This window comes from Helianthus annuus, chromosome 17 (genome assembly GCF_002127325.2).
Source record: "Helianthus annuus cultivar XRQ/B chromosome 17, HanXRQr2.0-SUNRISE, whole genome shotgun sequence".
Lineage (NCBI taxonomy): Eukaryota > Viridiplantae > Streptophyta > Magnoliopsida > Asterales > Asteraceae > Helianthus > Helianthus annuus.
In genome coordinates, this window is record NC_035449.2 from 173,974,754 (window position 1) to 174,046,842 (window position 72,089).

The 72,089-nt window shown below is 38.3% G+C and overlaps 1 protein-coding gene and 2 non-coding genes across 5 annotated transcripts; all 3 read right to left on the reverse strand.

Moving 5' to 3' along the window:
* Window positions 1-16,221: 16,221 nt before the first annotated feature.
* Window positions 16,222-39,066, reverse strand: LOC110923230 (probable LRR receptor-like serine/threonine-protein kinase At1g07650). 3 transcript variants are annotated; one of them, XM_022167378.2, is made up of 3 exons: window positions 38,884-39,066; window positions 38,640-38,793; window positions 16,222-16,649 (listed from the first exon to the last, which is right to left on the reverse strand). In XM_022167378.2, exons 1-3 carry the CDS (start codon window positions 38,969-38,971, stop codon window positions 16,589-16,591), a joined length of 303 nt encoding a protein of 100 aa, XP_022023070.1. In that variant the 5' UTR covers window positions 38,972-39,066; the 3' UTR covers window positions 16,222-16,588. The 3 variants fall into 3 exon arrangements, with proteins under 3 accessions (XP_022023070.1, XP_022023071.1, XP_022023069.1); XM_022167379.2 differs by lacking the exon at window positions 16,222-16,649 and adding an exon at window positions 28,602-28,782; XM_022167377.2 differs by lacking the exon at window positions 16,222-16,649 and adding an exon at window positions 29,177-29,294.
* Window positions 16,717-16,802, reverse strand: LOC118489588. The gene has a single exon (XR_004887610.1). It is a non-coding gene; the product is annotated as a small nucleolar RNA Z196/R39/R59 family (small nucleolar RNA).
* LOC118489587 lies at window positions 16,871-16,955 on the reverse strand. Its single transcript, XR_004887609.1, has one exon. It is a non-coding gene; the product is annotated as a small nucleolar RNA Z195/SNORD33/SNORD32 family (small nucleolar RNA).
* Window positions 39,067-72,089: the final 33,023 nt, after the last annotated feature.

The following is a 72,089-nucleotide window of genomic DNA, read 5'->3' on the forward strand; positions in this document are numbered from 1 at the left end:
ACTATAGCAATACTTGACCTCTGTTTGAAATGGTCTGTTAATTCGTTCCTCCTTCCCATACTTGTAGAATCATGAACGGACGTGGTGGAGGTCGTCGTGGTGGACGTAATGGAGGCCGCGGTGGTGGGCGTGGCGAAATCCATATGACCCAGGCTGAGCTAGAAGCATTACTCAACGCCCAGGTGGCTGCAGCCTTGGCAGCTTATCAGGCTGGTATGACATGTACCAGACATTCTTTTCCTTTGCATCGTAAACTTGAGTCTTACTTGTTGGTTTATTTTCCTTCGTTAATAGGTCAACCAGCGCCACAAAACCCGCCTCACCCACCGGTCTGCACTTTTAAAACTTTCATGGATTGCAAGCCACAGACCTTCAGTGGCACTGAAGGGGCTGTGGGACTTATACGCTGGTTCGAGAAGGCGGAGTCAGTGTTTGCGATATGTAACTGCCCAGTTGGGGATAGAGTAAAGTTTGCAGCAGGCACGCTTCAGGATGGTGCCTTGACCTGGTGGAATGCCCAGGTCCAACTGCTAGGTATTGAGGCGGCGAACGCCACTACGTGGGATGATTTTAAAGAACTGATGAGGGAGGAATACTGTCCTCGAGATGAAATAGCGAAGTTAGAGAATGAGTACTATCATCTGACAATGGTGGGGTCTGAGATTGAAGCGTATGTGAAGCGGTCGTATGAGTTAGCTGATTTGTGTCCGAACTTGTCCCGACCCATGCCCCGAAGAATCGAGTTGTTTATTAAAGGGTTACCTCCACGGGTAAAGGGTTTAGTTACAGCAGCGAACCTCAATAACCTAACCCAGATTGTTAGATTGGCACATAAAATCGTTGACCAGGAGGTGGAGAGCGACTCATTGCCACCTCGTATTTCTAGCACTACCACAGCTGCCACTACTTCCACTGCATCTGCTGCTGATAGCAAACGTAAGTGGAACGATACGGACAAGGGGTCCAACTCTGCACAGCCTCAGAAGAAGACGGATACTGGCAGCACCCGCAGTTCCAGTCAGACAGCATCAGTGAATCAGAACGCGAGTAACAAATCAGGGCAGGGATCATATGCGGGAAAGCTACCTTTGTGCAGCAAGTGTAACTATCATCACAAGGGACAGTGTGCTCGGGTTTGTCATCGTTGTAATCGACCAGGGCATATGGCTAGGGATTGTAGGGCCACTTTTCCAGCTCAGCAGCAGCCATCACAGCAGATGGGTAGGCAACAATCTCAACAAAATCAGGGTACTCAGAGAGGGTGTTATCAGTGTGGAGCCGAGGGGCACTTCAAGCGAGACTGCCCTCAGCTGAAGCAGAACACAGGGGGTAGTAATGGGAACAACAATGCGGGGAACAATGCGGGTAATGTCGCGCGTGGGCGCGGGTTTGTGTTGGGAGCTGGGGAAGCGCGGAACGACGGCAACGTGGTTACTGGTACGTTTTCAGTGAACGGTGTTATTGCTTCAATTTTATTTGATTCTGGTGCCGACTGGAGTTACGTGTCTTTGGAATTTAGTTCTCAGTTAGGGTTAAGTCCTACACTTCTCGTAATGAAACACATAGTAGAAATCGCAAATGGTAAAACAATCGAAGCTACACATGTTCTACTTGGGTGTAAAATCGATCTTCTGGGTCAAGTATTCGACATTGACTTAATACCTATTACTCTTGGAAGCTTCGACGTGATCGTTGGAATGGACTGGCTGTCCAAGTACCAAGCGGAGATTCTCTGTAAGGAGAAGATCATACGTGTTCCCCTTCCTAGTGGGGAATTTTTATCAGTTCAGGGTCATCGCAGTGGGACCCCGATTAGCATTGTTTCAGCAATGAAGGCTCAGAAGTATCTGCGTAAGGGTTATCCGGCTATTTTTGCTCTTGTCACCGATTCACAGTCTGATGAAAGGAAGATTGAAGATCTTCCAGTTGTTCGTGAATATCCTGACGTATTTCCTGAGGAACTCCCTGGTTTACCTCCACATCGTCAGGTGGAATTCCAGATCGACCTCGCCCCAGCGGCAGCCCCGGTTGCTCGTGCTCCTTATCGTCTTGCGCCAGGGGAGCTACAGGAATTGTCAAACCAACTCCAAGAGCTGTTGGATAGGGGTTTCATCCGACCTAGCTCTTCCCCTTGGGGAGCCCCAGTTCTATTTGTGAAGAAGAAGGATGGGTCTTTCCGGATGTGTGTAGATTATCGTGAGCTCAATAAGGTGACGATTAAAAACCGTTATCCTTTGCCTCGTATTGACGACCTGTTTGACCAGCTGCAAGGGTCAAGTTTCTATTCGAAAATCGACTTAAGGTCGGGATACCATCAGGTGCGAGTTAGAGAAGAAGACGTTCCCAAAACAGCGTTTCGGACGCGATATGGTCACTACGAATTCTTGGTTATGCCATTCGGGTTGACCAACGCACCAGCGGTCTTCATGGATCTCATGAACCGCGTGTGCAAGCCATACCTTGATGACTTCGTTATCGTTTTTATCGACGACATTCTAATTTATTCCAAGAACAAGGAGGATCATGAGCGACATCTGCGCCTCATCTTAGAACTCCTGAGGAGGGAGCAATTGTACGCAAAATTTTCGAAATGTGATTTTTGGATACGGGAAGTGCATTTTCTGGGGCATATAGTTAACGAGTTGGGCATACATGTGGATCCTGCCAAGATCGACGCCATTAGAAATTGGGCGGCACCAAAGAATCCTTCGGAGGTGCGGCAATTTCTCGGTGTAGCAGGGTACTATCGTCGTTTTATTCAGAATTTCTCGAAGATTGCTCAGCCACTCACCTCATTAACACAGAAGAAGGTAGTTTACTCATGGGGAACGAAACAGGAGGATGCATTCCAACTTTTGAAACAAAAATTATGCAGCGCGCCGATTCTGTCTCTACCAGATGGTACCGAGGATTTTGTGGTTTATTGTGATGCTTCGATTCAGGGTCTCGGTTGCGTGTTGATGCAACGCGAGAAGGTGATAGCTTATGCTTCTCGTCAGTTGAAGGTACACGAGAAAAACTACACGACACATGACTTGGAACTAGGAGCAGTGGTCTTTGCACTGAAGATTTGGAGGCATTATCTCTACGGCACGAAATGCACCATCTATACTGATCACAAGAGCCTTCAGCATATCTTCGACCAGAAAGAATTGAATATGCGTCAGCGTCGCTGGGTAGAGTTGTTCAATGATTACGAGTGTGCCATCAAGTATCACCCGGGTAAAGCTAACGTTGTAGCGGATGCTCTTAGCCGCAAGGAACCGAAACCGAAGCGTATTCGTGCCCTACAGCTTACTATTCACTCTGATCTACCTGCCCGGATCCGTTCAGCTCAGATTGAGGCATTAAAGGAAGAAAATATCGAGGCTGAAGGATTACGAGGTCTACACAAGAAGAAGTTCGAGCAACGGTCTGACGGTATTTACTACTTCATGGAACGGATATGGGTTCCTTTATTTGGTGATCTTCGAGAGCTTGTGATGGACGAAGCACACAAGTCACGCTATTCTATTCACCCAGGGTCTGATAAGATGTATCAGGACCTCAAGGTTTTGTATTGGTGGCCGAATATGAAAGCTCTCATCGCAACATACGTGAGTAAGTGCTTGACTTGTGCTAGGGTCAAAGCGGAGTATCAGAAGCCTTCGGGTCTACTTCAGCAGCCAGAGATACCCATGTGGAAATGGGAACAGATCGCTATGGATTTTGTTACGGGGTTACCGAGAACACAGGCTGGGAACGATACTATATGGGTGATTGTCGACCGTCTCACAAAGTCAGCACACTTCTTAGCAATAAAGGAGACAGATAGGTATTCGCAGCTCGCAGCAGTGTACCTTAAAGAGGTGGTTTCTAGGCACGGGGTGCCGACTTCTATTATTTCTGATCGAGATCCTCGTTTTACTTCGGAGTTATGGCAGGCTATGCATAGGTCGTTCGGCTCGCGTCTCGATATGAGCACGGCCTATCACCCACAAACGGATGGTCAGAGTGAGCGCACCATTCAGACGCTAGAGGATATGCTACGGGCATGCGTTATTGATTTTGGTAAAGGATGGGAGAAGCACTTGCCGTTGGTCGAGTTTTCCTATAATAACAGCTACCACACCAGTATCAAGGCGGCACCATTTGAGGCACTGTACGGGAGGAAGTGTCGTTCACCTCTTTGCTGGGCTGAAGTGGGTGATAGTCAGATCACAGGTCCTGAGATAGTACTCGAAACTTCAGATAAGATCGTGAAAATCAGAGAACGTATGGCAGCTGCTCGTGATCGTCAGAAAGCCTATGCAGACAAGCGTGCCAAAGAGGTAGTGTTTGAAGTGAATGACCGAGTCATGTTGAAAGTCTCACCGTGGAAAGGGGTTGTGCGCTTTGGGAAACGTGGCAAGCTAAACCCACGTTATGTTGGGCCGTTTAAGGTTCTGGAGTGTATCGGTAAGGTGGCTTATAGGTTGGAATTACCTACTGAGCTGGGTAATGTTCACGATGTATTCCATGTATCACAGTTAAAGAAGTGTTATGCTGACGACCCATTAACGGTACCTTTTCAAGAGTTAAAGATTGACGACAAGCTGCAGTTTGTTGAAGAACCTATCGAGATCATGGACCGTGAGGTCAAAGTGCGTAAACACAGTCGTATTCCCATCGTTAGGGTTCGTTGGAACTCAAGACGCGGACCGGAGTTCACGTGGGAGCGCGAGGATCAGATGAAACTAAAGTACCCTCATCTCTTTCCCAAAGACAAAGCAGAGTCAAGCAAAACTAGTGAATCTCGGGACGAGATTCTCCTTCAAGTTGGGGATGATGTCACACCTGAGCAAAATCTGCAACAATCTTGAATTCTCACTTCATTCTTTCGTGCCTACTTGTCAAATTTCGGGACGAAATTTCCTTCAAGTTGGGGATGATGTGACAACCCGTACTCCCAAGGTTAGCATCGCTTAAATTCCACAACCCTTGGCGTGTGTCCGTGTGTCTAATTGTTTTTATTTCACGGTCATATGAGGCTTAATATGTTGCGCGCGTGTTTCATTGAATGTTATTCGCATAATTCGTATGCTCGATATCGTCGTATAGGTCTAGCCGACCACTTAGGTTGTATATGTGTACGGGCATGGTAAAGCGGGGTAAGAATGGACTTTTGTTAGCAGGCCTTGTAGTCGAATCAGAGTCGAACCATGCACTAGGAATTCACGGGTGGGCCTCATAACACAAATCCACACTATATGGAATTTTGATTCAACTTATCATTGTGCCTAGTATGTAGAACCGGCCCAACCCTTAAATTAATAAACCACCGGCCCACTTTATGTTAGTATTAAATTAGAATACTTGAACCCACAATATCAAAGTATCAACCCTAATTTCTTTGGAGTTGCGGCAACAGGAGACACCCCCTTCTTCACACTCGAAACCAAACCTGTGCCTTTGTCTTCGGTTAGTATATTAAACGCATGTATTAATTTCTTGGTGGTTTTATCGATGGCATGAACATGCGATTTTATGTGATAATATATATGTTTATATTGTATGTGATAGAATAGGTTTGACTATTCTTGACTGTCATGATAATGATACATGTTAGTATTGAAAATTGCAAGATAGGGGCTCTCGATGTTTGTGTGTGCATGGAGGCAAATCATGTTCATCTTATTTATATTAAATGGTTTTTAAAGGTCCAATAGAGTGAGGGTTAAGTGAGCCAAGGGTCCAATAGTATGATGGTATTCATGTGCATGTGCTTGAATGTTTGCTAGTGTCAGAACATGTATTAGACTATTAGTTGACTAACAAATCAAAAAGCATGATGTAATGGTCTTGATTTCTATGCATTGCACGTGATATCTATTCTGCATATTTTTAGAGAATGATAACATGTTTGTGTTTTTTTTTTTGAATGCAAATTGAAAGATTATGATATAAATAGTGGGTCAGATATAAGATAAAGGGGAGGTTGAGGAATTTCAAACTTGGGCCGGTTATATGATTATATCCACGGCCAGAACCCAGTAATTCTTTTGTGCCACGTGAATTGGGCTTCAGGTAATGGACCGAATACCGGAAGTCAGCCATACGTTTTGGTCTGAGCGTACGGGCCACACACTAAGGGATTGTGTGATTGATTGAATTATTGTTCATGTAACACATAAAACTTACTTGTGTATTAATAAATAGAATATGAATATGGCAATGTGTCTGCTTGTATGTAACTAGTGTAGTGAGAATGGAGAATATATGAACGATGTGTTATGTGACCTCCAAACAGTTGTTATAAGCATAATATGGGACGAACGTTATGATCTGCCATGATAAGTTGTTAATTGGGAACACGAATATGTGTTATGAACCACTATGTGCATTGAATGACTAGGGGATATATTGAGATCTTAAGCATAGTATGCAAAGTGTTTATCATGTGATTTAAGTGTATGTGAACTAACTGTTATACGAAACCATCATAGGGCTTGCTTGACCAATTTTGTTGAACAAGTAGTTAATCTTACCGAGCAAACCCAAGGTGAGTTCACTACATTCGAGCATGCGTCCCAGTGGTTGGGGACAGTCAGTGGTTTGGGTAAAAACGGGTATATTGGTTAATATTCTCACCTATCATCTTTTGTAAGTCCCTCATAGGGTATTAGTTAGTAGCGCTACTTAGGTTTGGCACCCTCACACCGCTCCTGTAGAGGACGGAGGTGAACTAATGACCCAGTCTGGCCCAGTACTAGATAGGAGTACGTGGGAAGGGCAGTCGTGTATTTCAGGAGCCGTCATTGTTCGGAATTGAGATATTAACAATATTACTTGCATTGGTTATTGAACTGTTTTATATACAACGGGTAACAAACGTTTTCTAAAACTGTGAACTCGCCAGCTTTGTCTGATACATGTGTTACATGCTCGCAGGTCCTTAGGTACTTGGAACGCGGGAACTTGCTGGCTGGAGGGCGCGAGTGGTCATGGTTGCCTTGCTGAGTTATTTCACAAACATTTATTTACTTTGATTGTGTGAAACATATACTTTGTGATACGTTAATGCTTCCGCTGAACTTATGGTTTTTGAACAACTTATGTTTGGGGATTTCAGTATTATTAAATGATGAAACTTTATTTCAAACTGGTGATTCAATGTAATTGGTGGCTCATTGCTAGTCGTCACACGCCTAACAGGGACACTCCCTAGGTGGTAATTTGGGGGTGTGACAGTATTCCCCGAGTTCGGGTGGTACTCAAACATCCTATCGAAATCACGACTAATAACAAAGGATAACCCAATTTGAGCAGCACTTAAACATTCATCGGATAGTTTAAATCTATCGGTCATTGAATCGTAGCAGCGATTGAGTTAATTCCTGGTATCGTAGCAGCGTTTCATGCTAGTGTGTGTTTTTATGGTAAACTGAAGCTTTCTCAGTGTATGAAGTGAATTTTGACGTCGAAACAAGCAAACTGTTCAAGCCCAAGGCCCCTGGATTTATAGCCTGATTTGGACCCGCCCGCGTGTCGCGACAGGATCCCCGGGATCTGTCGCGTGTCACCTACTTCGTCACCTACTTAGGCCTGCTGAGTTGACGTTTTATGAAAATTCATTTTTGACAACGAATTGTGTAGATAATATCGAATGGAAAATGCCCCCCTGAGTTTTAGGGGCCCTGATCCTAACTCTGATTGTTATGAAAATTTTAGGGTTTATGCAGCATTACTTGGGGTCTCAAATAGAGTTTCTTATTTGACAAAATAAAATAATAAATAACAGTTTTGGGGTGAATCACAAAAAAAAAAAGAAATAAAATGGTGAGAAAAGAGAATGTACCCACTTTGTAACTTTAGGGTTCAACTAGAAAATCTCCTGGTAGAAATTTTGGGTATAACTTTTGGGCTATTAAAAATATATAATGCACTCGTGGTAAGTATAGTACCTCTAATTCAACCTTATCCCGATGTCCCGAGACCGAATCCCAACGAACTTAGCCGGGCAGAACCCTGACATGAGTTATGGGTTCCAGATCAATCGGAAAGGGTAGCGGTGATCGGGAGTTACAATATTTAAAACGAGGCATGGCTTTATTATTTATTGAATAATAAATATTTAGGGAGAGAGAGGAAGTTTGGCGATTTCTAGTGAGAGAGTAGAAAGAAGAGGGCCATCGAATTGCTGAAGTTATGTTCTGTATTTATACTATACTAATATGGCCACCTATTCATGCATAAAAAATGAAATGTTATCTTATTTTATTTAAATGTTAAGTTTCATCTTTATCTTTTCTTGTGAAAGACACGTATGAGTCATATTAATACATGTAAGATATTTTGAATTAGGATTTAATTATTTTATTTCTTTTTTCCTAAATATCTCGATCATATATACATATATATATATATATATCAAATTCACACATCAAATGTTTAAATTTATTATTATTTAATTCTTAAAATTAATTCACCTGCTTCACTTATTTGCCTCGTATAACTTTTAAAATATGACGTTTTAGAAAACAATAGATATGTCATTTAGAACGAGAATATTTTTGTCTACATTTTGAAACAAGTTTCATTAAAAATAGAGTAGGTTCAAATACAATGTATTTTTATAGTTTAATTATTAAACGGTTCCTGTGCCCGTCCAGGTACTTCATATTTCTAGTGGTCAACTTACCCGTAATCTACCCGTCTATTAATATAAGTTTTGATAGACTTTTATTTTATTAGAAAGGTCACCCATATACAGGTCAATTAATTAGAATAATATTTCAACCAACTATATATATATATATATATATATATATATATATAATAGTGTTTAAAACTATTTGGGTTGAATATTTATATTAAAAATAAACTAGTTACTAGTGGTTAAACCCATAATTCTTATATGATAAAAATAGGAATGTTACAGTTAGACAACCTACAAGTATTGAGACCATCCAAGCTCACCATCTTCAATATGGTGGGACTTGTGTTTAGGTGAAGGTGTGAACCATGGAAGCGTTGGCTTTCCATACTTGTTCTACCACCTCCCTTGATGTTTTACTATGTTCATCCAAGTAGTTTCCAAGACTCAAAGTAACACAACCCCGCCACACCTCCAACATTTACCATGATGGATATGGAACTAGTTATATTCTTACTTGGCTACTTGGCAAACTAGTACCGGGTTATCAACTATGTTGATAAACTTGTGCTTTGTTGAATTCATACAATGAGGTTTAATGGATGCTAATCATCCTACCTCCATGCTTGACTTACATGATGTTACATGATATTACATGATGGACTAATAATAACATAATCCATATAATATACAATATATAACCGAATTCTTGATGTAACCAAATTATGGTTAGACGTCATGAACTTAGGTTATGTTATCTTCGTTCTAAATTTCTCATTTGTGATTCTAATGGGCAAGTTAGGACCCATGAAAACACATAGAAACTTAGTATCAAAATGAGTGTTAAGAAAAGATATATATTTTCGTGTACATATATACTTTCATTCATAAATTCCGAATCCGAACTCTCCACAAACTCCGAATACTCACATACCTTCATTTCCCCAATGTAGGGTAACTCGGTGTTCCAATCTCAAAAACTCGTCAAACTCTTAGTTAATCGGAAAGCTACCAAAACCGTGAATCTACATCACCCTTTTTACTTTTTTGACACTTTTTGGGTGCAATACTTATTCATTATTAAAAGCGCACACATACACTTACAAACATGCTTACAAACAAATGTTCCAATATACATGTGTTGGTGCATCCGTCTGTCAACTTCGTCTTGTATCGAGTCTCGTACAGAACTAGATAGATCAGGGCATGAAAAACAAGAAAGTGGAAATTAGAGGTGATTCCGCTTGAAATGACATCAGGTCATTTCAAGCGAAACCTAAATGATTCTAATTTCGCTTGAGTTAAACATGCATATTTCGCTTGAATCAATGATGATAATTCCGCTTGAGACATGTTCAAGCGGAATCAGGATGCCTATATATAGGCCATTCAAGCGAAATCAGAGTAATAGTTTTCCGGTTTGAGCCACGAAGTGCTGCCGAAGCAGCGACTCGCTGTAAAACGTCATTATATCAATAATATCGACAGTTTAAAGTGATATTCTTGTTGAATTGAACTCAATACGTCTATTTCCGCCTTTCGTATTGAGTAAAACTCTTCTGATCGACTCGTTCGGGTCGCAAAGGATTCTACAACATGCTTGATACGTGATACTAAAACTCATACATGTTAGAAACTTATTTCCTTTATACTCGTCAGTAACTTCGCACGAGCCTCCCTTAACATGTATAGCGCTATAGGATTAACACACTGCCCATATTCTTGTGGTCATGTTAAGTCAAACAAAACGGTCTTGTTGTTGCTAGGACAAGATTACGCTAGCGGGTAACTTTGGGTTGAAAATTATAAGTTGCATGCTAGTATCGCATATTAAATCCTAGTTTGCGATTATGCCATGCGGATTTGTTTAAAACGTTTATACTTATGCTAGTAATCAAACTTGTATGCTTTCCAATACTTTATGTGTTGACATGTACTTTAATACGTATAGCAGGAAATTGATGATGATGAATGGAATCTACTAGGATGACTAGAAACCCATATTAATTTAGTACATGTTTTAGTTTGTTTCTTTGATTTAACTTCTTGTACTTGTTTCAAAACAATGTGTTTTGCTTTAGTAATGAAATGAAATGTTATATGAAATGCTTATCACAAATAGTCGTTATGAAGTCTCTTGCAATCTATTTCGTCCCACCCAGATGTTTCCGCCATCGGTTGGTATCGCAACCCCCAACCCCTACCCCGGGGGCGGGTGCCACGAGATCAGATCAAGTGGTATCGGTGTTTATTAATTTAGAAGCGGAATTTAAACATCAGGACCGTAGTTAGGAAATATTATCAGAGTTTAAAACACCAAACTTTTATCATAAATAAATGGGATAAAACCCCAAGTTTCAGACATAATACATTGGTACATTTATAGGGATAAACCCTAAATATTGAAAACATAAACTCCTAGTTATTAAGGTAACTTTTATAGCCTCTTCTTTAAGCCATCGGTGCTCTCCAGCTGGCTTCTATTGGCTTCACACTAAGTTACCTTAAATGTGTTTTAAAAAGACTTTATCAGCAAGAAATACCGACGAGTGCATTCCAATTTGTAAAACATCAGTTGTTATTACGTTATAGTATTAAAGGTGATTACAACGTTTATATCTACCCAATTACTCATTCAGTATGTGTCACTCAACGGATCTGTGACTATGGTCATATCACACAATGGATACTCGTGCCCAATTGTGAAGCTAATCAAGTACTGTATACAACCCCATAATACTGGCAGGAATTGTAGAATTACAAAGACTTAATCATTGTAATTGTAATTGATAGTTTTGGGAAAAAAAATTGAAATAATGGCCCCAAACTGTGAGAAAAGGAGAATGGCTCACAAAAAGGGTTTACAAAAAGAGAATGCACTTACATTGTAGACTTCGATAATATTATAGCTTTCTGATGATTCTTCTGGTTATTATCTATTAAAATTAGACAATGCACACGTGTTAGTAAAATAACCCAAATCACATTAGCCATACAACACGAGACAGAACTCCAACGAACTGACTCAGGCAGAGCCTTGACATACGTTACGGAGCCCTAGATCAATCGGGTAGGGTAACAAATACGTGATCGGAGGTTATAATACTTACCACGAGGCAGAGCTTCACTTTTTAGGGTATTATTCCCGAGTATTTCGCCTATTAGAGAATTGAGAGAGAGAAAATTATGAATGATGAAGAATGAGGCCAAAACCTCAATTTATAGGCTGGAACAAGGGTGGCTCGCGCCCCGCGAGTCCCTTCGCTTCATCCTTCGCGGCCCGTGAGAGGCTAGGCTAGGCCCTAGCCTTGGTTAGTCAACACTATAGACCTAACATCCATCAAGACACGTGGCGGCCTAGGGTTCCGGCATACCCGGGGCTGTCGCGCCTCGCGACTTGCAAGCCCAGGAGGGTCGCGACCCGCGAGCTCCTCTATTATTTGTTTTTATATGATTTTGTAATTATTAATGTTATTTTGGTATAGTTTTCACATACTGGTTATATTTTAAGGCGTTAGGGGTATCAAGTTAGGAGTGTTGTTATAGTTGGGGTGTGACAAGCACAGTTTTGTTCCTTTCACAGTTTGCTTTTATTGAAGATAGATTCATTTTAGATGGTCCATTGATTTTAAGTGAATCGATTTCTTGGGCGAAAGCAAAAAAGAAAGAGGTGTTGATCTTCAAAGTCAATTTCGAACAAGCTTATGATTCAATTAGTTGGGATTGTCTTCTAAAGAATCTTAAACTAGTGGGTTTTCCTAAGAGGTGGAGAAAACGGATGGAGGTTTGTCTGAGATCAGAAAGAGCTTTGGTGATTGTTAATGGTTCTCTTACCGAGGAATTCTCGTTATGGAGAGGTCTTAGGCTAGCGAATCCTCTCTCTTCTTTTTTGTTTATTATCACTTTGAAAATCCTTGAAGTATTCATGAGCTATTAAAGGTGGCTTATTGTCAGGTATATCTTTTTCAGGTGAGGGTCCTATCATTTCTCACTTATGCTACGCTGACGATGTGGCATTTTTGGGTGAATGGGCAGAATCTAATTTAAAAAATCTGAATAGTATCCTTAGATTTCTATCTATGGTTACGGGTTTCAAGGTTAATTTGAAAAATAGCTATTTATATGGAGTTGGAGTTCGCAACAAACGGGTTGAGAATATGGCGGAGCTGATCAGGTTTAACGCGGGTTCTTTTCCATTCACTTTCCTTGGTCTTCCTATTGTGACCAACATGAAGTGCATAGCTCATTGGCAAGTGATTGTGGACATATTCAATTCTAAACTAACTTCTTAGAAGGCTCATAATCTTTCTATGGTGGGCGCATTACCCTTGCCAAGGAAGTTTTAGGTAATCTTCTGATTTGTTATATGTCATTGTTTAAAATTCCTAAAAAAAGCGTTGAATACTTTGGAGGGTATTAGAAGGGGATTTATTTGGGGTAGCAAGGGGCGGGGGAGAAATAAGATTAAATGGGTTTCATGGAATCGCATCACCAAACCAATAGAGGTAGGGGTCTCGGTTTAGGATATTTACAAAGTCTAAACTAGGCGTTGGTAGCAAAATGGCTTTAGAGATTAAAAAGTAACCAGGAAGCTTTACGGGTAAAGATTATCTCAGCTATTGATGGCTCAAAAGTTTTTTTCAGGTTTGGTTCTGGTTAATGTAAGATTAAATATGTTAATAATGTGATATTTAATCTTGTAGTTGTGTAATCATTTATACAATATATAGATTAAAATATATTATACTTATTATATAATTAGTTGTAATTGTTGGTGGACCATATTACCCTTATTAACTAATTAGATTTACTCTTGGGTGTATATATAAGGAGATAATTAGAGAGATTAAAGGTTACACAACTTATCATTATAATAACATCAAAATTCATCCCTCTCCATCTCTCTCTCTCTCTCTCCATACGAATTACAACCCTAGAATTCATTATTACCATCAAGAACTTACACCCTAAGGAGGAACCAGATCAAGCTGACAACTATGTCAAACTCTATGGCTGCATCCCTGACTGGATTCTTTACTGGCATGTCTGTTGTTACAGGTATTTCTACATGTTTTCCATTATATTTATACAAAACTGATCAACAATTAATTCACAAATTAAGAGAATTTGGAAATATATTGTTTCGGTTCTAAATATGTTTAAAGAGATAGGGCTAGATGTTGAGAATATTCTTGTGTTTAAAGACGATAGATGGATTTGGTACAGTTTTAAAAAAGATAGTTCCTCGGTCTCGGAACTTAGGTCTCAAGTTATGAAGAAATGAAACGAAGATCCGAATGGTGTGGCTTTTAGATGGAACAATTGGATTCCTCTAAAGGTAAAATTGTTTTGTTGGAGAGTTTTTTTTTTTTTTTTTTGGAAGAATTCCATCAAAGGTGGGATTAAGTCATAGGGGAGTTAAAGTTGGAGATGTTGTATGTAGTAGTTGTGGTTTAGAAGATGAGGATCATAACCATATTTTCTTTTCTTGTGTTTGGGCTAAAGCTATTTGGTGGAATGTGTAGGCATAACTTAAGTTAAGCGGTCTGGAACTATTGAGTACAGGTGTTGAGGCTTTGTGACTGGAGGAGGATGGTAGAAGCTAGTTTGTTTACTACAATTTGGAAGATATGGATTTACAGGAATAATAAGATTTTTGAAGTGTATTCTGTGTAGAGGATACTGCGAAACCAGCGATCACTTGCTCGTCTCGTGTGAATTCGCTCAAATTGTTTGGCTAGTGGTTTTCCAGTGGTGTAAAACTGACCCAGTTATCGCTTTCAGTTTACAGGACATTCTTGATGCTCACCAGAGGTTCGGTGGTTCGGAAAAGAAGAAGAAGGCTTTTCACGCGATATGTCTAGTGACTTTATGGAGTATATAGAATCTCAAGAACGATCTAATGTTCACTGGGAAATCTAAATCCATTGCGGATGTTGTGGAGGAAATCAAAGTGAAAAGCTTATTATGGGTAAAGCATCGTGCAAAAGAGGTGAATATGTCTTGGGACCAATGGAGAGTTTTTAATGTTTTTTGATTGTTTTATTGTAGATTCGGGTTTGGTCCATAGTTGGTTGTAAGCGTCTGTTTGGTGTATGTATATTTGGTGTTAGCTGCTAGCTAAATATAAAAAAAGGTGTTTTGTTGGCCGTTCAAAAAAGAATAAGATTTTTGAAGATAAGTGGGGGGTGGTTCCGAAGATTGTTGAAGGAATTAAGGACTCTTTTGTGTGGATAAAAAACAAGTCTAAGTTTGGGGACCTTGTTTGGGTTTGGTGGTGGGATTTTAGTAATAGATATTTAAAATTGTAATGTTGTTGTCGACTTGTCGTTTTTTGGGACTTCCAATGTCTAGTTGGCCCCGCCTTTGCCAATAAATTTTGTCATTTGGTTATTAAAAAAAAGTAACTCATATACCGTCTAAAAATACCCAACAAGTATTAGTTTCCAAAACCAAGCTTGCAAAGAATGTTTTAAATCATTAAAGGTCTTGCATGTGCATACTTTCCCAAACTACCCTTGGGCAGCTGGTTCTTTCATATATGCATCTTTATTTAAATTACTTATATGCAAAGGCATTCTTGACATGAAGCTAATGAAGTGCCTAATTGTATATTGCAACTAAGGAAATAAGTAACCAAGTTTGGTAACAAGAGAAAGTATCGCACAATAATCTACACCATCTGACTAGGCAACCAATCATTCTAACATTTGGAAACACTTTAATCATAAATTGAAAGATACTCAAATTTAATCCTCACTTGTGTTATTTTGTTGCATTAGACATTGATAGATAGAGCATAGCCTTCTTGCAGAGGTGTCAGGTTCTATCCTGAGCCCACCAGGGTTTTCGTCTCACCGTGTGTTACGCTAGAGAATGTTCTGCTCTTGTGGTGACACAATGGTCATCAAGTGGCTGTTGGCGGTATAGTTTCCCGGGGGAACATCCAAGCCAAACTCTAAAGCGAACGTGGGCCGAGTGAAGATAACATAGTCTGACCGGAGTGGGGCAACGGGACTCTTCAATTTGAGGAGTGTGATAGCCTAATACAAGAAAGCAGTGGCAGAGCTAGAAAAAAAAACCAGAGGTAACCTAAATTTTCTTTTACCTAGGTCCGTGCCTATGAATTCGAAGACTCGTAAGGGGCACTGTTAAGCTGTATATATAAAATGTATAATTACTAGGTTACATTTAATAAAAAAAAATATTAAACAATTAGTAATAAGTTTATAAATTATAATATGATATTTTGAGATAAGATATAACTAAAAAACTGAACTGCAATTTTACCTCCTGAGGTTTAGGGTGATCGGCATGTCTACCCCCCCCTCCCTAAGGAAATAATTGCAATTTTACCCCCCAACATTTGCTGTTATGTCGCAACTTTACCGCCCAGCGTTAATTTGGCTAACTGATCAATTAGATTTAATTTGAAATGAGTAGTTTACCCTTTTATTTTACCCCCAACATTCCTGTTATGTTGCATAATTACTCCCCACAGGTAAATTACTAAAATGCCATTTCTTATTCCCCCCTATACTTTCTGTTAAGTTGCAATTTTACCCCCTGGGGCATCCAAATCCCTTCCCGCCACCACCCATATTCGATTATTATAAACCCTCCTCTTAATAATCAACCAATCTCTCCTTATATACTGATTAGCAGCAGCTAATAACAGCAAACAACTGCCCTAACAACTGATTAACAAACTTATTACAAAAATGACACTATACAGAAATTACAGATCTGCTGATCAATTTGATTAACAGGACTTGTGCCCTAGCATCTGTATGTTCATAATGAGAGGGCTCAGAAACAAAAAAGAAAGTATGGGTAATGAGAAAGTTTATCAATCACAATGAATATCAGAGTGGTGGATGACTTTCCTAATTTCTCATCACAACCCTTACAAAATTAATATTCTAAACAAACTAAAAATGTGAACAGCAATAAAAGTAACAATAAGCTGTGGATTTAATCAGCAGACTGTGTTGCAAAACTGTTTTCATCGCTATCTGCCCGTCTAACGAGATGCCTAAAACGTTAATTAGATCAAGGCATCAGATACCATGGGGCATTTAAAATAAAAAAACACCTTCTAATGCAATCTCAACCGAAAGATGGTGATAATTTATGTTAATCACAGCAAAACATCAGTTTAAAATGTAGATTTGCATCATCGATTGCAACGTATGCATTTTTAATTTGGGATTTACAAAAAAAATAGGAAATAATGAAAAAACTGAGTGACTAAAAGATTGATCAGATGGTAGTGCATGTATTATAGATCATCATACCATATTGCAGACAATATTGTGTAAAATAAATCATCACTTCAGTCTTTTCCAAATCAAATCACCTCAACAAATTTCCCCAAATCTCATACTAAAATCAAAACAAAAAAATTCGACAGGCTTTCATTATTCACAGAAAAATGAAATAGGTAGAAGAAAGAAAGCAACGAAACTATGAATCAAATAGCAGAGAGAGATGTGTTAACTGGGTAGAGAGAAGAGATTGAAGCACCATGTTGGCAAGTGAAGGATGGGGGCGGCATATATACATAACGAATTGAGTAGGATGGGGCTGTGAGAGAGACTCAGATTCCGCTGCGGCGTGGTCTGATTTTAGAATTCTAGGGTTTTAGTTACGGGAACTTCATGTTTACCCAAGTTACATATATCTCCAACAAACAACCAGCATTTTGTAAGGTCTGAAGAGTTGTCAATGGAGGAGTTGTTGTCACCAGAGGACCTGATGTCACCGGAGGAGAAGCCTGATCGCCGGAGAATCACTGATCGCCGGAGAACCCTGATATAGCCGGAGAAGGTGATCGCAGGTTCGAAGGAGGATGGTGGGAAGGTGCGGGGTAATTCTGCTTTGATATGTTACTAATAGGGGTGTTGTAGAGAAGAAGCTTCACAATAATAGCAAAATGACATATTTACCCTTTGACCATCAGCTTCTTATGTTGACTGTTAAGCCAAATTAACGTCGAGGGGTAAAGTTGCGACATAATAGCAAACGTTAGGGGGGGGGGTAAAATTGAAATTATTTCCTTAGGGGGGTAGACATGCCAATCACCCCAAACCTCAGGGGGTAAAATTGCAGTTTACTATAACTAAAATTATGTTTTAACTAGGTATAAATACAGGTTGTGACCGCTGGTGGGTCAGACTCTACGCAGATAAGCCCACATAGTCTAAGAAAAATGAACGGGCAGAGCGAAAAAAGAAGACGATCGACCTTGGAACCAAGCAACAGGAAAACGGAAGAGAAAGTAGCAACAAACACACTCCCAAGAACAACACTTCGAATTTTATAACACAATAAACTTCTTCGTTTCAAATCTTCCTGGATCCTGCTCTACGGGAGAGTTATGGAATGAGTTTCATGCCTTCGGCAATCTGAAAGATGTGTTTATTCCAAAGAAGTTTGACAAAGGGGTAAGCAGATTTGCCTTCGTAAGATTCGAAAACGTGAAGGATACGGGGAAAATGCTTGAAGTTCTAAACAAAATCAAGCTAAAAGGTGCAAAACTGTTGATGGACATGGCAAGATTCAGGCGCGATGGTCTGTCATTCTCAAATGGTAACCAAATGAAAAATGACACACTGCCATGTACGTACCAATCCAACTTGAAACCTGCACCAGGGTGAAGCAAAGTATTTCGAAGAGGGGAGGTGGTAGATCTTACTCCGAGGTCTTATCCGGTGGTGGCGCCTGTAAATAGAAATCAGTTAAATTCCAGGGGTGTAACTCAAAGATGTTAAGCGCATGGGTGGTAAGGCACTACTTGGCAAGGCCAAAAGCCTGGCTATCGTATGAAATTTGTTGGAAATAACGGGCAACATGAAACAATTCTTGACTGGTGTCACACCCCAACCGATGGCGGAAACATCGGAGCGCGGCACTAAGCGTTCGGATTGCTCAAGAGATTCCACAACACTTTTTTTTTTCAATAATAGTTAATCAAATTTCATAAAAATTGTCTAAACAACATCCAAGATTCAACCACAAAAGTATCAAATACAGAACATCCGAATATTTTTCAAAAATTCCTGAATTAACTAAGATATGTTTCTAAGCAGCATCCTAGCATGTTTCTTGATTTCCTTAGCTACTATCAAACTGCAACATGTATTAAAATACTATCAACAAAAATGTTGGCGAGCATACAAGTTTGAATACATAGCATAATAGTTTAAAAGATTCATATCCATCATATAAACACATAAAAAGTTTCACCATGCTACTTTACGCAGTCCAAGTGATACCCAAATTTCCAATGCGTTAAATGCCTTTCCCCAAAGACTAAAGGGATGTTAAATGTCTCCTCTTAACAATACCCCAAAGACTAACAGGGAGGTGCATTACTCCTATAGCGCTACCATTGTTAAGTCGGAACTACACACAAGGATTAAACGTTCACATAGCATAAAAGTCTCAAGTATCAAGTTTCAATTTTCATGTTTAACGAGGATAGAGTATGTTTCAAATAGTTTCCAGTTTCAAGTGTCATGTGTCTTGATAATAGAATACATATTGCATCCCAAAAGTGTTTAAAACAAAAAGGGATCGAGTTTACTCACAGCGGGTGCTAACAACCAAACACTGCTTAAGTTGGATCGAAGGGAGCGCTTCATCAGCCTGCGTGTGGGGAACAGAGCATATATCCTCTAAGAGCCGACCCGGTTGGGAACAAAGTGTCGAACAGTGCTAAAGTCGAGATAATGTGTCTGATAGTATACCTGAGCGGATGGTCATCTGAACTGATGACTAAATCGGATGGTCATCCGGACGGATGACCATTCGAACGGATGGCCATTCGATCGGATGGCCATTCGAACGGATGGCCATTCGAAGAGTGCGTGTTTGCGAACTGATAAAGTTTCAAGTGTTGAGATCATAGTGTCCTACAAAACAACCAAGTGTAATGATAATCAGATCCTCTGGACGGATGGTCATCCGATCGGATGGCCATCCGGACAGACGATCAGTGAGTGAAGTGTTGTGAAAGTTTCTAAGTTTCGAGCTAACGGAGACGATGTAACAACGCGTCAAAAAACGAAAACGTGCCAAACTCAGCTCGTTCGGTCGGCTGCGAACCACCCCTTCTCGAACCAACGAACTGTTTCCGGTGTGCTTCATGTTTGGACGCGTCAAACTGTCCGTTTTTCGGTGAAGTTCAGTTCTCAGACCGGCTTTTGACTAAGGAATGAGTCAATAGCCCGTTTGAGACCGATTTCACTATTGTTTTGTACAATAGTTGTAGAAAAGTTCTAAAATCAAGTGTAAAACATGATGTTCATCAGATCCGAGCCAGAAAACAAGTGTCATTCCGTCAGATCTAAGATAAAAGTGCAAGTTTCCTTTAGATTTCGGATGAAAACTGTGAAAATCCTCAACATCTAGGGTTGTTCTTGATTAAATGATGCTCTATAACAGTTTATACATCAACTGAGCGGAAAACACCTCCAAGAAACCCCAAATCAGTCGGTTTTCATGAACATGTTAAAGTGTTCGTGTGATTTTGTTGAAGAATCTTGTGTAGAAGTGTTAAATGACTAAAGTTGTAAAAGAATCTAGAAGAAATACTTACGAAATGAGCTTGAATCTCGAGAAAAGTGCTTGAAAGGACTTGGGAGTGCGTGTGGTCAGATGACAGAGAAGAAAAGTGTGAAATGAGAGCAGAAGTGCGGTATTTATAGGTGACAGTGACAAGTAAGGCGGTGTAAGTGCACACTGGGTCGGATGGCTTTTCGGTCCAATGGTTATCCGATCAGATAGTCATCCGATCAGATGTCCATCCGGACAGCCGAGACCTGTTTGCTAGTTTTCTGACTTTGGTTCGTTTTGCGAGCTAGATTAAGTGTTGTGTTGTGTTGCGTATTATTGTGGGTAACCATTACAATGGTATAATTATATAATTAACACAAAAGTTTCCGTGTTTCAAGTTGCGTTCAAGTTAGGTTCACGTCTAATAAGTTTCAAGTATCTAAGTATCAATGTATCAAGTATCAAGTCTCTCGTTTAATTAGTATCAAGTTTTAGGCATCAAAGTTTCTCGTTCTGTCAAGTATCAAAGTCTCTTGTTTAATAAGTATCAAACATAACAAGTGTCAAGTTCCAAAGTATCAAAAGAGTCTCAAATAGGCAACATTCAGTATTACAGGGACGAGACTTGCTAAAATATGAAAGTTTCACATAGTTTAACATAGTTTAAGGCTCAAATAGGCAACATTCAGTATTACAGGGACGAGACTTGCTAAAATATGAAAGTTTCAAACGCAGGGCGTTACAGTCTCCCCTCCTTTAGGAGATTTCGTTCCCGAGATCTAAGAGGAAAACTGATCGAAGAGCTATGGATACTTGGTCTTCATCTCACTCTCGAGTTCCCAAGTGAATTCAGCGTCACGCTTTCCTTCCCATCGTACCTTAACTATGGAAATTTTGCTTCGCCTCAGCCGCTTGGTACCTCGGTCCATGATTTCGACCGGTTTCTCCACGAAATGTAGTGTCTCGTTTATTTGCTAGTCTTCGATGGGAACCTGAAATTCCTCATCGGCTAAGTACTTTCGAAGATTAGATACATGGAATGTTGGATGTACATTGCTAAGCCCTTGTAGAAATCAAGTCGGTAAGCCACCTTGCCAATCCTTTCGAGAATCTTGAAAGGACCCACATAGTGAGGGGCAAGCTTTCCCTTTTTACCAAAACATATAACTCCTTTCCAAGGAGATACCTTGAGAAGAACGTGATCTCCAACATTGAATTCTAGAGGCTTACGCCTTTTATCAACATAGCTCTTTTGTCTGCTCCTAGCCTTGATCAATGGGTATACCATGACGACATATGATTCCATCAGTGTAGATTCGAGCAAGTTTCTCCACTTTGAAATCTTCACGAATAGGAAGAAAGTGGGCTGATTTGGTCAAATGGTCGATGATAACCCATATACTATCATGACCAGCGGGTGTACGGGGTAGTTTAGTTATAAAGATTATAGCGATGCTATCCCATTTCCAAATAGGGATTTCGGGTTGTTCAAGAAGTCTGAAGGACATTGATGTTCGGCTTTAACCTTAGAGCAAGTAAGGCACTTTGAGACGTACGCGACGATATCCTTCTTCATACCAGGCCACCAATAAGTCATACGCAAATCATGGTACATCTTAACGGCACCAGGATGAATAGAGTATCGGGATTTGTGAGCCTCATTCATAATGAGTTCACGTAGATTGTCGCGATCTGGCACCCAGATGTAATTGAGATAGTATTGAAATCCATCAGACTTTGTTTCAAGTTGTTCAGTAGAAGCACCTCGTATTTCCATGCTTAGACTACCTTCGCTGACAGACGAGTATTGAGCTTCACGGATACAAGCATGAAGTTTACTAGTGATCTGAGAGCAGAGAATGCTGCTAACATGAATCTTACGACTAAGAGCAACGACCACGACATTCGCCTTGCCAGGATGATAGTGAATCTCGCAGTCGTAGTCGTTAAGTAACTCTACACATCGTCGCTGACGCATATTCAGTTCCTTCTAGTTAAAGATGTGTTGCAGGCTCTTATGGTCAGTGAAAACCACACACTTAGTACCATATAGGTAGTGTCACCAGACCTTTAACGCAAAAACAGCTGCGCCAAGCTCTAAATCATGGGGAGTATAGTTTTTCTCATGTATTTTGAGCTGTCGGGAGGCATAAGCGATGACCTTGTCCTGCTGCATGAGCACACAGCCCAGGCCACGTTTCGAGGCATCACAATATACCACAAAATCGTCACTCCCATCAGGGAGAGCAAGTACAGGAACGTTACAAAGGAGATTCTTAAAAGTTAGAAAGGATTCCTCCTGCTCGGGACCCCAAGTAAAGGTTTCTCTTTCTGCGTTAACGAAGTAAGAGGGACAACGATCTTCGAAAAGTCCGAGATAAATCGACGGTAATAACCCGCCAATCCCAAAAAGGAAAAAATCTCCGATGTAGATTTTAGCGTACTCCAATTCTTCACATCTTCGATTTTAGAATGGTCAACATGGATTCATTGTTTACTAACAACGTGCCCGAGAAATTGTACTTCATCAATCCAAAATTCACATTTCGAAAACTTTGCGTATAAGCGTTCACCACGTAAAAGTTCTAACATAAGGCGTAAATGGCGTTCATGATCAGCACGAGTTTTCGAATAAATCAGAATATCATCAATAAAGACTATCACAAAATGATCTAAGTAAGGTTTACAAACACAATTCATAAGATCCATGAACATGGCGTGTGCGTTGGTCAAACCAAAAGGCATAACCACGAACTCATAGCGCCCATAACGAGTGCGAAATGCGGTTTTGGGGATATCTTCTTTGAGAACACGGAGCTGGTGATAACCCGATCGAAGGTCGATTTTTGAGAAATAACTCGCGCCTTGTAGTTGGTCAAATAAATCATCGATACGAGGAAGAGGATAACGATTCTTAACGGTGAGTTTATTAAGCTCTCGGTAGTCGATACACATACGAAACGAACCATCTTTCTTCTTGACGAATAACACAGGAGCACCCCACGCGGAGGTACTTGGACGTATAAAGCCTTTTTCAAGTAGCTCTTGCAGTGGACTAGATAACTCTTGCATCTCGGAGGGTGCAAGTCGGTAAGGAGCTTTGGCAACAGGAGTCTAACCATGTATAAGATCAATACGGAAATCAATAGATCGAGGAGCAGGAAGACCAGGAAGATCCTTAGGAAAGACATCCGGGAAATCACACACTACTGGAACATCGCTTACGCTCTTTCCCTTGACCTTATGTTCCACTATGTGGGCCAATAAGGTAAAGTACTACTTTCCTAAGCACTTATTCGCTTGAGTGCATGACATCAACTTCAGTCCTCTAGAAGGTCGGTCTCTATAAACGTGCAAAGTATCACCAGACGGGAGAGGTAAACAAACGTACTTCTCGTGATAAGCGATCTTAGCATGGTTGTTACACAACCAATCCATGCCGATTATGATATCGAAGCTACCCAATTGCATGTGTATGAGATCAATAGTGAAAACGTGATCGTTAAGAGTCAGGGAATAATCACGGAGGATAGAATCAACTAGAATAGACTTACCATCGGCAATCTCAACAGAGAACGACTTAGGTAGTTTAGAGCGTGCACAGTTTAACAAAGATTCAAATTCTACGGGCACAAAGCTTCTGTCGGCACCAGTATCAAATAGTATCGAAGCGTAAAGATCATTGAAAGAAACGTACCATTAACGACATCATTGTCGTTACGAGCCTGATTTGCATTGATGTTGAACGCTCGCCCTCGAGCGGCTTGCTGTTGTTCCTAGTTTAGCTGGGGATACTAGGGACAAAGATGAGTGATGTCTCCACACTTGTAGCGGGCTTTCACATTGTTGTTGGTCTGGGATTCTGCTGAGCTAGCTGAGCTGCCTCAGCTGGTTGTGCTTGTTGGACCCGTTTAGCTTAACGGCAGTAGGGAGTTATTTGACCATAACGATTGCAGTTGGTACACAGATGGCAAGCAGAGTTAGCAGGATGATGAAAGTTGCAAGTGGCACACTTGGGATGAATCCTAGTGTACGACTTCTTGTTTTCCGGAGCAGGAGGGTTAGCAGCAGCAGCAGGCACAATAACATTGCCTGCAAGGTTTGCATTTACAGCAGGGACAATAGCGTTGCAGCCAGAAACTTGAGACTTTTGTTTCTTGTTCCTGCCGCCATTGGGCTGCTGGGTGAACTGATTAGCAGGTTTCGATGGGTGAACTGATTAGCAGGTTTCGATGGAGCAGAGTTTCCAGACTATTTATCACGGGCACGGTTGTTGTTCAAACTTGCTGCCAGACGGTAAACTTCTTCAATAGTGTCGAGTTGAGCTGCTTCAATGGCGTCACGCATAGCAGGAGGCAAACCATGGATGTACTTGGTGATCATTTGTTTAGGAGTAGATACCAAGTGAGGCACAATGATGCTGAGTTGCTTAAAACGGGTAGTATAAGCCAGGTTGTTGTCACCCACTTGTTTCAGATGCCAGAACTCGTCCTCAAGTTTTTGCTGCTCATGCGCCGGGAAAAATTCGAGCTTCAACATTTCCCTAACCTCTACCCAAGGTAAAGCATAAGCGTCATCGTTGGAGCGGATGTTCCTTTCATTCGTCCACCATTCGAGAGCTCTTCCTTGAAACACGCCTGTTCCACTCCTAGTCTTTAAGTGTTCTGGGCACTCACTGTTGATGAAAGTAACCTCGATGCTGTCGAACCACTCCAGCGTTGCAGTTACCCCATCACTGCCCATGAAAGGCTTAGGGTTGCAAGAGACAAATTGTTTGTAGTTGAAGCTCACAGGCTTTGGTTTTTCCTCTTTAGAGTCGACGGAGGAGGGATGAGTGTTTGATCCCTGGATCTCAGAGACGATCTGTGACAACCCTCGCAATTCCATGTATCCGTACAATTTATTAACCATAATTAAAGTGCTTGATGACTGTGTGGAATTACCTAACTGCTTTTTGATTACTTTGTTATACTTACATGTGCTTGTTAACAAACTAGCAGTATACGAAAAAAGTTACTAAATAGTCCGTTCTCCTTTCCTGAGTGTTGAAAATTAAAATGTTACAAAAATATATATAAAGGACACGTTAAGGATTAATTAAGCACTTTAACGGAACAACACCGAACCGAGCAACCGGACACTGCCCGAAACACCAAAATAATGCTTGAAGTATAAACTAAATAGAGAAGAAGTAGTGTTATATTGATGAAGAAATCATGTTGTTCTTATGTTATTATGCTTGTCATATGTTGTTTGTTAGTAAAAATGTTATGGTTCATCACATAGGCTTGCTAGATCATGTTTAAAGACATGAACTAGCAAGATGTGAAGGTCAAAAATGTTGTGGATGATGAAATCATCCACACATAAGCTATGAACTTGATTACATAAATGTTTTCTTGAAAAATAAAGATCAAAGTGGGTTGTAAACTTGTAGATCTAAAGATCTATGAGTGGTTTTTCGAAAGTACCAAGTGAAACATATAAGTTTTATTAAAACTTGGATCTTACATAAACTAATCACATTTTTAGTAGCTAACAAAGTTAAGAAACACATGTGTAACAAGAAAAATACATGAAGAAACATTTTTAGAAAATATGAACATAAGTTGTAAAGATTCATATTCTTTAAAGTAAAGTTTTTAAAGAACTAATCACATTTTAAAAGGTAACAAGACTTACTAAGGGCACTAGTAAGGTACTACATATTTTTATAAATCTTCAAGTTCATAAGTTTATAGTTTATGCTTGTTTTTGGCAAGTTTTGTAAATAGAGATCGTATATTGTTGAATGAGAATTGTTTGAATAATTTTTTGAAAAAAAAAATGATATGCTAGTAAGCATGGACATCTCCATTTACAAAGGAAACTCTGGCGGCATTTTTCTAAAAACTCAACACTTAGAAAAAATATTTTTCTAGCAAATGTTTACAAACGTATTTTAACCTTGGTTTCAGAATAAACTTCGCCATGATTTTTATTACAAAATACCAAGTGGCGGAGGTTGATTTTCGTAAATAAAATCTGATAAATATATATATATTTAGAATATATATCTTATGCTAGAACACTTGTGTGGATACTTGTTTATTTTGTGAAATAGTTATATTATATTAGGGTAAAATTATATAACTTGACAATATGTCTTGACATTTGAATTGTGTGGTTTGTGGTAGTAAGTAATGGGTAAATAAACAGTACGTGGGATACGTGTTATGCATGAGAAACTGATTGTTATGTGTACCTTATTAGGTCGTGCTTGATTTCCTAATTTACTTGAGTAATTAATCTAACCAAGCAAACCAAGGTGAGTTCACACACTTTCTAAGGCATGGGATTCTCGGTGGTTGGGAATGGGTTAAAGAATTTAAAACGGTGGTTGGGTAGAATACAAGGACAACAACCTTAAAACTTACTAGACAAAACTCTATCATGAAGTCCCTCAATTTATATCATATCGACTTAATCGCCAAGGCCAATGGCGAGCGGGTCATTAGTTAATAGCGCTATCAGGTTTAACAAACCTCACACCGTGCCAATCGGACGGGCGTGTACTAATGGACTATGGCAAACTGTCAGTGATGATAGACACTGATGTAGGGCACAACTTATTTGCGTTAGTAGTCGATATGGTACGGTCTAGTAGTTCACATGGGGAAGCCCCCACTGATCATGGATATGGTTTGGGTAATAAAGAATGAACTGGTTAATCATGCTTTCAACTACGACGTAACCCCCACGGCAATTACGCCAACGAAAGACAAACCGCGTTTTCAGAAGCAACTTAAAACTAATCAACCAATCGTGAACTCACTCAACTTTCTTGTTGACTCGTTGTTACATGCCTTACATGCCGTTAAATGCTTGGAGCTTGCACGAGGAAGGAGTCGTTGCGGGATACGGACTGTTATGTTCCGTGCTTAATATTTAAATCCTTATGAACTTATTAAACTAACGCTTTGGACTTTAAACTTATGAATTATGTACTTATGTTTTGGGTTTTACCTATAATGCTTCCGCTGTTTAATTTGAACTTGGTTAACTTGCTTTGGTCACCAATTGTATTATGGATGATTTTATTTACTTAATTACGTTGTTCAATATGATTGGTGGCTCGATCCTGGTCATGTCACGCCTCCAAGCGGTGATACTCTGCATGGTGGATTTTGGGGGTGTGACACGATCTTGGGAACAATGCGTGCGATCTGGTCGGCCATAAAAGACATCATCTTTTTCTGAGTGTTGGCCTTTGACCTCTTGTGTGGGTTGGAGAGACAACTCGACGGCATTTAAAGAATCCAAGTAAGAATCGGGTAAGACTCGATCACAAAGTTTCGTCTAAGTATCATAGTTGTACGAACAGGTAGCATAGCATAAAGTTTCACATGATTGCATAAAGACTCAAGTTGTTTCACACATCACTAAAATGTTCAGCAAGTTTCACATTGTTTAATAGCATAATAAATTCAACATGTTTCACATAGTTTGGTCAAATAGTTTCACATAGTATGACGTTCCACATGTTTCACAAAGTTAAATCAAGATTCCCACGTAGTAACGAATGAATAAAGTCTCATAAATTTAGTTCGATCCTGAGAGATTATTACCAATGTTTTAGATTGCGGAGATACGTGTGATTTGCGTAAAAGTCTCGAAAGAACAAAGTATCAAGTATAAAACCACATGAAAATCGAGATACCATAAAAGATAGGCTCATAAAACATAGGATTGTTCCGGGTCGAGGAACGTTAACTAACAAAAGTGAATCGAACTCGTCTCGAACTGAGGCAACATGCCTTGGCTTACTTAGACAAATACATCATCGATGTTAGGCCTACGATATTTGTCCTTTCTGTCACTACACGTCCCTAATTGATTGGGAATTTCGAGACTTTGGCGAGGCTGAAATCAAAGACTGGGACTAGTTATCAAGATGTGAGCTTCACCTCTAACTTGACAACATTGCACCCTAATAATGTCGGTGCTTATCATTAGACAAGACCTACTAGATTATGTTATTGAAATTTCCTTCAAGGTTTCGATGTCACTCCTGACTTGAAGGAAAATCTCGTGCATAATACAAGCACTCCTGAGCGAAAGTCGTCACAAAGGCGGGAATCACCCCTATTTTGACGAGTCGTTTCGAGAGTGTTCTCAAAGTATCCAAGTGTATATTGTGTTAGCCTTAGGAAAGACTTGTAATGTTTAACAGGTAAGTGTTGCTAGGAAGCAAGTATGTTAGAATGCATAAGTCTTTAACAACAAATAAGAGTCAAATTTCCTAGAACTATAGACTAGGCAAAGCATTCCACCTTTTCCTAATTGCTATAGTTATGGCTCTGATACCAATCTGTCACACCCCAACCGATGGCGGAAACATCGGGGCGCGGCACTAAGCGTTCAGATTGCTCAAAAGATTCCACAACAATTTTTGTTTCAATAATGGTTAATCAAATTTCATAAAAAATTTCTAAACAGCATCCACGATTCAACCACAAAAGTATCAAATAGAAAACATCCGAATACTTTTCAAAAATTCCTGAATTAACTAAGATGTGTTTCTAAGCAGCATCCTAGCATGTTTCTTGATTTCCTCAACTACTATCAGCCTGCATCATGTATTAAAATACTATCAACAAAAATGTTGGCAAGCATAAAAGTTTGAAGACGTAGCATAATAGTTTAAAAGACTCATGTCCATCATATAAACACATAAAAAGTTTCACCATGCTAGTTTACGCAGTCCAAGTGATAGCCCAAGTTTCCAATGTGTTAAATGCCTTTCCCAAAGACTAATGGGAGGTTAAATGTCTCCTCCTAACAATACCCCAAAGAATAACGGGGAGATGCATTACTCCTATAGCGCTACCATTGTTAAAGTGGAATTACACACAAGGATTAAACGTTCACATAGCATAAAAGTCTCAAGTATCAAGTTTCAAGTTTCATGTTTAACGAGGATAGAGTATGTTTCAAATAGTTTCAAGTGTCAAGTGTCTTGATAATAGAATACATATTGCATCCCAACAGTATTTAAAACAAAAAGGGATCGAGTATACTCACAGCGGGTGCTAACAACCAAACACTTCTTAAGTTGGATCGAAGGGAGCGATGGATCAGCCTGCGTGCGGGGAACAGAGCATAAGTCCTCTAAGAGCTGACCCAGTGAGGAACAGAGTGTCAAATAGTGCTAAAGTCGAGATAAAGTGCCTGATAGTATACCTAAGCGGATGGTGATCCGGACGGATAGTCATCCAGTCGGATGACCATTCGAACAAATGGACTCCATCCGATCGGATGGTCATCCAGACGGATGACCATTCGAAAAGTGCGTGTTTATGAACTAATAAAGTTTTAAGTGTTGAGATCATAGTGTCCTGTAAAACAACCAAGTGTAATGATAATCAGATCCTCTGGACGGATGGTCATCCAATCGGATGGCCATCCGGACAGACGATGAGTGAGTGAAGTGTTGTGAAAGTTTTTAAGTTTCGAGCTAACAGAGACGATGTAACGACGCGTCAAACAACAGAAACGTGCCAAACTCAGGGCGTTCGGTCGGCTGGGAACCACCCCTTCTCGAACTAACGAACTGTTTCCAGTGTGCTTCATGTTTGGACTCGTCAAACTGTCCATTTACCGGTGAAGTTCAGATCTCAGGCCGCCTTTTGACTAAGGAACGAGTCAATAGGCCGTTTGAGACCGATTTCACTACTGTTTTGTACAATAGTTGAAGAAAAGTTCTAAAATCAAGTGTAAAACAAGATATTCATCAGATCCAAGCCGGAAAACAAGTGTTATTCCGTCAGATCTGAGATAAAAGTGCAAGTTTCTTTAGATTTCGTATGAAAACTGTGAAAATCCTCACGATCTAGGGTCGTTCTTGATCAAATGATGCTCCATAACAGTTTGTACATCAACTGAGCGGAAAACACCTCCAAGAAACCCCAAATCAATCGATTTTCATGAAAATGTTAAAGTATTCGTGTGATTTTGTTGAAGAATCTTGTGTAGAAGTGTTAAATGACTAAAGTCGTACAAAAATCTAGAAGAAATACTTACGGAATGAGCTTGAATCTCCACAAAAGTGCTTGAAAGGACTTGGGAGTGCGTGTGGTCGGGTGACAGAGGCGAAAAGTGTGAAATGAAAGCACAAGTGCGGTATTTATAGGTGACAGTGACAAGTAAGGTGGTGTAAGTGCGCACTGGGTCGGATGGCTATTCGGTCGAATGGTCATCCGATCGGATGTCCATTCGGACAGCCGAGACCCGTTTGCTACTTTTTTGACTTTGGTTCATTTCACGACCTAGATTAAATGTCGTGTTGCGTATTATTGTGGGTAACCATTACAATGGTATAATTATATAACTAACACAAAAGTTTCTATGTTTCAAGTTGTGTTCAAGCTAGGTTCACGTCTAATAAGTTTCAAGTATCCAAGTATCAATGTATCAAGTATCAAGTCTCTCGTTCAATAAAGAATCCAAGTCTCTCGTTTAATTAGTGTCAAGTTTCAGGCATCAAACTTTCTCGTTCCATCAAGTATCAAAGTCTCTTGTTTAATAAGTATCAAACATAACAAGTGTCAAGTTCCAAAGTATCAAAAGAGTCTAGATTCAAAGCATCACAAGATTCAAGTATCCCAAGGGTCGAGTATCAAGAGTCAAGTTTCACAAGGTATCACATCGAGCAAGGTTTCACATAGTTTAACATAGTTTAATGCTCAAATAGGCAACATTCAGTATTAAAGGGACGAGACTTGCCAAACTAAGAAAGTTTCAAACACAGGGCGTTACAACTAGGCTCAGTTACATGGGTGGGTTAAGGGTATTCATGATATTCACTCTCAATACTCACTGTGACGCTTTTCTGAATCACTACAAGGAACACTAGTCCAAGTGGTTTTCCACGATCAAGCCATGGGTGGGTACTTAATATTTTCTAGACAAAGTTGCCTGGTTACGTATTGAGGGTGTCCCAATCCATGCTTGGGATAAGGAGACCTTTGACATGAACGCTAGAACCTTTGGTGAAGTAGTCTCTCCCTCCGGTGCGATGACCAAGGAAAGCAATCTCTCTTTTGAAATTGTTGGTATCCTTGTGAACTCCGGCAAGAAGGTGATAGATGAAATGTCTATCATATGGAATGGGGTGGAACATAGAGTGTGGATCTCAGAAGTTATGAGAGATTGGGTCCCTGACTTTTTCCTAAGGGGTACTGGGGCACCTAAACACTCCAAGGAAAGTGACACGGCAAAATACGTAGTTGATAAGACGATTATGACAGAGGTATCTGATCCGATTAACGATACGATGAACACATGGGAGGACGGTGAAAAGGAAGATGGAGAGTTTGTTCGGGAACCAGAGCATTGATGCATGGAGGTGGCACGTGCATGGGAAGTGTAAACCTAGAAACGGCGCCCACAATTACCCAGAAAGATTATCCAAAGGTCACGTCTGACGTGGGAAACACTTTTAATAACGTTTTTATTGCAGGAGGGGCCTAGTCGAAAAAATATCTAGCAACAGGTCTAGAAAGTTGGGCCCTAGGCTCCGCTTCTCCAGGCCCAACTGCACTTCATCTGGATCCTCTTTAAGTCCCAGTAAGGCCTCTAGCAAAAGGTCCAGATGTGAAGTTCCTCCCTCTTCCGAACCCACCTTTACCCCTTTTATTTTTCCCGTCCCAGCTTATCCAGAAAACCTCTACCCTCCTTCCACCCACCCCCCCCCCCCAATCTTCTGTCACTCAGGAACCTGGTGTACCATCTAGTGTGGAAGATTTCGAGATGACTACCACGGAGCCGGATAACGTTAGAGATAGTAATGTCAACCCAGATTTCAATAGGGGGAACCTGGTAAATTCGATACTCATGCCCACAAAAAAGGAAAGAGTCGATGTCTTCACTGAGGAAATTAATACAACCATCAATGTTGGGTATGGTACCGGAATGCATGTAGAGAACCGTTCGAATCACATCGAAAACTTTGTCAGGGGAGATGAAGAAAATATAACAATCCAATGAATTTCTTAACCATCAACATTAGGGGGGTCGGTAACGCCAACAAGGAAACCTGGGTTAAACGTATAAAGAGAGATCATGGGGTCAATTTTATCGCTATCCGAGAAACTATGTATGCGGATGGCTCGAGAATTAACTTCACACTATTTTGGGGGAACTCGCCTCTTGAAGCGGACTGAGTTAATTCGGAAGGAAGACCAGGTGGGATTGCTTATATTTGGGATCCTGGAATTTTTGTGAGAACTGAAACAATCAAACATAGGCATTTTCTTTTGCTATGTGGATCGATCAGGGGTGTTGAAGAAACGATGCATGTACTTAATATTTATGCTCCACAAACCGCCGATCAGGGGTGTTGGATCAATCAGGGGCGTTGTGGGATAACATCAATAACTTAAAGGCGACAAGAGGGGGTATTTGGATTCTACTCGGCGACTTTAATCAGGTGAGATCAGCTAATGAAAAAAAGAAAATATATATTTGATCCGGCATCGACTTCCGACTTCAATTCCTTCATTTATGATGCAGATCTCGCTGAATACATTATGAATGGAGCAAACTTCACAAGATGGCTCGACGGGGGAAACAAACTTAGCAAACCGGATTGCATGTTAGTCTGAAACAAATTTTGGGGCTTATGGCCGACCACTACACTCCAGGATATACCAAGGAATTTCTCAGACCATTTTCTATTTTCTGGTAGTTTTGTGCACAACACAAAACGATTTCGGTCACATCCCTTTCAAATTCTTTAATGCATGACTTTCTAAATCTGGCTTTGATGATGTGGTTCGTTCCTTTGTCATTTGTTTTACCCCTGCAGGTCCTCCCGATGTTGTTTTGGCTGGAAAACTAAGGTGTATAAAAACACAATTAAAACATGGATTAAAAACACCAAAAGAGAAGAGGATGAATGTCTCAATGCTACAGTTGATGCTATCGAAAAATTGGATGTTAGGCGGCAAACTATATTGAGCATAAACACAAGGTGACAGAAATCTCGGGTCAAATAGGCTATCGATGGAGACGAAAACTCAGCTTTTTTTCCATGGCCACATTAACAACAGAGTCTCAAGGAGTCGTATTAATGGTCTTATGATTAATGAAGAGTGGTGCACCGATCCTCCGCGGATAAAAGATGAAGTTTGGGAGTTCTTTGAAAAGAAATTCTTGGAGTCGATTCGTGAAAGACCAACTTTCACATGCCAACACATCAAAAAAAAAACTCTCGAACGAACAAGGTACATCTCTTATCTCACCTTTTTCCTTTAATGAGGTAAAATCTGCAGTTTGGGATTGCGGGGGAGAAAAAGCTCCGGGGCCGGATGGTTTCAACTTTACCTTCATAAAACCCTACTAGGACCTTCTAGGAGACGATTTCTTTAACACTATGGTGGGGTTCCATGGTTTCAACTTTACCTTCATAAAATGCTGGAAGTGGTGTAATTTCAATGTTTTGTAATCTGTCTTTGTATTCTGGTTTCTTTGTCCTAGCATCTCGCTAGTTTTGATTTTGTCTAATAAAATTCAGGAATTCAAAAAAAAAAAAAAAAAAAATTGGGTATAGATACGTGTGTGTTGAAACTATTTCTAAAAAGCAAAATTGTTAATCAACCTTTTCTTAATCATACTTTATAATATTCTCTTATAGAAGCTTATGAAGATGTAGGATTAAGGTTAAAGATTTGTAGGGGGCTTTCTTGTTTTAGGAGCTTTAGCTTTTGTAGTCCTTTTTTGGGTGTGATTTTTAACCAAGTATGTTTTCTGCTTTTTTTTTTTTTTTGCGTAGATGCGCGCATATGTATACTGTTATCTTGATTTGTCTTTGGAGTCGGGGGTCTTTCAGAAAGCAGTCTCTCTATCCCTTTAGATAGTGGTAAGGTGTGTCTATACCTCACCCTTCCCAGACCCTACTAATAGCTTTATAATATCCTCTTACTCTCTAATAAAGTGACAAAATAAAAAAAAATTGATTATAGGATTCAAGTATTATTTTATTTTTAAATTTCAAAGCATATGTTGGTTATATTTTCTTTTTAATTAAAGGGTGTATCAAAGACACGGGAACGTTATCATTTTTTAACTTTAACTGTTGTTTAGAAGTTCTATAGATAATATCAACTTTGTAGCAAAAATATCTCCTTCAACAAAAAGAATCGATCAAAAGAACCAAAAACTCATTATCTTTCATTATTTGTTAAGTCATATAATCTTATATGACTTTTCAATATTGAAAGCTAGCCTTTGAAATGAATCATATCTAAGATCTTAATCTTTAATTTCATATAACTGGAGTTTAAATAGAATCGTATAGATTAAACATTTATATGTTTGAAAAGAACCACTAATTAAGTCATATATTTGAAAAGAAACATTTTAAGATTTTTTTCCTGTATTATTTTTAATTTTAAATTTTTTTAAGATTTTTTTATGGTCGATCTCACAGTTGTATCCCCACTAGCCGGGTTTCGGGAAAATGGGTTTTCGGCGGGGCAAGCGGTACTGAAAGCAGAGTCAAAGAAGGTGGAAAAGCACGCGAAAGCTTGTGAGGATACTCAGCATGCCTTCGTCCCCCTGACGTTTGACACGTTCGGCTCCTTGGCACCGGAGGCAGTTCGGTTCTTGTCTAGAGTTCAGCGTGTGGTCCATAGCAACTTTTCGACCCCTCAGGGGCGGGGCTTTGTTTTTAGTAGATTAGTATTTTCTATCCAGAAAGGGATGGCGGCACAGTTTGTTGCTCGTCTACCTGCTATCCTTATGTAATTTGCCCTGATAATTGGAATGAAATAAAAATGCAATTTATATTATAAAAAAAAATTAACCACCGTGAAAAATGCAGGTGCATATAATTTTCAGCAAAGTGGGCTTTTGGGCAGATGTTTGGACTGAAGGGGCACACTTATGAATCGTTTCCCTGCTATCTTCAATATCATAGCAAACAAAAAAGCGTCTGTGGCGGACAATTTTGTTAAATATCGGAACAAATTACAATGGGATATTCGTTGCTCTCGACCTCCGAATTGTGATTCTGAATGGGCCTAGTGGGCTGGTCTGCTGAAAGTTTTATATGAAGTCAAGTTTAGAGACGGTGAGGACGTATGGACTTAGAAATCAGATGAAAATACTAATTTCTCAGTTGCTGAGATCAGGGATCAAATCATCGGGTGATCAGCAGAGATTGAAGATGAGTGGCAATATTGGAATCGTTGGGTCCCGCCAATGGTGAACTTGTTTTCATGGAGAATAGCTATTGGTAGATTCTTGTTAAAACCGAACTGATCAAGAGAGGCGCCCAACTTCAAAATCAAGTGTGTTGCAGGTGTGATGCCTATGACGAGTCGGTGGAACATTTGGTACTTAAATATACGATGTCAAAATCAATATGGTGGAACATCCTAGCTTGGGTAAAACTTCCTGTTAGCATGGAGTTCGGGGCAAGCAAAGAGCTTTTGAAGCAGGTTGATAGTTGGAAAGGATCTAAAGTTTGGAAGAAACTGATAAACCTGATTCTCTAAACAACTATTTGGCACATCTGGAAAGCGAGGAACGAACAAGAGTTCAAAGGAACTCGAGTCTCGGGTAGTAAAGTGGTGGAGGAAATGAAGGCGGATTCGTTCATTTGGCTAAAGAGTCGTTCGAAGTTCGAAAATATAAACTGGGTTAGATGGGAGAATTTTAATGTAAGAGACATAATAAACTAGTCTAGTTTGGGGGTGTCAATCTATGTCATTTTTCTTCTTTCTTGTTTATTTTGGGTTTTTACAGTATATGTTGGCATTGCTCTATAATCATAGAATCTTACCATTGAAAAATAACTATAATTTTTAGCAACCTTTGGTGCAAGTAAAACAATAAATAAATGATGTAAAGAAAAAAAACAAAATAAGTAATATTTAGAACAAATAGAGTATAATGGTTTAAAATCAATTGAGGTTTGACTAAGGGGGTGTTTGTTTTTGCTTAAAACATCTGCAAGGAGCCTATGTCTGCAGGCGGGCAGACATAAGGGCTTGAAGACTGTTTGTTTTTTTTTTTAAAAGAAGATCTGAAAATGGCTTATTTTATCTTAAAATAAAAGCTATGAACCCTTGTTTCAATTGTCTTCACACAACTCCTTCAACACATCTCCAGCTCCCTCTCCTTCCATCCCCCTCTTCTTCTTCTCAATTCCCGGACCACCTCCAATGTCCTCATCATCCACCACAGAAAATCATCATCATCGTCAGACCACCGCAGTCGGAGACAGACCGCCGCCATCGGAGACGGCTCCGGAAACCTCGTCGGAAGAAATACAGACCGCCGCCGTCGGAGACGGCTCCGGCTCTGTCGGTTCTCTCTCTTTCTTTGGTCCTTACGCCGCCGTCGGAGACGGCTCCGGCTCAGCCGATTTCTCTCCTCCTTTCCCGATTTCTCTCTCAGCAGTGTCTCTCTCTCCTTGTTCTTCAGGGTGTCGGAGTGTGGGAGGGTGTTCGTGAGAAGAAGAGTTGTGAGGGTGTGGCAGGCCGATTAACCGGCTCCGATCAGTCATCGAGAGGAAGAAGCAGGGGTTGAGTTGATGTGAGTTGGATCATGGATATGTTGGATGTTGAATGTGTAGACATTATCAGGTTATAAAACAAACAGTCTTATATTTTCAGCTTGCAGATCTTCAAACCACATCTTCAGTTGCAGATATAAAAAACGGATGAAATCAGCTTGCAGACAATTTATGTCTGCAAAAACAAACAGCACCTAAATTGAACTCCGACTTTTACAGTGTTGCTCTTAAGCTTTTTCATTCCCAATCTTCATATTCTTTTTAACCGCTAACATGATCAATTCTGAGCACTCTCGGGGCATGCACTGGACCAAACGGAGTATTCGAGACTAACCCGAGTTCAATACCATTCCGGGGAAAACCTGGTAACTCACCTGCCCATACACACGACGGTGAAATTACCGATAAAACTCATTTGGCTCAAGGATCGAAACCAAGTTTTCCCGGGTCTCCTACCAATGTCCACTAGTGCCTCACTCTGCACCAAGTAAAAATTGCACCTGCATCTCTAAAAAAAATACAAGTCTTCCATCATTTGATCTAGATACCATTGGCCAACGTTCATATTAATAATATAATATTCTATCTTCTTCATTATTTAAGGATGAGTTTTTGCAACTTTCTGGCACCGGAAATTTTCCGTTTCAATCAACCATAACATTTCATTTCACCTTATTTTATCTTCATCTACACTCAGTGGTATTCTAACATTTACTTAGAGGTAAATCTCGATAGACAAAACGGAGTCCTGATAGATAAACCGAAGATTTAAAAAAAATTATACTTAGCCAAGAAAGTTGAGGAGTATCCCGGGCTACCCCTAACGTCCACATAGATCTGTCCATGCAAGAAAGTCGCCCTTCTAAAAACTAAAATTAAAAAAAATCAATCGCCACTTGCAACTAATTGCCTTTATGAGCACGTAAATCATATTTTTACTACTCGTAGGAGGAAATTTTCATGTCTAGAGTAGAGGATCTCTAATTGACACACCAGATAGAAAATTAAGTCAAACATTATTTTGCGGTAATAAAATGTCAAAATAATTCTGCACATTAATCACTTCCTTCTATATCCTAATATCCCAAATGCCCACTGCATATCGATGAGCAGAAACTTCGTGCAATATTAAAGAGGCACCCGTTCATTGTAGAGAACCTTCGGAGTTTAAATACTGACATGATTTGGTTAGGGATGTCATTTTTAACATATTCAGTCGTGCTGGTATTTCTATTAAGAAAGAGGCACCCGTTAATTTCTTACGTGACCCGTTAGAAGTGAGATCTACCTTTCGACCAGCCGACATTCTGGTTTTTGGAAGGGTAAGAGGAAAACCTGCATATGTGGATCTAAGAGGGGTTTCCCCGTTTGTGGGCTTAGGGAGTAGTGCTTTCACGGTGGGTCAGACTGCTTTAAAGGTTGCTTCGGGTAAAGTGACCAAACACGAGAAAGGGTGCCTTGACAACCAGCACGAGTTTATCCCATTTGCTTTTGATACTTTTGGTTTTATGGTGCCAGAGGCTATGGACCTAGTTAGTCGAGTTCAAAGGGTCATGCATAGTAATGTTATAACCCCAAGATCTATGGACGTAGTTTTTAAAAGACTTAGTTTTGCTATTAAAAAAGTGGTAGGGGCGCAACTTTTTGCCCTGTTTACCAACCATCTCGACGTAAATTCATAACACCAAAAATTTCGGTTTTAAACGTAAAACTTTTAATCGTGCAATTATCCACCGCATCAGTATAATTTTCGGATTCAAAACATTATAGATTACTTAAACATCTATGAGTGGAATGGATGTCAAACAGATGAATTTGATGCTTAAAATTTAAGAATATGACTTCATATTCCCCGATTCACATTTTGCTAGCAAATTACCAAGATAATAAGATCGGAAGACGTACAATTGAGTAACACGACAGGTGGTATTACTTTCAAAAGAGCAATTGCAGACAACAAAGAATTGCCAATTTTCAGAACTGCACGGATCCTTGTCAAAATCCCATTTCTTCTTCCCAACAAGCCCTAACTTTTCCCAGATTTCTTTCATTGCCGTCACTGCATCAGTTCACGCAAACAACAATCACCAATAATCCCCCCTCAATCCTCAAACCAATTAATTAATGAAAACAGAAAATAACCACCTACCTTCGTGCATATCGAGCTTTTCAGACCGTGTGAACCCAAATTTTAGGAACAAAATCAAGAAAAACGTGTAGAATAAGAGCTTCTTCATAATGGAGCTGTTTGTTTTGTGTTCGAGCAGAGTACCTTCAAATATGAGTCACTTCCTTCCCTTCCTTTTTTAGGTGAAGTCCTCATAAATTACTCATATATAATATATATATATATAGGGGGGGGGGGGGGGCAATTACTTTCTAGTCTAGTGGTATTTTGGTGTTGGGATAAGTATTTGAACCAATAGGTTTGATTCCCACATAGGAGGTTTTCTCATATTTACTGGGTTTCCTACTGAATTGGTATATAAGCATTATGCCTAGTGGAGATGGATATAATCGGGTGGTTTCGCTGGTGGCACAATGATACTCTAGAGGTCCGTCAGTGATCCAAATTTGCCGTTCAATATATATATATATATATATATATATATATATATATAGGATAAGGATCATTTCAGAACACTAATTATTGCGAGAACAAAAGGAACAACTCTAAATCACTAAATTTTAGGATTTAAAGTTCATATTTCTTAAATTTTATGTTTCTTACATTCATATGTGTATTATATATACATAAAAGAATCATATATTTTTCACTACACATTGTCTACATACATGTAGGTAATTTAGCCTACACACAACCTACATGTGTATAGGTTATTTAAAAACTGAAAAATTTTCATATTTTATTTTAAATTCTAGTGTGAGAAACAATAAGTCTTACATTTATAACCTTTTCATTTACTTTTTAGGTTTTTAGCAAGATTAGCCAAGAATTGGTCAAAGTTTCGAAATTAGCCAACGGAAACGTCTCGTTGAGCCTTTACCATATTGCTGAAACGTCTTGACGATAGACCATTCACTGGCTGCCACATGTCAGACAACGCTGAAACATCTCAAGCCATGCCATGTGGAGAAATCTCAGCTAAAACTTCTGAGACGTTTCAGTGTTGTCGGACACGTGGCAGCCAATGATTGATCCATCGTCAAGACGTTTCAACAATATAGTAATGGCTCAACGAGATGTTTCCGTTGGCTAGTTCCAAAACTTTGACCAATTCTTGGCTAATCTTGCTATTTTCCTACATATATATATATAGGGTAGGGATCCTAAGAGAAGTCCACCCTATATGAGAAACTTGAGAAGCATTCTGAACCACACATTTTTCTAAGCCTTTCGTAATATACACATATGTATAGTTTAAAATTGACTATATACATATATGTATATTGAGTTATACACATATGTATATAGTCAATTTTAAACTATACATATGTGTATATTACGAAAGGCTTAGAAAAATGTGTGGTCCTCTCAAGTTTCTCAACTAGCCTATCACTTCTCACATGATCCTTATCCTATATATATATATGTATATTATAAACCACCTTGACTTGTGAATAAAAAAGTTTTTTTTATTCTAAGATTTTTTCTAAAATAAAAAATTTTTTCACAAAATTCTTAAAAAACTCAATTATTTCAGTTAAAGAAATTAAAAATGACGCATGCTCAAATTTACATGAGTTGTAAAAAAATTTATCGCCGTAACAAAATTTACATAAGCCAAAACAATCGACTTGACAAATTTATTTTTGTCTTTTACAGATGTATTTATAATATTCTCTTCTACGTTTGTGCAAAAGATTGTGACCCAACTCACGCGTAAAGTAGACGTTCTGATGGTTCTCACAACTCGTGGTAGTTCTTAATTGAACCGAAGCTTATATATATATATATATATATATATATATATATATATATATATATATATATATATATATATATATATATATATATATATATATATATATAGAGAGAGAGAGAGAGAGAGAGAGAGAGAAACGGGATCAGGAGAAAACGCTCAAAAGTGTGAGAACGGTGAGAACGTTTCCTGACCCAACACGTGTCACGCCGCTTAGAGAAGGGCGGAGGGCCTTTTTTGTCCTTTCATATTTCTTTTATTAAACGCGTGTCAATTCATCTTTCCTTTTTTTGGCGTTTAATAAATACGCGACGTTTTTATTGTTTTTAGATCAGAATTATAGTAAATATTTTGGCGTTTTAAGTATTGTTTTGGCGTTTTTATTTTTTTTTATATCAGGATGCAGGCCTTTAATGTAAAAACATCAGTAATTTTCTTGATTTTATTATATCTATTTTGCCATGTAGGATACAGGTCTATAATGTGACAGGCAATTATGGCGTTTTGAAAAGATAAATAAATTTCAATTTTCCATGTAGTGGCATTAATATAACTATAATGTTTGGCAATAATGATACCGTCTCTTTATTTTACAGTTTCTTTCAATTTTCATCTGTCAATTAGTGTTGATTTTTCCAGTAATACTTTGTTTGCGTTTTTTTGGCGTTTTATATAGCAACATCGTGCTTTGCTAGCATTCGTTCTCATAGTTTTTCACATTATCAGGCGTTTTGGTGTTTGTGTTTTTGGCGTTGTATACTCAATTTTTTTTAAAATAGTAGAGAATTAGATGATAAACAACAGAGAATTAGATAACAAACAATAGAAAATGAAAAAAAAATTATAATCTAATTTCTCATCCAAATCTTCACTGTCATCAGCCTCTTCTACTTTAACATTTTTGGCATTTTGAACCTATTTTTGAATACCTTATGTAGATCCTTATTTTCCTACATAACGGCCGTCTTTAGAAGATGCTTATTTTTTGTGGCATCCTTTATGATGGGTGGATATATACTTGTTTGATGACATGTTGAAGACCAGCGCCTGCTCAACGTATTGATCCCTTCATGCCATCAATATATCCATCAAGAACAAAGTGACATGATGTCATATCAGTGTCATCAGTCTCTTTATCTTGAATATTTGTCCATCTTATTCAGCAAAAGATTATAGCGATACCCAACTCAGAGAAGAATCCATTCAGTGAAACTTCATTCAGATCAATACTCAATATAGCAGAATCGAGGTTCTGCATATGTGGCTTTTTTTAACTATTATTTATGGCGTTTTTAAAGTGAATGGTTTCTAGGAAATATGGCGTTTTGTTTCTGGGATTGTGATCAGTTGATTGCGCAGAGACGTCTCTCTTATAGGATGTTTTTGGCACGTAGTTTAGGCGGGATTTTATTTATAATATATGATATTAATAAAGTAGCCGTCTTTTCAGTTACTGTGTATTTTTACTGTTTTTTTCCAGCTTTTATGAGTTTTTAGGGTTATAGACTTTCCATCTCCCAAGTTTGGCGTTTTTGAATGGGTTTAAATAGTTATTGATTTTTTTTCCATTTTTAGCTTTTATTAAGTAATACTTCTGCAAATTTCTTTCATTATAGTTTGGGAGTTTTTGGCGTTTTTACTCCATTTATGGCGTTTCATATGCATTATGACTGTTTGGTGTTTTATTAATATAATGTATTTTTTTATTCTAAGTTGAAAAATACATAGCAAACAACAGAAAAAAGAAATTTAAAAAAATAAAAATAAAAACAATTCATCTTCCAAATCTTCACTGTCATCAGTCTCTTTCTTCTTTGAATCATGTTCGCTGTTGATTTGGCTTAGTCATGCTTGTGTTTTTGTGGTCATTTGGAAAGACAAAATGACATGAGTTTTTTGTTTGAATATGTATCTTCTAACAACTCATTAGTGACATTCGTCTTTTCATGCCATTCAAATATTCATCAAGAACAAAAAACAAAAAATGACATAAGTCTGACCCCAACATTTTTTTGTTTATGATTTGTCCATCTCATGTAGCTAAATGTTATTTGAGTCATAGCACCTCAGTGAAGAATGCATTATCCGAAATTTTGGCGTAGAACAATATCTGAATATATACGAAACGATATTTGGCATTTTTGGCGTTTTACTGAGGAAATAGTGTATCTGAAAGAACCGTCGTTTTTTTGGAATCTTTGATATTTGAGTGTTTTGGCGTTTTCTAAGATGAATGGTATATAGTAAAAAATATAGCGTTTTTTGATTAGTTGTGTTTGATGTTTTGGGGATTTTGACGTTTGTAAGATGAATGGTATATAGTAGAAAATATGGCGTTTCAGGTTCTGGGGTGTGTGTTTTTATGTCTGGGATATTTTTGTTTATATAGCGATGTGTTTTGGTCCGTAATGGCGTTTTATTCATCATTACGACGTTTTGGTATAGAGGTGTAAAGACGTTTTTACCCTTAATGAGGCGCGTCCACGTAATAAAATTGATGTTATTTACGAAAACGCCACCGCGCCAATCTAGTCCATAGATTGTTTTAATCGGACGATCCATAAGCGTTCTCAACGTTCTCACACTTTCTACCGTTTTCTCTAAATCCCGACCCTATATATATATATATATAGGATTGGGTTCAAACGTGAACAAATTTCCAAGAGTGAACCGCGTGAACTGATCTGAACCATTGATTCCATATACATTTAATAAGGGTAAGATTGTAACTTTATATAAATATTGAATTTAAATTATTGCCTTATTGATTTCAAAATCCTAACATATTTAAATCATCATCAGTTACCAAAATTTTTGACATCTACAAAACAATTACTTATTTTAAATATGTTAGGATAATCTTAACTTATTTTAATATTGTCATTGTTTTTGGTCATAGTAGCAAGATTCGAATTATAGTTTTAGTCTTTTTTTTGGTTGAACTGGAGTTTTCAATCATCTTTTTTATTGTGTATAACTCTTAGCTCCGTAGTACACATGTGTACTGTTGAGTTCTATACATTCCAACACGATAGTACATATGTGTATAATACATGGTATAGTACACATGTGACCCGCAACATTGTTGTCTTAGCTCCGTAGTACACATGTGTACTGCTGTGTTCTACTGTTCTATTGTTGGGATTGAACCCTACCAAAGGAACAGATAATAAAAGCCAAAACTGGATCACAGCAGTAGATTCAGAATAAGCAGATGTTTGGTTGCGAGTCTCTCCCCTTGAAAGTGGTTTCAACATCTGCTGACCTCCTATCTGCTGATCATGCAATATGCTGACCTACAACTGCTGACCAAGACAAAGTCTGATAAAAGAACTAAAGCTCTGCTGCTCAATCTACCGCCTTGGTTCAAGCACTGCTGATCATGACAAGTACTGCTGGGTTCACAGTAGTGGAAGGAAGCAGCAGCAGTTTGTGTCTATTTTATGTATTAAAATGTAATATCAGTAGTTAGCATAGCAGTGTTTGTATAGATCAGATGTTAGAGTTTGTTAGGAGGTTAGATGTCACTTTCATGGTGACGTCAGGTTTGATGCTCAGTGGTTTGCAAGTGCCTATAAATAGAACAGTACTCTGTACTGTACTGTTCTGTTCAGTTCATTTACCACCTTCTTTCTGCACGAACAAACACTGAGCTCAGGCTGAGGGGGAGTTTGCATATCATACACACATTGTAATTAGAGTTTAAAAATAAATTTAATCCTTTGATTCAGTGTTTGAAAATGTATGATTGATAGCATTTCTTCTGTTTGATTGTGAAAAGTTTGCTTCCATTAAATTCCGCTGCACTAGTCTTTCATTTGTTCATTTAAATTCAAACACAAATCACAATCAATCCAAACTCAGATCCTAACCATTGGTATCAGAGCTTGGACAGTCAAACTTGATCTAACAATCATTTTGACGTAAATAGTTCAGCTCGAAATTGTTGATACTGATCGTTTGTTCGTTGTGTTGAAAACAGAGTAAGGTTTAATCACCTATAAAGTTGATTAATCAGTGCCTGTAAAACAACCGGAAAGATGTCGCAATCACAAGATGATAAAAATAACATTGGCTCTTTGTTTAAACCACCTATGCTGAAGAGAAATGAGTACAACATCTGGGAGCAAAGGATGAGTCACATCCTCGCTCAACAAAACACTGGATGTTGGAGGTTTTTCGTTTTCGGTCCTCATGTTCCTATGGTGCCAAGCGCAGAGGACGCTAAAAAATCCGTTCCTAAACCAACTGAAAATTACACTGAATTGGATTTTCAGAAGTTTGAACTGGATGCCAATGCGTTTAGCATCATAGCCTCTGCACTCCCCAACGAAATCTATGCTGGACTGTTACATTGTAACAGTGCAAAAGAATTGTGGGATGCATTGAAGGAACAGTTCAGAGGAACTGAGGAGGTTATCGAAAACAATAGGGAAATTCTGAATCAGTAGTATGAAACGTTTTGTCACATCAAAGGGGAATCACTAACCCAACAATTTGAACGTTTCAGTTGTCTCATCAGTGAACTAAGGCTTGTTAAGGTTACATTTCCAAATGAAACCCAAAATAGAAGGTTCCTTAGATCATTGCCAGAAAAATGGGACACAATTGCTTTTGTCACCAGGAATTCAGCTGAATTCAAAGATCTGACCCTGACCCAACTCCATGGTAGACTCCTGACCTATGAAAGGGAGTTGAACCAAAAAAGGAGGTTGCAAGAGTCTGGTAAAGTCGCTGATGACTATTCATTCGGCAGCACAGCTCTGTTTGGTCAGGACGAATCTGGCAGTAGCAGTAAGGATCAGAGTTATGATCACTTTATTGACATAACGTCTGGGGGTAACTTTGCCAACTCTGATTCTCACTCTACAAACTATGCTTTCACAGCAAATACTGAAAACCAGATGTCAGATAATTTGTGTTTTGAGCTGAATGATCTGCAACATTTTGATCCCACTGACTTAGAAGAGATGGACATCTTGCATCAGTTGGCCTTGCTTAGTGTAAGAACAAGCAAGTTCTACAAAAGAACAGGGAGAAAATTTCCAGGACTTCATGGAAATTTGAGGGTGGGGTTGGATAAATCGAAAATCAAGTGTTACAAGTGTAGTAGGCTAGGTCACTTTGCTAGAGAATGTAGGAGTCAAACTGCTGGTCCCATAATAACTCACCTTAGCACAAACCCTAGACCACAACAACAAAACACTGTGCACTATGCCTAATATACCCCTGCAGCACATGTTAACACTGCTCATTATGCTGCAACCCCTGTGCCGGTGCATTATGTTCAAACCACTGTTCCACAAATTCAGTATGTTCATGCCCCTGTTCCTCAGGCACAAGTGCAACCTGCTGCACCTCAAACAACTGCTCCAACTGTGACACAACCATATCAACAAAGCTTTTTTCACACAAGGCTTTGTTGATTGGAGCAGCATGCCTGATGAACTTGGTGATGAAAATTTTTTTGTATATGCTTCTAATGATGCTTTTAATGATGAATACTGTTTGATGGCATTAGAGTCAATACCAGAAGGGGATGAAGCTGAAGATGAACAGCTAAGTGCTGAAACAGTGGATGAAGTTACTGAAGCAGTGGTTACTACAGTTGCTGGTGAACTACTGCTGGAAGAAAAATCAGAAACCCTGATTGAACCACTGACCGACCCCTGGTCCAAAGAAAAAGAAGAGTTGAAGAAAGCTGGTGATGAAGAAGAGAGACTGATGAAGAAGATAATCATCAATGTGATTGTGCCATGATGGCTGCTGCTAAGGTATCACCTCAAGTTCTTGAAAAACTGTGTTCAGACAATTGTGTTATTCCATTTGCTAACATTAAAGAGGTGAATGAAAACCTTAGAGATAAAATCTTGTCTGATGAGGTCAAATTTGAAAAGTCATTGAAAGAACTTAGAAACAAAATGGCTGAAAAAGATAAAGAGATCAGCAGTTTGAAAGAAGAATAAAGCATAACCAAAACTCAACTCCAAACTATGGTAGAAAAATACCAAGTTTGCAAAAAGGAGTTAGAGTCCACCCAAATCACCTGTGAAAGATGGGTGGAGTCTTGCAAAGGGTATGAGGTTATGCTTGAGAAATAGCTTAAAAGCAATGTCAAGTTTGGTATAGGTCATAGAAAATATGATGATATTGCAAGCACTGCTGCAATGCAAGCTGTTTCTTCTGAAATCATACCAACCACCAAAAATGGCCAAGAGGTTAAAATAACCGACAAACTTGGTAACAAAATTACTCTGGAAAGATCTGTGGGATCCTCAACTTTTGAGGAAGTTGAGAAATACCAATTTAAACCCACATGGTCTGATGAGTGTGATATGCTTGAAAATTTCAAACCAATGGATTTCACAACCACTGATAGTGTAAAAGCTCCAAAAGCAAGAGTTATTCCTATCAAAGATATCCCAACAGAGGTTCAAAACTCTGTTGCAAAGGAATCTGAGAAAAGGAAGAAAAGTGAAAAGATCAAAAACTTGTTTTGAGAATTCTGTGAAAAGAAGAATCATCTATAAAAGATTGTTTTCATCTAAAAGCATATGATATAAACAAAACAAGCATCATTTTACCTGCTGCAAGCTGCACCATCTGTGGTAAAGATAACCACAAAACTAAGGAATGTGTGTATCTCAAAAACTTTGATGAAAAGAAGAAAGAGTACACTGCAAAAACATCCTTAAGTTCATCAGCATCACCTGTTAAGTTCACCAAGAAACAACCACTGTTCGTCCCTGTCCAAACTGCTGTCACAAAACAGTTGAACCAAACATCTGTTCAAAGGAATGTACAGGTGACAGATGCACCCCCTGCCAATCAATTCAAAAAAGGTAAGGAAAAAGCATCATATCAAAGGATTCCACATGTTTATGAGGCTTACAAAAAGCCCTCTAAACCAAAAGTGAACAAACTTCCTTTTGGGCACCAACAGATGATGGGTCAAGACCCCCAATAGTGGTTAGAGAAAAACATTCCCAAAAATGTTCAAACCCCTATGCTAACCATTGTTCAATCAACTGCCTCCATCCCAGACACTGTTGAGACCCCATCCAAAGCCCTGTTGGCTTTGGAAACCTTTTTGAACTAATCCATTTACTTCATGTGCAGGGGGCTTCTGCATGCTTAGATAGTCTTTGGTATGTAGATAGTGGAGGCTCCAGGCACATGACAGGATGTAAAGCCCTTCTTCAAGATTTCAAAATTCATGGAGGGGGTGATATATCCTTTGGTAATAATAGTAAGGGAAAAGTTCTGGGGTCTGGTACTGTAAAGTCTGGAAATGTAAAATTTGAAAATTTCAATCTTATTGATAATCTGAAATTCAACCTGCTGAGTGTATCTCAAATGAGTGATAAAGGGTTTGGATCATTCTTCACAAAGGATTGCTGTAGGATTGTCGGACCAGGAATGGTTAGTAAGATTGAAGCAATAATCAAGAAAGGATCAACAAAACTTGTTGCTCAAAGAAGTGGCAATGTTTATGTTGTTGATATGTCAAGAGAGTGTCCAGAGCTGATGTCTGTCTGTTCTCAACTACCTCTAACAAAGAGTCGGAGCTATGGCAAAAAAGACTGGGACACACAAATCTCAAAACAATCAATGAAATTTCAAAAAATGGCTTAGTAAGAGGCTTACCACAAAAAATGTTTTCATGTCCTGAACACTGTGTTTCCCGTTTAAAAGGAAAATAGCAAAAGAGCTCTTTTAAGTCCATTGAAGAGACCAAAACAACCCAGTGTTTACAAATGCTGCACATGGATTTGTTTGGCCCAGTGCAAGTCATGAGCCTCAAAAAGAAAAGATACTGTTTGGTTATTGTTGATGACTTCTCTAGGTTTACATGGACCTTCTTTTTACACTCCAAAGATGAGACTACAGGTATTTTGCAAGACTTTGTGATACAGGTTGAAAAGCAATTTGACCTTCCAGTAAAAGTCTTCAGGAGTGACAATGGCACATAATTTAAAAATAAGGAGTTGGATGCCTTCTGTGTGAAGAAAGGAATTGTAAGGTAGTACAACATTCCTCGAACACCAGAGCAAAATGGGGTTGTTGAAAGAAAGAGCAAAATGAGGTTTGCCATTAAATTTTTGGGCAGAGGCAGTAAATACTGCTTGCTATGTCCAAAACAGAGTTTTAATCAACTCCAGGCACAAAAAGACTGCTTATGAAATTCTGTATAAAATAAAGCCATTAATCTCAAATTTCAAAGTTTTTGGTTGCCCATGCTTCATTTTGAACTTAAAAGATTCTATCTCAAAGTTTGCAGCCAAAATCGATATGGGATATCACTTGGGATACTCATCCACTGCTAAGGCCTACAAAGTGTTTAATACACGGACCAAAGCAGTGGAAGAGACCTTGAATGTAAAGTTCAATGAACTTTCATCACTGAAAATCCCTTCAAATCCTGCAGAATTGTTTGATCTTGAAAAATTCACTTTTGAAAATACTGCTGTCAAGACTAACACTGCAGGTCCATCAGAGGATTCATCACCAGACTATGGATATGAAATCATCATTCCTCAAAAGTTTGCTTCAAATGGGGGAGTATCAGTTGTTCAAAACAGTTGTCAAAGCTCAACACTGCTACCTCAATAGTTGTTAACCAAAGTAGCCCCTTAACCCCTGCTTCCACCTCATCAAACACTGCTGACAAAAGTCCTCAAACAGTGGATCAAAGTCAGCAGGTGTTCACACCTTTACCTCCAATGCCTCCACCTTTTGAAGCCATTGCTGGGTCATCAAAGTCACCAGCAGTGGTTAGCTCAGATGATACACATCTGCAGCCTTCACCACAAAATGCCATCATTCCCTACCAAGGAGAGCTAATCTTCTTGAAATCTCATCCACCAGATCAAATCATTGGCAACATCAATGAAGGGGTGCTCACAAGAAAGCAGTCCCAAAGCATTTATCTTTTTGCTGGCTTTCTATCACTTCATCAGCCAGTCAAGTACCAAGAGGCACTGAAAGACTACAACTGGGTAGAGGCCATGCAAGAAGAGCTCCAACAGTTCAGAAGACAACAAGTATGGGAGCTTGTACCACTTCCAGAGAATGTAAGTCCTATTGGCACTATAGGATCGATTTTGACCTAAATGAGTCGTTCGGAAGAGCTCAAATCCGTTTCAGCGGCGGAAACAAAGAAACGACGTGTACACAACTAGAATCACACTATAAACCTCTTGTATATTGATTTTACAGCGTTTACACCGACAAGGAACACCGGCAATACCTCGGTATCAGATCTGAACAACCTTACAAATGAAAATGACAATGAACCTATTTATAGAGTTTTTGGTTCGCTCGAAATGACAGTGTTCTAAAAGCGAACCATACATAAAACCGTATAAGCGAACCTCCCTGTTTTGACATTATAAGCGAACCTCTTGATATTCCAAATAAGCGATCCATTTGATGCATGAAAAAGCGAATCCCACATATTGACTCTTCAAATGAATTGTTATAGGACCTTCCATCTTTTGTCTCTTGTAATTGAACCTTCTCATTGGACCATCAATTGTAGTCACCTCATTGGACCTTTTAATGGTGATGTCTCATTTGACCTTTTAGTGGTCCAATCACAAAATGGCAACATTTACAATATCAAAACCAATTTGATATTTGTCGATTACTTATTTCAAAGATGATGACATATGATGATGATGACACAAGTATGATGTCATCATTAAACATGATGACATCATGCTTGATCAGATTCGCAACGCAACCCGGACTCGACATTAGACGAAGTTGACAGATGACTGCACCAACAGACTCCCCGTCAGATGTTGACGAGTCTAAAGTGTCGAGTCTTCAACGACTTCAGTCTTTATCAGTGAAAGCATCCTCAAATCTTTCTCTTCTCTTTTCATCATCAACAAACTCCCCACGAACAATCTCTACTCGGATGTCTTCAGACTCCCCCTTTCGAAATGCTGGGATCACAGTCTGGCATGTTGTAATCACAAAGACTTCAGGTATCGGAACCTGGTCTTCAAAACCTGCACATCCTCTACCCAAATATAAATTTTCTGATGATAACATGTAAAGATCTAATGAATCATTCGCAGACAATACACAAACAAAAATTGATTTTACAATTTGAAGAACCACTTTGAGATATATATCATTTTTGTTTTCAAAAACCAACACACTCTCCCAAACCATCTGTTCGTCATGTTTAGCACTCGGAATTTTGAAAATCAACTTTTCAATATCAGTTGTCGGAAATCTTTTTGACTTTTTCAAAAATTTATGCTAAAACACACTGAAAATCTTTTTGAATTTTTGACATAAGAGAAGTAAACTGCAGTAAAGAAATATTTACAGACAATATTTTTGAGAGTTTGTGTAAGAGGACCATATCAGCTGATGAGACAAATCAACAACACCGTTAAGCTTTGATTTCATTTTAAGTTCTAAACAATTTACCTAGATTGTCAGTATACTGGTCCATTTAAATTTTCACACATCGTTCAACTGATCTGAGATACGATATTAGTGTCTTAGAGACTTGAACTTAATTGTGTATCACTCCACTTGAATATACTCCCGTATCCAGATCTCAATGTTCAGATTTACAGGTAAATATACTACAACTGATATTTGTATATAAATTAGGGGATATGCGAGGGCTGAGGGATCTCAGGTCGATACTTCTGTATGCGCAGAGAGATATCAGCTTCGACTTTTTGGTGTGTCCCCTTTAGGAGATCTTTTAGCTACAGCAACTGATTATCAATTTTATTGTCTAATCAGCTTAGGGCTTTATGCTATGTTTCAAGCATTTTGCAGCAAGTATTATTCGGGGACTAGGTCAGAACTTCCATTCAGCAGAAGTCCCGGGATAATACCCCAGATATCACAGAGTATAAAAACCTAGTATATCAGAAAAAGAAACCTTTCAAACGAGATTTCAGGGGTTACCTATAAATCCAAGAATAGTTACCCACAAATCAAGCAAGTTTGTTTTAGGTTTATATCTCATCACAGTTTATTAAATGTGTAAAAATCTACTGACACATCCACAGTAAGATTGTTTAACCCTTTTAAACTTTCCAAATCTTTAGCATGTTGTGATAGTCCGCTGATGTACTATCATTTCCTCTTTTTCACAACAAACTCATTTTTGGATTTTATCATGTTTTTGTATTTTTCAAATTTTCTAATGTTTTTGGATTTTCTGGAAATTTTCTACTCCCCCTAAAATGCAAACACATTAACGAAAATTGAAAACAAACTGTACAGAAACATGACAACCGATATCAAATCGCATCAATTCGCCATTCACTTGGCATAAACAATCAGAACTCCCCCTATCAACAAACTATTTTCTCATTTAGATTTCAAAACACTTAAGTTTGTTTTAATCAAAATGATTTTTCCGGAAAATAAGTTTGATTGATTTTACCACTTGTAAGTATATCAATACTAAGCACGGGGATGTGGTTCATCATCTTGTCTCGCAATCACTTGTAGGAAAATGCAAGTAGAAATTAATGTCCTTGATTTACCATAAGCACAAGTTATGCACAATCAAGTCTTCTAACCACTTGTAAAACAGACACAAACAAACCTTTTTACCGTTTTCATGATTGACATTATCATAGTAAATTCCTCAAGAAAGATGCCGATACCTGCTCCTCGTTTACCTACCTGGAAGCTCCGGCATAGTCCTTCAACCTGAAAATTTTGACAATTACAAACATTCTCAAATCATCCTAATTAAACATGAAAGATGCCGATTCCTGATCCCCGATTACCAACTTGGGATCTCCGGCATAGTCCGATGTTTTAGTCAAACAATGTCTATCCAAGCCTCACCAGCCTTGGGAGACTTTGGAACACATCTGTCCCACCAACATTTTGATTTATAAAATTCTTTAGCACCTTTTACCTTTTTATCAACCATTTTTCCAAAAATATGTTTGACTTTCCCGTTGAAAGCCTTATCAACATCAAATTCTCCTTTATCAGCGAAGAATTGATTTGAAATTTCAACCTTTCCAACTTTCTTCATCAAATTTTCTTTTGACAGTTTTGGAAAATTCTCATCGTTCACCACTGGAACGGAATTCACAATCGTTTTATCAACCAATGACTCCTCTGATTTTATGGAATCAGATTCATTTTCAGAATTACCTTCAGATTTAACAACCCATTTTTGTTTACTTAAATCACCTCTTCTTTTTTAAAACATGTTTGAACTTTCTCCTTCCTCAGAAGTAGATTTTTCAAATTTTTAACAATTTTTGCAGATTGTTCTTTCTTATCAGCACAAGTCTTTCTCCAAACAGAGTTAGAAGAAACTCCCTGTTTTTGATAGTTGGTCTTGGTGCAGTTCCACGCTATGTGTCCAACTTCTTGGCATTTGAAACAGATTCTTCTATCAACTCTTTGAGCAGATTTTCTCACATTCTTCTTCACTTCAGCAAGAAATTCTTGATTTGATTGTTTCCAAAACGGTTTCTTCTGGTCATCTTCAGAACTCCCACCTAAAACAAATTTTGTTTTTAGTTTATAAGTTTTCTGATTTTTATGATTTTCTGAAGAATTGAAACCAAGACCTTTCTTTTTGAGATTACCATAATGGTTTGGTTTCGTTTGATAACCTGAACCATAACGGTAACCCTTTTTCTTGTTCAATCTCTGTTGAACTCTTGAAGTGTAATTTTTAGGTTTTTCAGTAAGATTTACATCTTTTATTTCAGAAATATTAATTTCTGTTAATTTGAAAACCTGTTTGATCATTTCAGTTTTGACACTTCTTATTGGGAATTCCTCATCAGAATATAATTTGTCTGAATCATTCAATGTATACGCTACTTTGATTGATTCGTCATTCAAATTAGATTTTGATAACAGGAATTCTTTATTGTAAACCCTCTTAACCGGCGAACTTGGACTTTTCTCAGACGAACTCGAACTATCTGACTTAGACTCCGACTTTGACTCTTCATCCATATCTAACACCTGATCGACAACTCTTTTAACTAACTCGGACTCATGATCAGTGTCAGACGCTGTGAATGTAACATCAATATTGTCTGGTAATTCATCAGTGATTTCAGACTTTAATTTGATGTTTAGAGCCTTGTCTACTTGTTCCTCGTTTGGTTTCCTGGGGGAATAACTCTCAAAGATAGGAGGCGGACATCTGTTATACTTGACACTTGGTTTCTTACCAGTATCCTCTTCTTTTTCTTTCTTCTTGAACGCTTCAAGACCTTGGAACAGTAGGATAAACACGATCAATCAGATAATCACAAGTAGTATAACTCAAAAGTAATCGGTTGATCCTTTCACTCTCGATCTTCTCAAGTTCCAACTCCTTCTTCAAGTTAGCACAATCTTCAATGTAATCATTGATGACGCTTTGCTTTGTCATTAAAGTTGCACTCATCTTGTCATTTGCTTTTTCAAATTCTGCATTTGCTCGTTTAAACTGTCAACTGTCCTGTTTAATACATCGTATGACTCTTTCACATACTTCACATCTGACAGTAAATCTTCCTTCATTCTTTCCAACTCAGCAATCTTTTTATCTTTTTCTTCACAAACTTTGCACGCTTCTGAACATTTCTCACAAGGCTTTGTGACTTCAATTACCTTTTCAACTATCTTTTCGACTTCGACAGTCTTTTCAACTTCAACAAGTTTCTCGACTTCGACAATCTTTTCTATTTCGACAATCTTTTCAACAATTTTCTCAACTTCCACGAGTTTCTCGACTTCAACAATTTTCTCGACTACTTTCTCTACTTCAACAATCTTCTCAATTGCAATCTCAGCAGTTGTTTCATCTTTTGTTTCTACAGTTTCAGTCTTCACCTTCTCATCAGCAAGTAGCTTTGCTGCTTCTAGCTCTCTCTGTAATCGATTTGGTCGTAATCTTCTTTTGTGAGCATTGGATTACCAATTCTACCGGCAATCAGGCTTTCATACGACTCTAACATGGCAACAAGAGATGCCATGTGTTGCTTAGCCACCTCAGGAGAAAGAATTTGCCCATTCTGGATGTTCAGTGTCACATTGCACTGCAGATTTGTAGAGTTTTGTTTTTGAGGGCTAGGTGTGTTGTTGTTTGGATCAAAGCTTGAGAATGATGAGGTAGATCCACCACTTTGTGTTGTAGTACTTGCATTTGGACTTGCAGAACCATCAGCACTGAATGCGGTACTAATCTTTGGACTTTGACTAGGAGTGGTCTCAAACTTGTTCCCTCGATAGTACAGACTGACCTCTTGCTTTGCATTTGGATTTGTCATGATAGCTGTCTTTTGAATATCCAGCTCCTGCTCTTCGATTTTCTGAATAAACTGAGCCAAATTCATACTCTCAGACTTTCTCATAAGTTTCACAACCATCAAATATGTTCCCCACTTGTGCTGTGGTAACACCTCAGCTAGTTTATCGACCCACTCATCGTCCTCTTTCTTGATATCCAACCTACCCATTTCCAATACTAGATGACAATACCTATCAATGGTTTGTTTCGTAGTTTCATGGTCAAAAGTGGTAAACATGTCAAATGATTTCTTCAATAATGCCTTCTTGTTTTTGATCATATCAGCACTCCCTCTGAATTTCTGAATCAACGATTCCAGATGGATCTAGCAGTTCCGTTATGTTGAAGTAAGACAAAGATGTCTTCTTTAACTGCTTGCTGAAGGATGCTGATCATCATCTTCTCACTTGTGTATTTCAATTTGTCAGCTTCTGTAAAATCATTGAAACCTTGTTCCAAGCCACATTCATTCTTTGGATTCTCGTAATCTTTCAGTAAAGAACACCATGCTTCAAATCTGTAAGCTTGAACCCAGTTCTCGAATCGGTTCTTCCAACCCTGAAAATCTTCAATATACATGAGTTTCGGCGGTTTTTGATGAGTTCCCGTCTCATTCTCATTATACAACGCTTCAGTAGGAGTTACAGGGGCAACGGGTGTCGCGAACGCATTGTAGAACTCTTCAGCCATGTCTTAAAATGCAGATATTGCTTCGGGAAATTCCTGAATGACACACAAACAAAAACACAATCAGTTTAAAGATTTATCAATTAATAGAAACGAACTGGTACTCGAACTGATGAATTTTCTGTGCGGACTGAAAGTTGACACACTGAGCGAACAGAAGATTGACACACTGAGCAGACTGAAAATTGACACACTGTGCGGACAACTTTGACCTTTTCAATGACCTGGCAAAATCACACGACCTGAAACGAAATCGAACTCAAACAACCTGAACTGGAATCAAATCTCAAGTTAACCAGAAATCACCCTTACAATACTTCACAAATTCTAAACCAGTTTCAAAATTCCAAAAAACTTGTTATGTTTTGAACTTGGGCCGAAACCATGACTCGGTGAGAATATATGAGCCTTTTAAACTATTTGAACTTTTAAACCCACAAATCACAAAAAGCACCTTTAAACTGATATAAAATTGAGCCGTCCTTATACACCAACCAAAAATCAAAGAAGTATCACGTTAATCTTTAGATTTTGCTTGCATAAAAGTCCTAAATGTTGACTTTGTTTTAAATGTTGATAGGGCCAACAATAAACTAACTGATATACGATTGGGCCATTGACAGATAATGGGGCGGTGAAAAAGTCGTTTAAAAGATGATGGGCTTTATAATAGAGCCGTTAAACTTTGAATAATGAGGCTTGACACTGAGTGGCCGACAACAAATTAATGATGGGCTTTATAATAGGGACTAACACCTTGAAACCAACATTACACATTTATTGGGTTAAAGATTGGACGGCAATGATAATTGGTTGTGTTTTAATGTGGCCGACATATCCTTCTGTTTCACATGCAAACTTTAATGTTTTCACACATGTTATCAACCGACATACTGATTCATGATTTTCTTTTTCAATTTCTGACAACAAATCACTTAATTATCCTGTTCGATGACTTAAAAGTCTTTGATGGTCACAAAAGCGAACCAGAATAATGTCTTTATAAGCGAATCTGATGAAGTATTATAAGTGGACCTCAATTGTTCCAATGAGTGGACCTCGACTAAAAGCGGGCCTCTATTGTCTCAAAAAGCGAACCTGACTAATTTTTGAGCGGACCTGAATTTTTTGAGCGGACCATGAATTTTATGAGCGAATCTAAGCAATTTTTTGAGCGGACCTCGATGACGTCAGCAAAACACGAACAACTTTCAAGCTAAAGTTCAATTTGAATCAATTTTAAGTCGATTTTAGTTCTGAAATCTTCCAGGTCTTGTTAATACATGATTACGCACACACTGTGTGAATTTAAAGCGATTTTGACCGTAAAAAGTTCTGTTTTTTCAAAAAAGAAAGGTGTAGAAGCAGAAAAAGTGATGAAAACGAGCTGTATATGCGAGATCTCCTCCTCCTTGGCTCTGATACCAATTGTAGGATCGATTTTGACCTAATGGAGTCGTTCGGAAGAGCTCAAATCCGTTTCAGTGGCGGAAACAAAGAAACGGACGTGTACACAGCTAGAATCACACTATAAACCTCTTGTACATTGATTTTACAACATTTGCATTGACAAGGAACACCGGCAATACCTTGGTATCAGATCTGAACAACCTTACAAATGAAAATGACAATGAACCTATTTATAGAGTTTTTGGTTCGCTCGAAATGACAGTGTTCTAAAAGCGAACCATACATAAAACCGTATAAGCGAACCTCCCTGTTTTGACATTATAAGCGATCCTCTTGATATTCCAAATAAGCGATCCATTTGATGCATGAAAAAGCGAATCCCACATATTGACTCTTCAAATGAATTGTTATAGGACCTTCCATCTTTTGTCTCTTGTGATTGAACCTTCTCATTGGACCATCAATTGTAGTCACCTCATTGGACCTTTTAATGGTGATGTCTCATTTGACCTTTTAGTGGTCCAATCACAAAATGGCAACATTTACAATATCAAAACCAATTTGATTTTTGATTTTTGTCGATTACTTATTTCAAAGATGATGACATATGATGATGATGACACAAGTATGATGTCATCATTAAACATGATGACATCATGCTTGATCAGATTCGCAACGCAACCCGGACTCGACATTAGACGAAGTTGACAGATGACTGCACCAACAGGCACAAAGTGGGTCTTCAAAAACAAAACTGATGAAAGGGGCATTGTTGTCAAGAATAAAGCCAGGCTTGTGTTCAAGGCTACAGACAAGAAGAGGGAATTGATTATGATGAAACATTTGATCCTGTTGCAAGACTTGAAGCAATCAGACTCTTTCTGGCCTTTGCTGTCAACCACAATATAAAGGTGTACCAAATGGATATAAAATGTGCATTCCTCTATGGTAAGATTCAAGAAGAGGTATATGTCTGTCAACCTCCAGATTTTGAGGATCCATTTTATCCAGATCATGTCTACAAGCTAAACAAAGCTTTGTATGGCTTGAAACAAGCACCCAGAGCCTGGTATGAAACTCTTTCCACCTTCTTACTTTCCATTGGTTTCACCAGAGGCAGGATTGATAAAACACTGTTTTTAAAATGGAGAGGAAAGGATTTGATGATTGTCCAGATTTATGTGGATGACATCATTTTTGGAAGCACATGTAATAAAATGTGTGAAGAGTTCAGGCAACTCATGACAGCTGAGTTTGAAATGAGTGCAACGGGTGAACTCCAGTGCTTTCTTGGTCTCCAAGTAAGGCAGCTGCAAAATGGCACTTTCATCCATCAAGGCAAATATGCAAAAGAACTTTTAAAGAAATTTGATATGGATGATTGTAGGCCATGTAGTACACCCATTGCAACCAATAAATTAGTCATGTCTGAAGAAAAGGATGATTTGGTTGATCAGACCTTATATAGAAGCATGATTAGGTCTTTATTGTACCTAACTGCATCTAGACCAGATATCATGTTTGCAACATGTGTCTGTGCAACATCCCAATCATCCCCTAGAAAGTCAAACCTTATTGCTGTAAAAAGGATATTCAAATACCTCAAAGGTGCTCCCACACTAGGTATCTGGTATCCAGCTGATGGTAAAATTGAGCTTTCAGGTTTCTCAGATAGTGACTTTGCTGGATGTGATAAAACATGGAAGTGCACTTCAGGAGGGTGCCAATTCCTAGACAATTGCTTAGTGTCTTGGCAAAGCAAAAAGCAAGCAGCTGTTTCCACATCCACTGCTAAGGCAGAATACATAGCTGCTGCAAGCTGTACAGCCCAACTGCTCTGGCTTCAAAATCAGTTACTGGATTTTGGTATCATTGCCTTGAGGACACCACTCATGTTGGACAGTCAGGCAGCAGAAAATATCATCAAAAATCCAGTTTCCCACTCAACCACCAAACATATCGACATCAGACATCACTTTGTGAGGGATTGCTATGAAAAATGTTTAATTTCTCTGCATCATGTTCCAACTAAGGATCAGCTGGCAGATGTGCTAACCAAAGCATTAGACACATCCACCTTTGAAAGCTTGATCTCTAGAATTGGCATGCTTAACATGGAATAACAGGCAAAATCCTGTTTCTCCATGAATAAAAGCATTAAAATGTTTTCAGAAAATAAAAAAATCCATCCTTAAAAATAGCTAAAATGAATTTTTCATTAAAATCCTAAAAGTCTGCCATAACCACTGATGGGTTCAAAAAGTCTGTGCTTCTACAAAAAGTCTGTCCACTGCTGAAAGTCATCCCCTGCTCTCATTTTCCTTGGTTAACCACTGATGGTCAAAATCAGTGGTGCATCCACTGCTGAGCTATCTACTGATAGTAAAAAGCATCCACTGTCCTCCATTATCATTACAACTGCTGTTTTCACCAGTTGTTTTCACACCTTGTACTGATTAAAAGTACTGTCCTTCAATTCACCAGGGGATGGCATGCGGGCAGTACTTAGGGGTCAGACCTTTTGTAACTGCTGCCACGTCAGCATTCACTTTTCCTCTATAAAACCCCCTTTCAACACCCAAACAGGGCTTCACTGTCGAATTGAATTCTCAAAAATTCTCTTCTCAAAACAGTTTCCATCACATTTTGTCACCTCTCCACAATCTCATTTTCGATCCTCATATTCAAAATGACAAAATCGAAATCATCCGCAAAAGCTTCAAAAGGGGCCTCTCAAAAGGCTACCTCCACCAACATCTCACAAAAACCATCTCACAATCTACTGGGTCTTCTCACAAAACCCGGCAACATCGATACATTTGATTCCATCCTCGACATTATCAACGCTTCAAAGTACAAAACTTTATTGACCGCTGATGCACCGATTTACCTGCAAACTCAGAGAGAGTTTTGGAAAAATTGCATCCTTGAAAAACAAGGAAAAGATGTCATAGCCATTAACTTTACTCTGCAGAAGAAAGAAGTCCGAATAACACCGCAATCCACATCTGAACTCTTTCAACTCGATGATCTGCAAGGTAAAGATTCTTTCCCTAAAAACGAGTTAAAAATTGACTTCATTGAGAGAGGGTATGCAGACACAATGATGAAGAGGGATACCTTAGAAAAAGGTTTCTTCCCTTCTGCAACCAGATTTTTATTTCATACCCTTCTCATGTGTGTTTCAAACAAAACCACCTCTTTTAATGAAATACCATTGAAAATTCAAAATTTGGGGTATGCTATTTTACAAGGAGAAAATCTTAACTACTCCAAGGCAATTTTCAATGATTTGGTTAAAAATGTTGAAACAAAATCATTCTTACTGTTTCCAAGATAAGTTATTATTTTGAGAAAAAGTTCAGTAAGGATGATATTGCAGAAATAAACCAAGGTGACTCTTTTCAAATAAATAGCTTAACTGCTGAAACATTTATAAGAATGTTAACACCTTGTAAAACACAAGCTAAGGTGCCTGAGCAGACTTTAGCAGCAAACACTGCTCCTCAGGTATCTGCTGCTGAGCCCACTGCTCAAGGTGATCAAGGCAGCCAAACAACTCTCTTGAAACCCACACCTAAAATCACCAAAAAACCACAGAAAAAGAAAAATCAAAAACCCCCCAAACCCATCAAAAAGGCAACTCTAGAGGATGAGATAACAGAGCAATTTCCTGTGATTGCACAAAAATCACAACAAACCACTGCTGCTACTTCCTCACAGCAGTTGGTAGAAATATCTCAACCTATACCTGAAACTCCTCCTGTCTATTCACAAAAAGAACAGGTTGTACAAACAGGGTCACCACATCATGAGGATCTGGAAGCACTTGTTTCCATCCTCCACAGCCCAATACCCGGGGCAATTCCGCTTTCTAAACCTACCTTCACATCCCCAATTCCACCAAACACCAAACTGCTGTTGGATGCAATTGATTTGAACCTAGCACAAACCAGTCCTACTCAATCACCCGTTCATGAGAAAATACCTCAACAAGAGACTGGGCTTGATGTATCAATCTTTGCTAACCCACCAACACAACCTGAGGAGGTTACACCCCTTGAGTTACACGTAACTCTTGGTGGTATTCCAAGTGAAGCAGCCACTACAAGTGTTGAACCTACAGGTTTACACTTGGACAGTGGTTACATCAATAAGACTTCCTTGGAGGCAATTTCTTCTATAACACCTCTGTTATCTGCTAGTGAGTTTGTACTAGCCACTAGTAACATCAAAAAATTATCAAGTGTTGAAGGAAGAAGACCCCAGTACCAAGAAAAAGGGGCATCAGTTGTTGATGTTTGGAGTACACTTCCTACTTCCACTTCTGATAAAACCACTGCTAGTGGGAAATCAGATGATCCCATTTAATTGGGTGATGGTTTAAAGTACCAAGAATTGACGGAACGTGATGAAAAATTGGATACATCTGTTGCAGAAATTAAAGAAATGCTGCAACAGTTGTTAACAATTCAAAAGGTACCATCCACTGCTGTTCCATCTCAAACACCTGCTCCACCACCAGCAGATGTTACAAATGAGCTCTGGAACCTCTTCCAACCTTTTCTCCATCAACAACTTCAATTGGCCAAGCAACAACATGAAAAACATGTTCAAAATCTCAAAAAGGCAATGGAGTCTAGGTTTAGGGATACAAACGATGACATCAAGGCTCTTAAGGCCCATTTGTTGACAACCACTGGCACCGCTCCTCCGACTGTGCTTTATATTGATGACCTCCATGCAGATAATGCCAAAAAGGGGGAGAAAATTAAGGAGTGGACAAAGAAAGAGATTGATAATGGGCTATATCTTGATACAACAACAGGTGCAATGCTCAGAGAAATTTCCTTTCCAGATGGTAGTAAAAAGGTTGATGTTACCCAGAATGCACTTTATGATGCTGTCATAAGTGTAAAGAAGGATAGATCGGAAAAGGATCTAGCAAGGTGGAATGAGGAGAAAAGAGCTTTTATAAAGCTGAATGTGCAGGGTTGTTCTGGTGAAAATGATGATCAAAATCCGGTTCCAAAAAGAAATCCTACTAGAAAAGTAAGGAAACCCAAATCCACACCATCCAGCCTTCCAAAGCACACTCCAAAACCACTATCCAAAAGCCACCAACATCAAACTTCCATCCAAACAGTTGTTACAACAACTGCTCCTAATCAAACACACACCACCTCAACACACACCACTACCACTGCTTTACCACCACCATCAGTTCCTGCCCTAAAGCAGAAGACGCAAATGTCAAAACATCTGTTGTAATGACAACAGTGGTTGAAACACCAGTTGTTTCAATAGCTGTTAGTCAGCCACAAACCAAACAAGCAGAGGATATCTCAATCAAAAACAAACAAGGGAAATCTAATAGAGAGTATCAACAAAACTATCAGTTTCTACTTACACAAGTCAAAGCTTTGGAACAGTTTGCAAAAAAAGTATGTCAGCAAATCTCAGAGACGGCAGATGAGTCCTTGAGAAAAGACTACACTGAAAACATCATGACCTACAAGACATACAAGGGGGATAAACACATGTTCAGAAACTGGACCATACCTGAGCTTGAAAAGGAAGTAGCCAGGATTCATGAAATGATCAAGAATAAGGTCGAGCAGAATCCCCCAGAAAAATTCAAAAAGGTTGAAGCTGATAAGGCTTTAGAGCTGAAGAGAATGAAAGAGGAGCTGATAATTGCTGATTATGGGTCAAAGAACTCTGTGTCTAAGTAGGGAGAAGCAAGGGTTAGGGCCTCCTACAAAAGTTTGGAAGAGCTAAGGAAGAAAGATCCAACAGCTCCATAAAAGCCTGATTACTCTAAAGCAAAGATTTTGAAAGGATCATCAAAGCCACAACCCAAAAGAACCACTGCTCCTGCTGGTACTGCCATCTACAAAAGAAGGAGACAAAGCCAGCTAGGTTCTGAAACAGTTCAAGAGATTCTTACTGGAAATGCCATTGTGAAAAAGGGCTTTTTGTTAATGTTGAAAGAAGAATCTGAACTGGAAAAATCTGCAAATACTGCTCAGCCAGTTATGAATAGGCCAGCCTCACCAAACTCCTCAACAAATAAAAATCTCCCAAGAAACCCATCATGCCTAAAAATACAAGAGTGGAAAACTGATAAACAGAACCACGTATTGACTATGGTCAGGGCTGATGGCGAAGTGAAGAAATTTACAAGGGAACAAGCTCTTGGCCTGAGACTTGAAGATTTGCAGGATCTCCTTGATCTTCCACTTAGCAGGGATGAAGATGACACAGATGCCTTAACCTTTGAACTTCAATTCAAAGGGCAAATAAGGGAACTGTTGTTGAGGCAATAAAAATCTATAATAATGGAGAGTTTTGGCATTATCTGTTCCAGGGGAGATTGAACCCTACCAAAGGAACAAATAATAAAAGCCAAAACTAGATCACAACAGTAGATTCAGAATAAGCAGATGTTTGGTTGCAAGTCTCTCCCCTTGAAAGTGGTTTCAACATCTGTTGACCTCCTATCTGCTGATCATGCAATCTGCTGACCTACAACTGCTGACCAAGACAAAGTCTGGTAAAAGAACTAAAGCTCTGTTGCTCAATCTACTGCCTTGGTTCAAGCACTGCTGATCATGACAAGTACTGCTGGGTACACAGCAGTGGAAGGAAGCAGCAACAGTTTGTGTCTATTTTATGTATTAAAATGTAATATCAGTAGTTAGCATAGCAGTGTTTGTATAGATCAGAGGTTAATGTTTGTTAGGAGGTTAGATGTCACTTTCATGGTGACGTCAGCTTTGATGCTCAGTGGTTTGCAAGTGCCTATAAATAGAACAGTACTCTGTACTGTTCTGTTCAGCTCATTCACCACCTTCTTTCCGCACAAACAAACACTGAGCTCAGGCTGAGGGGGAGTTTGCATATCATAAACACATTGTAATCAGAGTTTAAAAATAAATTTAATCATTTGATTCAGTGGTTGAAAATGTATGATTGATAGCATTTCTTCTGTTTGATTGTGAAAAGTTTGCTTCCATTAAATTCCGCTGCACTAGTCTTTCATTTGTTCATTTAAATTCAAACACAAATCACAATCAATCCAAACTCAGATCCTAACATCTATACATTCCAACACGCTAATACACATGTGTATAATACATGGTATATTTACGGGATTTACTCTCTTGTTATTGGAAATAATTTTCTTTCCTAGTTTTAAATAAGCAAAATAATATAATTACACTTCTACCCTTTTAATTTTAATAAAACAATAAAATCTAACCTATTAATACAATCATGCCACCCCTTTAAATAATTAAGATCATATTAATCAGCGGTCAAGATTTGTTCACGCAGTTCACTCTTGGGAGGTTGTTCACGCTGGAACCTTACCGTATATATATATATATATGGGGTGGGGTTCTAGAGTGAACACTAGTGTATCTGCGAACTGAGTGAACAAATCCTGGCCATTGATCTGCACACGTGTGTGGTCAGGATCTCATTATCAAATCGTAAAATATACTAGTCTATTTCTATTTGCATTTGCATTTTATACAGATGTATTTATAATATTTTCATCTACGTTTGTGCAAAAAAATGTGACATAACTCGCACGGGAAGTAGGAGTTCTCATGGTTCTCACAACTCGTGGTAGTTATCAATTGAAGCGAAGCCTCTGTGTGTGTGTGTGTGTGTGTATAGGTAAGGGATCAGGACAAAACGCCCTAAAGTGTGAGAACAGTGAGAACGGATCCTAGCCTAACACGTGGCACGCGATATAGTGAAGGGCGGAGGGGCTTATTTGTCCTTTTATATTCTTTTTTTTCAATTCGTCTCCTAACACCGCTACATTTTTTGGCGTTTATTAGATTCGACAAAAACATGGCATTTTTATTGTTTTTTTAGATCACATGTATAGTAAATATATTGATGTTTATGGCGTCCCCAAATTCAATAAAATCATTTAGTAATTATAACTTCTTTTCCTCCATGGCGTTTCCCAAATTCATTAGGCGTTTTTGTAGATTTCAACAGTTCATATATGTTATCAAGGTAAATTTCTTGGCGTTCATGGCGTTTTTAAATTCATTAGTAATTTAAAAGAGTACAACTAAGACGAAATCAAGCAAAAACTAATAGTCTTATGTGGATGGTATTACATCAGAGATGTAACCATCGCTTTGTTCATCACTCTCCTCAGACTCATCATCATCATCTTGTTCATTGGCGTATAACGCCATAATCTCGTCTCTTCTTTGTTGCATCCTATACTTGAATGTATTCACAATGCTGGATCTAGCATCGTTCGAAGGTGCTAAATCACAGAGCTGTTCAAAAATATGTAGTCTATCAGTGTTCAACACTTCATCCATTGTCAATGAATAATCCTCCCCCACCCCCCTGTGTTGATAGCTCACCTTCACCGTTCTTGATTGTTTATCCAGAATCCAACTGGTAACTTTTGGTGGATCAGTATCGTTAACATCATCATCATCTTCTGAAAATTTTCCCTTTATTCTTCTTATTACTATTCGGTTCCTCTCACAATCGTAGGCCGCTGGAACCCCAAGGGCTAGAATATCCATCTGAACGGATTTATCCATACTAAGTATGGCCTTGATTGTTTTGACTTTCACCCTTCTCCTGTCAGAGAACTTTAGGACGAAACGTCCCTCTGACCTCTCAAACCTCCATGCAATAACCTGCGCCATTTTTTTGAATTGTATGACGTTTTATACAACGAGTGGCGTTTTTAGTGAATGTGTGGAGTGTGAAGCTTTTGTTTAGTTGTACTTATATAATGAGCCTTTTTTGCGCCAGGTAGATATATGTTTTTGGGGGTAAAAACATCAGTATTTATTTTTATGTGTATTTTGTGTATCAATTGTTGTGCCAAGTAAGATGCAGGCCTATAATGTGACAGACAATTTTGGCGTTTTGAAAAGATAAATAAATTCAATTTCCAATGTAGTGGCTTTTAATATAATTAATTTTTAACAATAATGTTCCCGTCTCTTCATTTTTATTGTTCGCAGTTACTGTTTCGTTTAGTTTCATATGTCAATTTGTGTTGTTTTCTAATAATACATTGTTTGGCAATTTTTTGGCGTTTTATATAGCAACAACGTGCTTTGCTAGCATCCGTTCTCAAAGTTTCATACTATCAGGCGTTTTGGTGTTTGTAGTTTTTAGCGTTTTATACTCCATTTTTTATTAGTAGAGAATTAGATAATAAACAATAGAGAATTAGATAACAAACAATAGAAAATGAAAAAAGGTCAAAAATTCTAATCTAATTACTCATCCAAATCTTCACTTTCATCAGCCTCTTCTTCTTGAACCTTTTTGGCGTTTTGAACCTTTTTGAATACTTTACCTAGATGCTAATTTTCCTACATAATGCCCGTCTTTAGAAGAAGCTTATTTTTAGTGGCATCCTGTATTTTGGTTTGATATATTCTTGTTTGGTGACATGTTGAAGATCAACGCCTACTCGAATGCTATTATAATAATGGAGTCCAAAATAGCATTTTTTACACTGATATTGATCCTTTCATGCCATTAGTATATCCATCAAGAACAAAGTGACATGATGAGATATTAGTGTCATCAGTCTTTTTTTCTTGAATATTTGTCCATCTCATTCAGCAAAAGCTTATAGACTCACCCATCTCAGAGAAGAATCCATTCAGTGAAATTTCATTTAGAACAATACTCAATATAGAAGAAACAAGGTTTCCCATCTGTGGGTTTTTTAACTATTTTTTGGCGTTTTTAAAGTGAGTGGTTTGTAGGAAACATGGGGTTGTTTTTGGGTGTGATCAATTGATTGTGCAGAGACGTCTCTCTTATAGGATGTGTTTGGCGCGTAGTTTAGGCTTGATTTTAATATAATAAATGATATTAATAAAGTAACCGTCTTTTCAGTTACTGTGTGTATTTTTACTGTTTTTGTTCAGCTTTTTATGAGTTTAGGGTGATAGACGTGCCATCTTCCAAGTTTAGCATTTTTTAATGGCGTTACGTAATTTTTGGCGTTTTTAATAATACTTGTCCAGAGTAATTTTATTATAGTTTGTGAGTTTTTAGGCGTTTTATGGCAAGATGGCGTTTCACAAGCATTTCGTCTGTGTGGCGTTTTTGTTAAAATAATGTATTTTGGTTCTTAGCTGAAAAATACATAACAAACAACTGAAAAAGAAAATTAAAAAAAATAGAAACAATTCATCTTTCAAATCTTCACTCTCACCAGTCTCATTATTCTTTGAAACATGTTCACTAGCGGTTTGACTTTGATATGCCTCATATTTTTTTGTTGAAGTCGCTTTTTGTGGCCGTTTGGAAGGACAAAATGACGTGAGTTTTTTTGTTTGAAGTTCAGCTTTATCTTCATCTTTATCTTCAAAACACTCATCCATGTCATCCATCTCTTCATGCCATTCAAAAATTCATCAACAACCAAGCAAAAAAATGACATAAGTCTGACACCAACATCTTTTTCTTGAAGATTTGTCCATCTCATGCAACAAAATGTTATTGAGTTACACCCCTCAGCTAAGAATGCATTCTGCGAAACTTTGCATAGAACAATATTGAATATACAAGAAACAATGTTTGCCATTTTTGGCGTTTTACTAAGAAAATAATGTATCTAAAGAAACGTTGATTGAAATCTTTGAGGTTTGAATTTTTTGACGTTTTCTAAGATGATTGGTATATAGTAAAATATGGCGTTTTTGAGTTTGGTGTGTTTGATGTTTTCGGTTTTTTGGCGTTTATAAGATGAATGGTATATAGTAGTAAATATGGTGTTTGCGGTTCGGGGTGTGTTTAATGAATGTCTGAGATGTTTGTTTATATAGGATGTGTTTTGGTCCATAATGGCGTTTTATGCATGAGTTTGGCGTTTTTGGTATAGAAGTCTAAAGACTCTTTTACCCTTAATGAAGTGTGTCCACTTAATAGACTTGGTGTTATTTAAGAAAATTTCACTGCGCCAATCTAGTAAATAGATTGTTTTGATCGGACGATCCATAACCGTTCTCACACTTTCCCCCGTTTTCTCAAAATCCTAACCCTATTATATATATATATGGGAAGGTTCAAATGAAAACCACTTTTATTGTGAAAACTCGAAAACTAACTAAAAAAAGCCTAAAAGACACACAAAATTTTTTTTTACATTCTTTAATTAAAAATCGCTATTTTTATATATATAAAAACTTTTTTTTCAAAAAATAAAAAAAAAAACTTGTAGTACACATGTGTAGTATTACACATGTGCACTACAATTTTTTTTTTTGAATTTTTTTATATATAAAAAGCTGTGAAAATTGGTATGCCAAAAAAAAATTGGTATCTTTATTAGTTAGTTTTCGAGTTTTCACAATAATTTGTTTTCCCCTATATATATATATATATATATATATATATATATATATATATATATATATATATATATATATATATATATATATATATATATATATATATATATATATATAGGATTCAATTCAATTAAAAACCACCTCCAGTTGTAAGAACCGTGAGAACCACTCTCCACCAATCATATTCTGCCAACAAAAAGGGTAATTTGGTCATTTACCCCAATTGTCAAATCATACCTCTCTCCTCTGTCTTTCTTTTAAAGCTTCTTCTCTCCTCTGTCTTTCTTTTATAGTTGCAGACGTTTTCTTTCTTTTATAATAGTATCTCTCATCATCTATCTCTCTCTTGAAAGTTCACCACCATCTCTCCATTTTCTGTGAGAAATTTCCTGTTTAATGGATAAAAACCTAAATCAAAACTCAAACCAACCACCACACCCATCTCCCTTGTCTCTCTGCCGGCGACTAAATCAAAACTCCGGCAATGGCTTCCGTCGCAACACCCGCCGCTTTCTCTCTCCTCCCCACCACCACCATCAGCACCACCGTCATCGTCAACCACCATCAGCACCACCGTCATCGTCAACCACCATCAACGCCACCGTCAAGAGAGATGTGGGTTTTTGTTGAGGCGGAGGTGTGCGTTTTCAGATGAAGATGAAGGGTGAAGGATGATGTGGTTGTTCTGGTGGGTTAGGGGCGGCGGTTGGTGAAGGGTGAATGGGTGATGTGGTTGTTTGTGGTGGGTGGTTGGTGATGGGTGAAAGGGGCTGTTGTGGTGGGTTAGGGGGCGGTGGTCGTAGGCGGCGGCGACGGTTGGTTAGGGGGCGGTGGTCGTAGGCGGCGGCGACGGTGAATCAGGGGTGGAGGGATGGCCCGATGAAGGTTGTTTTGAATGGTTTCTTGAATGTTTTTTTGGATGTGTGGTCCTGTCTTTTTGATGTTGCAGGCTGTTTTGAATATTTTTTTGGATGTTTTTGCCCAATCTATGATATTGTGTCCCTTTTTTGACCCAATATTTGCCGTTTGCAAGTTGTTTGGATGTGTTTTTGGATCTAGGAAAACTGAGTTGCATTTGTTTGAATGTTTGGATGTGTTTTTGGATCTGGGAAAACTGAGTTGCATTTGGTTTGAATGTTTGTTGAATGATGCAGGTTGTTTTGAATGATGCATTTGTATTCTTTAATTTTCCCGGGTTTTGATCTGTTTTTGGTTGGGCGGCGATGATGATGCAAAAAAAAAAAATCGTAGACTTTGATGACGATGGCGCGACAAGGTCGGCGGAGGGTAGGTTTTTTGAACCTGCAACCCCACTTTTGCAGCCTTTTGATTATCGGATAATCTGAGCCGAACCCCGTTTTTTTCGAGATACACTTTGTTTTGATGTTGTTGGTTTTCTATTCCCCCCCCTAGTCGATAATGATAACAATATATCTGAGACACCTTCAGAGTTTGCGATTTCTGGGTGCATTCGTTTTTTGCGTAAAAATGTTTTGTAAAAAAAAAAGTTATACCGTAAACTTTTTAACGTAAAATGTAAACTTTTTAACGTAAAAACGTTAAACGTAAAATGTAAAAAGTTTTACGTAAAACGTTAAAAGGTTTACGCAACAGTAAAAAGTTTTACGTAAATCGTAAAACGTAAAAAGTGTTACGTAAAACGTAAAAACGTAAAAAGTAAAACATAAAACGTAAAAAGTTTACGTAAAAACATAAAACGTAAACAAATAAAACATAAAAAACCGGCGCGTAAAACTTAAAAACGTTAAAAATGTTGAGGTAAAAAACCGGCATGTAAATCGTAAAAAAACGTTAACGTAAAAAACCGGCACGTAAATCGTAAAAAAACGTTAACGTAAAAAACTGGCGTGTAAAACGTAACAAAACGGCGCGTTAAAACGTAAACTTCTTTATCGTAAAACGTAAACTTTTTGACGTAAAGCGTAAAAAAATGGCGCGTTAAAACGAAAAAAAACGGCGCGTTAAAACGTAAAAAAATTAACGTAAAAAACGGCGATTTTCGGTTGCGTTCGGTTTTGCGTAAAAACGTTTTTGTAAAAAAAAATAAACCGTAAACTTGTTAACGTAAACCGTAAACTTTTTATCGTAAACGTAAAAACGTGAAGCGTAAAAAGTGTTACGTAAATTTTTTCGTAATTTTTACGTAAATCGTAAAAAGTTTTTCGTAAGTTTTACGTAAAGTTTTTCGTAAGTTTTTCGTAAATTTTTTTCGTAAATTTTTTTCATAAGTTTTACATAACCTTTTTCGTAAAACGTGAAAAGTTACGAAAAGTTTTACGTAAAACGTGAAAAGTTTTACGTAAAACGTGAAAAGTTTTACGTAACACGTGAAAAGTTTTACGTAAAACGTAAATGTAAAAACTTTTACATAAAACGTAAAAGGTTTAAATTTTTAATGTAAAATGTAAAAAGTTTTACGTAAAACGTAAAAAGTTTAAATTTTAAAGCAAAACGTAAAAAGTGTACAAAAAGGGGCGCGTTAAAAAAAAGTGAATAAACGACGCGTTTAAAACGGCGTGTAAAAAAACAACGCATTAAAAAACGTGGAGAAACGGCGCGTTTTAAAAAAACGACGCTTGAAAAAACAGCGCGTTAAAAAACTTCGGTAAAACGGCGCGTTAAAAAACTTCAAAAAAACGGCGCATTAAAAAACTTCGGAAAAACGGCGCGTTAAAACGGCGCGTTAAAACGGCGTGTAAAAAGCATGTAAAAAATTTGGCGCGTTAAAAAACGTGGAAAAAACGGCGCGTAAAAAACCTGTAAAAAACCGCGCGTTAAAAAAATGCCGACTGAGAAAAACGACGACTTAAAAAAACGGCGCGTAAAAAATGGCCTTAAAAAACGGCGCGTTAAAAAAATCCGATTGAGAAAAACGACGCCTTTAAAAAACGGCGCGTTAAAATGGCGCGTGAAAAACGGCGCGTGAAAAACGGCGCGTAAAAAACGGCGTTAAAAAACGGCGCGTTAAAAAATCGGTGCGTTAAAAACGGCGCGTTAAAAACGACGTGTTAAAAAACGGCGTTAAAAAACGGCGCGTTAAAAACGGCGCGTTAAAAAACGGCGCGTTAAAAATGGCGCGTTAGAAACGGCGTGTTAAAAGAACGCCGATTGAGAAAAACGACGCCTTTAAAAAAATGACGCGTAAAAAAGGCGCGTTAAAAAAAGGCGTTAAAAAACAGCGTTAAAACGGCGCGTAAAAAAAACGGCGCGTTAAAAAACGGCGCGTTAAAAAAACGTAAAAAGTTTAACGTAAAACTTAAATTGTAGAAAGTATAAAAATCTTTTAAAAAAAAAATCTGAATTTAAAAACTGTTTTTAATAAAGAAATTATGTTTAAAAAATAAAAGTAATAAAAAATAAATAATGAATAGGACAAAAAAGGTAATTTAAAATTAATATATATAAAAAGACAAAATAGAGTTAATTTACTTAAATACCCTTTTGTATTATAATATTAAAGACATAATAAGACAAAAAAAAACTTTTAATATTAATATTAATTACTTTTAATCACATACGTCCATCTAGTTGATCTAAGGGCCATAAAGTGGTTATCATGGTTTTTACAACTGGAGGTGGTTTTTTCATTTAGCGATCCCCTATATATATATATATATATATACCGGGTAAGGTTAATGCAAGAACCACCCTTATTGGAAGAACCGCGGGAACCAAT

What these genes read in the sequence shown, in the direction of transcription:
- LOC110923230 (XM_022167377.2), bottom strand. Translation starts at nt 38,971, where the DNA reads ATGAAGAAGCTCTTATTCTACACGTTTTTCTTGATTTTGTTCCTAAAA. An exon ending in AAAGCTCGATATGCACGAAG is followed by an intron (nt 38,794 to 38,883) that starts GTAGGTGGTTAT and finishes GAACTGATGCAG; the next exon opens with TGACGGCAATGAAAGAAATC. An exon ending in ACCTGTCGTGTTACTCAATT is followed by an intron (nt 29,295 to 38,639) that starts GTACGTCTTCCG and finishes CCCCGCACGCAG; the next exon opens with GCTGATCCATCGCTCCCTTC.